This window comes from Zea mays, chromosome 9, assembly GCF_902167145.1.
Source record: "Zea mays cultivar B73 chromosome 9, Zm-B73-REFERENCE-NAM-5.0, whole genome shotgun sequence".
Taxonomy (NCBI): Eukaryota; Viridiplantae; Streptophyta; class Magnoliopsida; order Poales; family Poaceae; genus Zea; species Zea mays.
Genome location: NC_050104.1, coordinates 111,861,965 through 111,934,053, shown reverse-complemented (window position 1 = coordinate 111,934,053; position 72,089 = coordinate 111,861,965). Strand labels below are relative to the sequence as shown.

The 72,089-nt window shown below is 46.4% G+C and overlaps 2 protein-coding genes across 3 annotated transcripts; both read left to right on the top strand.

The window, feature by feature from the left end:
• The first annotated feature begins 25,289 nt into the window (after nt 1–25,289).
• Nucleotides 25,290–40,656, top strand: LOC100275605 (uncharacterized). The gene is made up of 10 exons (NM_001149655.2): nt 25,290–25,591; nt 26,569–26,618; nt 26,779–26,888; nt 27,287–27,563; nt 38,676–38,805; nt 38,900–39,159; nt 39,256–39,352; nt 39,460–39,529; nt 39,908–40,153; nt 40,249–40,656. Exons 1-10 carry the CDS (start codon nt 25,306–25,308, stop codon nt 40,289–40,291), a joined length of 1,569 nt encoding a protein of 522 aa, NP_001143127.1. The 5' UTR covers nt 25,290–25,305; the 3' UTR covers nt 40,292–40,656.
• A 1,959-nt stretch (nt 40,657–42,615) lies between these two features.
• Nucleotides 42,616–53,862, top strand: LOC732789 (homogentisate phytyltransferase VTE2-1). 2 transcript variants are annotated; one of them, NM_001112407.2, is made up of 12 exons: nt 42,616–42,930; nt 43,961–44,250; nt 44,364–44,447; nt 44,530–44,604; nt 44,691–44,774; nt 50,725–50,814; nt 51,741–51,842; nt 52,029–52,124; nt 52,308–52,379; nt 52,464–52,559; nt 52,874–52,978; nt 53,149–53,862. In NM_001112407.2, the coding sequence occupies exons 1-12, from the start codon at nt 42,867–42,869 to the stop codon at nt 53,188–53,190; spliced, it is 1,200 nt and encodes a 399-aa protein (NP_001105877.2). In that variant the 5' UTR covers nt 42,616–42,866; the 3' UTR covers nt 53,191–53,862. The 2 variants fall into 2 exon arrangements, with proteins under 2 accessions (NP_001105877.2, XP_008659042.1); XM_008660820.2 differs by lacking the exon at nt 44,691–44,774 and having other exon boundaries at nt 42,619–42,930; nt 53,149–53,695.
• The last annotated feature ends 18,227 nt before the right edge of the window (nt 53,863–72,089 follow it).

Below are 72,089 nucleotides of genomic sequence, written 5' to 3'. Positions count from 1 at the left end.
ATTGCTGATTTGCAGGAAACATTTGCTAATTTAAGGCAAGCTGGCCTGAAGTTGAATCCAGAAAAATGTGTCTTCGGAGTAAAGAAGGGAAAATTCCTTGGTTGTCTAGTTTCAACAAAAGGGATCGAAGCTAAGACAAATAAAATCGAAGCTATCCTTCGGATGGAGCTGCCAAGCACAAAGAAGGGGGCTCAAAGGCTGACAGGAAGACTGGCATCTTTGAATCGATTCATATCTAGATCAGCAGAGAGAAATTTACCATTCTTTGAAGTGTTGAAGTCGGCTGAAGTCTTTCAATGGGGATCAGCTCAGCAGAAAGCCTTCGAAGAGCTGAAGCAATACCTGATAGATCTAACAATGTTAACTCCACCCGCGCCAGGGGCTCCTCTGCTATTGTATGTGGCAGCTTCGCACTCTGCAGTGAGTGTGGCACTTGTACAAGAGAAGCTTGAAGGACAAAATAAAAAGCAAGTCCTAGTATATTTTGTCTCTGAAGTGTTAAGCTTATCAAAGAAAAATTACACAGAGTTGGAGAAAGTGTTGTATGTTGTATTAATGGCTTCCAGGAAGCTTCGGCATTATTTCCAAGCTTACCATATAATTGTTCCCTCGTCACAGCCTCTGAAGGATATTATGAGGAACAAAGAAGCTACTGGAAGGGTTGGAAAGTGGGCTGCGGAGCTCAATGGATTTACCATTGATTACGTGCATAGATCTTCAATTCAATCTTAGGCGCTAGCAGTCTTCATTGCTGACTGGACGCCAGGGGCTCACGAAGAAGGGACAAACAAGGATACCGAAGCTTGGACGGTGTATTGTGATGGTTCTTGGGGAACCTTCGGTGCAGGAGCAGCTGCAGTCCTAGTAGCACCTTCAAAAGTCAAAACATGTTTTGTAGTCAAACTGGACTTCAGTTGCACAAATAATATTGCTGAGTACGAAGCACTTCTTTTGGGGCTTCGAAAACTAAGGGCATAGGGAATAAGAAGGGCCATCCTAAAGATTGATTCTCAAGTTATTGTTGGCCATGTGGATAAGAGCAGCAGGGCATGAGACCCGAAGCTAGAAAAATATCTAGATGCAGTCCGAAGGTTGGAAGCTTCCTTCGAAGGGTTTTCCGTTAAAAATATTCCAAGAGGTGAAAATGAGCATGCAGATTTGCTAGCCAAATCAGCGGCTCAGGGGCTCCCTTTACCCTCCGAAGTATTTTTTTTGAAACAATAAAAGCACCTTCGGTTGAGCTCATGGAAAGAGCAGTGCTCACTATTTCTCCAGTGCACAGTGAAGATTGGAGAACTGAAATAATATCTTTCCTTCAAGGAAATTGTCTTTCAAGTGACGAAGCTTATAACAAAAGAATGGAGGCAAGAACAAGACCATATGTCATAATAGAAGGGGAATTGTATAAACATGGAGTTTGTTCACCACTCCTCAAATGTTTATCAAGAATCGAAGGTATCGAATTGATGAAGGAGATACACGCAGGTCTGTGTGGATCTCACATCGGATCTAGGCCCTTGCTAGGAAAAAAATTTCGTCAAGGATTTTATTGGCCGAAGGCAGCTTCTGATGCAGCAGAGTTAGTTCAAAAATGTGAAGGCTGTCAAAAATGTGCAAGAGATCAGAAACAACCTTCATCTCTTACTTAGTTAATACAGCCCACTTGGCCGTTGCAAAGGTGGGGCCTCGATTTGCTAGGCCCACTTCCACCAGCTCAAGGAAATCTAAAATATGTTGTAGTGGCGGTAGAATATTTTTCTAAGTGAATTGAGGCGAAGCCTTTAGCCACAATAACTTTGGTCACTGTCCAGAAATTTTTCTAGCAAAATATTGTTTGTCGCTTCGGAGTGCCGAAGGCTATTACTGTGGACAACGAAACACAGTTCGATGCTGAAGCTTTTAAAGAGTTTTTTGAACAAATTGGCACGAAGGTTCATTTTGCATCGGTCAGACATCCGGAGTCAAATGAACTTGTTGAAAGAGCTAATGGCATTATAATGACGGGAATAATGAAGTTAATCTTCAATCAGCCTAGAGGAAAGTGGCTAGATGAATTGATCAAAGTGGTGTGGAGCCACAACACAACAATATCAAGGTCAACAGGCTTTACACCATTCAAATTACTGTTTGGTGACGAAGCAATAACCCCAGAAGAAGCTAAAGCATGATCAATAAGAACAGTGGCTTCGGCAGAGGACGAAGCTGATTATTCTATGGCAAAAGATGCTATAGAAGGGATCAGGCTTCAGGCTGTGGAGAACATCAATAAATATCAAGCCGAAACAATAAAATGGCGTGATAGAAAAGTTCGGTTAAAAAACATCAAGCCAGGACACTTGGTACTTCGGAGAGTTGCCAACCCAGATACAGTAGGCAAGCTACAGTTGAAGTGGGAAGGACCTTTTCTGGTAGTATCTTCGTCAAGACCCGGTTCTTACAGACTGAAGGATATGGACGGCAACGACATTCCTAGATCTTGGAATGCGGATGAGCTTCGGCGATATTATGTATAGCTTGATGTAATCTTTTTATTTTTTTCCTATGGCACCCTTTTCCTTTCTAAAGGGGGAGAAAGGTTTTTAATGGGGCCATAGCATGTAATTTCTCTTTTTCTTATTTCAGCTCTACAAGAGCAATATCCCCCAAAAATGTAAATGTAAAAGCTAAGCATGCACCATCGAGTGCAAAGAGAAAAGAAAAAACAGGGAGAAGCTCGAAAGACGTCCCTAAGGGGATGCAGAGCACGACGAAGCTACAAAAAGCCGTTCCTAAGGGAGCGCAGTGTAAGTTTTCTGCTCAAAAGTCGATTCTAAGGGAATGCAGAGCTTACAGCGAAAAGTCAACGCTGATTCCGCCGAAATATAAGGCGAAGCGCGAAAAGTCAACATGATACCGCCAAAATAGAAGGCGAAGAAGTTCAAAAGACGTTCCTAAGGGAATGCAGAACTTACAGCGAAAAGTCAGCGCTGATACACCGAAAAATAAGTGGTGAAGCCGAAAAATAAACGGCAAAGAGACTTTGGTTATTCCTAAGGGGATGAAGGCTATGGTTGTGGCTTCGTATGCGTGTGTTTGGACATTCATTTGCACGACACATTACATCATACATTTGCATTCATAAACATTCATTTAGACATACATAGGATCATCATCATCATAACACAGGCAGTTGCTTCAGCTCTAAAGACAAGGCTTCGACAAAAAGAAAAAGAAGCAGTTTTTATGCTTCACTATGTACGAAAAGAAGGGAAGGTGTTTTTCGCCTTCGGCTCAAAAATGCTAATTTTGTTCACACCGAAGCACTTTATACATCGATGGAAGGGTAAGAATATATTACAAGGTATGGACAAAGTTCACAGAGTAAAATTTAGTTACATTATTCTTTACAAAGGTTATTACAAGAGTTCTTAGAGTTTTTCTACAGTTATCTATTCAAGCTTCATTAGTATCCATTAAGCTTCGGCTTCGTCGTCCGTTAAGCTTCGGCTTCGTCTTCTTACTCTTCAGCTTCGTCGGCTTCGTCATCCTGTACATATTAAAGTATTGTAAGGAAGATTCAAGTTTGAAGGAAGAGGTAAGCACAAGATATAATTTTGTTACCTGCTTAAGATGACTCCGAGCTTCATCACCAGCTATGCTTCGTCCACCCTTTGTCCATACCAGTTTTATAAATATATTTGCTATGCTTCGGGCAAGGTTGGGAATATTATCCAAATCTGCAGGTGATAAACTGAAATTGGGTCTATTGACAGCCTTTCCATGTTCGCAACCAGATTTCAGGAAGGCGACAGCTGTGCCCCGAGAAGCTACCAGGGCACAGAAGTCACCATGTCCAGCTATAATTTTGTCAAGGTCATCAATTTCACCCTCGATATGTTCCAAGGCCCCCGACAGGTCTTCAGTCGAAGGATTAAATTTTTCGCAGCTGGCTCCAACCGAATTGAAGACCTGCTTCAGCTGTTGTACACATCGATTACTGAACTCCAGACATTTGTTTTGAAGCCCTGTCAATGATTTTTGCAAATCTGAACTTTTCTGGACCTCGGCCTCAAATTTTGCATTAAGCTTCTGCTTTTCTTGTTCGAAGCTTTCTGACTAGGAGAGAAGCTTCGTATTTAATTCTGCTATTTTAGCTTCAGCTTCTGCCAATAAGCCTTCGATTGTCTGAAACTCAAAGTCCTTCTTGTCAAGATCAGCTGATTGGTCTTTTATTTTGCTTTCTAAATTCTCAATTATAACTTCGTGTTTTTTATCTTCAAAATCTTGCTGCATTTTCAAAGCTTTACTCAATAGCATACTCTGCATACAAACAACCTTCGTTAGAGAACATCTTCGTTGTTAAAAACAATAAAAGTTAAAGAAAAGTTGTTTACCTTGAAATTGGAATAGAATAAACTACCGACGATGTGCTGTCGTCGGTAGCGGCTAATGTCTGTCTCGAGCTTCAGGAAACCAATACTCTTTGATAGAGTACCAATAACCTTCACTCCGGTATGATCCCGGACACAGCCCAACTTTTCGTCATTGACGCCACCAAAGAGAAGTGCCCCCGGCTGATATCCGCAAGATATGGCATATTCTTTTAGCTCTTCTTTTTCAGCCTTCGTCAACTCTTGACCAACTAAGTTTTGAAAGTTGAAAATTTCATCTTCCAAAGTGTCTTCGGCTATTTCTTTCTCCTTTTCGGGCTCTGGGGCCATAGTCTCTTCGGTGGCTGCAGCAGCTTCTTCTGCGGCCATGTCTAGCAGTATCTTATCAATATTAGCAATTATGCTTTCTAAGTGAATATCTTCGGCTGTGACAGCTTCGGCAGCTGTAGCTTCCGAAGGTGCAGCTTCGGTAGCTCTTGTGCTCTCAACAGCTGGTGCCTTCGGAGCTAAAGCTTATGGTGGTGTCCCTTCAATGACTTTCGTCACTGTAATGATTCTTTGTTTTTCCGGCCTAGCTGCCTTCTTCGTTTTTGCGGGCTCCTTTTCCTTCTGAAAAAGCTTCGTCAGATGTGGCCCCAGTGGACTTAGCTTGATAGGCAAAGATTCAGTCATTACCTTTAAGATTTCCTCCACGTCGGTGGCAGAGGGTGTTGCAGCAGTTTCTTCTTCATCATCAATTGCCTTCTGCTTCGGAGTTGTAGCTTTTCTCTTCTTCAAAGCATCTGTTTTTGGCTCAGGCTTCAGCTTTTTCTTTTTCAATTGTTCTTCATCGTCTTTCATCGATTTAGTAGCTTCTTTATTCAAAGCACCAGCCACTCTCTTTCTCTTCTGCCCTTCGGCATCCTTGTCTAGCCGCTCATAGTCAGGATACTCAAAGTCCAAAGCACCCATTACTTGGTTCAACCTTCGCTTCGGACGGGTGCCGAAGGCTGCAGTCATTAGTTGATCTTCTTTTTTAGAGTAATTGCCGAGAATTTCATTGCACATTACTTCAATCGTGTCCAGCCACTCTTGGCAAGGCACTTTGAAATGTTTCTTGAATTTATAATGATAAGGCAACCGAATAAGTTCCCTTCTTTTTTCTCCCTTAAGCTTCGGCATGTCCCACTCTTTCAAAGTTGGGAACACTATGAAATCCAAGAATTCTTGCACTAAGTCCCTAGTGCTGATATGCTCCGCAATAACTTTAAATTCAGCTAGAGTAATTTGGCTTGGACTCCCTGGTGTCATGTTGCACTGGGGTCTGGTCTCTCCGAAGATTAATTCTAGCAGATTCTGGACCAACTTCTCCTTTTCTTCGTCAACTTTGACATAAAACCACTCAGACTTCCAGCCAGCTGGCCACTTGCTACGACAGCTGATCACTAGAAATTTTGTACTCTTGCGATAGGCAAAATTGTAGCAGCCAAAGATTTCATGCAGCCCATCTCCTCTAGCCTTGGTCTGATAATGAAGCTCGTGCACTCGGCAAAAGCCTTCGGCAAATGGTTCCACCCCTTGGCTTCGGAGAGCCCAGATATAAACGCTAAGCCTAACGATAGCGTTAGGAGTTAGTTGATGAAGATAGATCCCAAACTTCTTCAAAACATCAGCAATCATCTTGTTTAAAGGAAATCTTAAACCAGCTTTAAAGAAGCTTTTGAAGACCACTACTTCATCCTTTCCTAGCTTCGGAGTAATCTCCTCCCCGCCGAAACGAACCAGCTCCTTCTTCGCTTCACTGAAATAGCCCAAATTCATCAGCTTCGGCATGTCACCTTCGGAAATGGTGGATTTCCCAAACTCCAGGTGGCTGGGTTTAGTTGGCACTACGCTGTAATCATCTTCTAACTCAACTTCCTCAGCATCAGCCTGCTCAGCTTCAGCGGCAGGTGCATCCTCCGATACTACCAGCCCTGAACGCTTCATCACTTTAGAGATTGGAGCAGTTTCGACACCTTCGGCTTCCTCTCCGTCGTGAGTAACCCTAGCTGTTGAATGTACTCTGTCCATCTGATAATTGAATTTCTTGTTTTTCGAATGAAGTTGAAATTTTTTAACTTTGTCGAAGCTCTTTCTTATTACGAAGCTTGAGTAAAACTGAGAGCACCTAGAGGGGGGTGAATAGGTGATCCTGTAAAAACTTGAAACTTAATGCCACAAAACTTGATTAGGAGTTAGCACAATAAAGCCAAGTGGCTAGAGAGGAGTTCTTGCAAAACACAATAACCACAAGAAGATCAACACAGATAGGCACAGTGGTTTATCCCGTGGTTCGGCCAAGTCCAACACTTGCCTACTCCATGTTGTGGCGTCCCAACGGACGAGGGTTGCACTCAACCCCTCTCAAGCGGTCCAAAGACCCACTTGAATACCACGATGTTTTGCTTTGATTCACTATATCCCGTTTGCGAGGAATCTCCACAACTTGGAGCCTCTCGCCCTTACAATTTGATTAACACAAAGAATCACGGAAGTAAGGATGGTATGAGCGACACACACAAGACACAAAATCAGAGCAACAATACGCACACAAGTCACAACTTGAGCTCTCAACACAACTCAAAGAGTTCTCTACTCAAATGGAGCTCTAGTTGCTATCACAAAGAATCGAATGCGTGGAAATGAGGTCTTGGTGCTTAGGAATGCTCAAGGGATGCTTGGTGTGCTCCTTCATGCGCCTAGGGGTCCCTTTTATAGCCCCAAGGCAGCTAGAAGCCGTTGAGAGCATTCTAGGAAGGCAATTCTTGCCTTCTGTCGACTGGCGCACCGGACAGTCCGGTGCCCCCTTCAGACCGTTGGCCCGGCAACGCGTCACGCGCGGATTGCGCGGTCGACCGTTGGCTCGGCCGACCGTTGCCTCACCGGACAGTCCGGTGCCTCACCGGACAGTCCGGTGAATTATAGTCGTACGCTGTTGACTTGGTTCCCGAGAGCGGCGACTTCGCCGCAGCCGACTCACCGGACACTGTCCGGTGCACCACCGGACAGTCCGGTGATTTATAGCCGTACGCCGCCGTTGAGACCCGAGAGCAGCCTTTTCACCAGCCCCAAGGGCACATTTTCCTTTGAATCTCCCCCTTTTTGGTGATTTATGCCAACACAACATAAAGCAACTAAAAGAAGTGCAATATCAATGCAATTTCGAACAAGAAATGATTTCAATTCAAATTTGGCATATTTGGATCATTCTTTGCCACCACTTGGTTTGTTTTTGTAAATCAAACTCAATTTCCTATCTCTAAGTCAAATTCACTTGCAGAGACATAAAGAGAGGTATTCCAAGAGAAATTGATCAAAGATTCAAAAACTCCCCCTTTTTCCCATAATCAAGCATTCTCCCCATAAGAGACAGACTTTTAGCACTAAGAGACAATAAGAGTATTTTGACAAAACAAAACTCTACTCTACTATTTTCAAAATTCTCAAGTGGTAGCTGATCCATTTCTTGCTTTGGCCTTATTTTCTCCCCCTTTGGCATCAAGCACCAAAACGGGATCAATCTTGGCCCTTAAACCCCATTGCCTCACCAAAATCTTCAATTAAGAGTAGAAAGGCAATAAGAGTACGAAGATGAACTTGGAGTGAATTACCCTCTCATCGGAGTGCAGTGGAAGTCTTGCATGGTCCAAGTTCACCTTTCCCTTTCAATCTACCTTTGAGACTAAATCAAGTAAACTCAAGCACACGGTTAGTCTCAAAGGGTCAAGTTGTAGCATGCCTCCCCCTAAATAAGTGCATCACTTGCAATTGGACTTGTGAGGTCCGGGGATCATGAGTACAACTTGAGCACCATAAGTAAACAACAAAATGCATAAGGAACATGATAAAAGGCATAAACACATGTATGCTACAAATCAATCCAAGTTCCGCGAATCTAAGACATTTAGCTCACTACGCAGCCTGCAAAAGGTCTTCTCATCTAAAGGCTTGGTAAAGATATCGGCTAGCTGGTTCTCGGTGCTAATATACAACACTTCGATATCTCCCTTTTGCTGGTGGTCTCTCAAAAAGTGATGCCGGATGTCAATGTGCTTTGTGCGGCTGTGCTCAACAGGATTGTCCGCCATGCAGATAGCACTCTCATTGTCACATAGGAGTGGGACTTTGCTCAGATTGTAGCCAAAGTCCCGGAGGGTTTGCCTCATCCAAAGTAGTTGCGCGCAACACTGTCCTACGGCAACGTACTCGGCCTCAGCGGTGGATAGGGTAACGGAGGTTTGTTTCTTAGAACTCCACGACACCAGGGACCTTCCTAGGAATTGGCACGTCCCTGATGTACTCTTCCTATTGACCTTACATCCAGCATAATCGGAGTCTGAATATCCAATTAAGTCAAAGGTAGACCCCTTTGGATACCAAATCCCAAAGCAAGGCGTAGCAACTAAATATCTAAGAATTCGCTTCACAGCCACTAAGTGACACTCCCTTGGATCGGATTGAAATCTAGCACACATGCATACACTAAGCATAATATCCGGTCTACTAGCACATAAATAAAGCAAGGAACCTATCATGGACCGGTATGCTTTTTGATCAACGGACTTACCTCCTTTGTTGAGGTCGACGTGTCCGTCAGTTCCCATTGGAATCTTTGAGGGCTTGGCGTCCTTTATCCCAAACCGCTTGAGCAAGTCTTGCGTATACTTCGTTTGGGAGATGAAAGTGCCGTCCTTGAGTTGCTTCACTTGGAACCCAAGGAAGTAGTTCAACTCGCCCATCATCGACATCTCAAACTTTTGAGTCATCACCCTGCTAAACTCTTCACAAGACTGTTGGTTAGTAGAACCAAATATTATGTCATCGACATAAATTTGGCACACAAATAAGTCACCATCACATGTCTTAGTGAAAAGGGTTGGATCGGCTTTCCCAACCTTGAAAGCATTAGCAATTAAAAAGTCTCTAAGGCATTCATACCATGCTCTTGGGGCTTGCTTAAGTCCATAGAGCGCCTTAGAGAGCTTACACACATGGTCGGGGTACCATTCATCCTCAAAGCCAGGGGGTTGCTCCACGTACACCTCCTCCTTGATTGGCCCGTTGAGGAAAGCGCTCTTAACATCCATTTGGTACAACCTGAAAGAATGGTGAGCGGCATAGGCTAACAAAATACGAATCGACTCTAGCCTAGCCACAGGAGCAAAAGTCTCCTCGAAGTCCAAACTTGCGACTTGGGCATAACCTTTTGCCACAAGTCGAGCCTTGTTCCTCGTCACCACCCCGTGCTCGTCCTGTTTGTTGCAGAACACCCACTTGGTTCCCACAACATTTTGCTTGGGACGCGGCACCAGTGTCCAAACTTCATTACGCTTGAAGTTGTTGAGCTCTTCCTGCATGGCCAACACCCAGTCTGGATCTAGCAAGGCCTCTTCTACCCTGAAAGGCTCAATAGAAGAGATAAAGGAGTAATGCTCACAGAAATTAGCTAATCTAGAGCGAGTGGTTAATCCTTCACTAATGTCACCCAAAATCTGGTCGACGGGATGGTTCCTTTGAATCATCGCTCGAACTTGAGTTGGAGGGGCATGTGGTGCTTCTTCCTCTTCAACTTGGACATCCTGTGCTCCCCTTGATCACACGCCTCTTCTTGAGGAACCTGTTCATCATCTTGAGTTGGGGGGGTGCATCATTGTTGAGGAAGAAGGTTGATGTTGCTCCTTGAGTTCCTACGGTCGCACGTCTCCAATCGCCATGGTACGAATCGCGTCCGTTGGAACATCATCCTCATCTACATCATCAAGCTCAACTTGCTCTCTTGGAGAGCCATTAGTCTCATCAAATACAACGTCGCTAGAGACTTCAACCAAACCCGATGATTTGTTGAAGACTCTATACGCCTTTGTATTTGAGTCATAACCTAACAAAAACCCTTCTACAGCTTTGGGAGCAAATTTTGAATTTCTACCTTTCTTCACCAGAATGTAGCATTTACTCCCAAAAACTCGAAAATACGAAACGTTGGGTTTGTTACCGGTTAGAAGCTCGTATGATGTCTTCTTGAGGAGGCGATGGAGATAGACTCGGTTTATGGCGTGGCAAGCCGTGTTCACAGCTTCCGACCAAAACCGCTCGGGCGTCTTGAATTCTCCAAGCATCGTCCTCGCCATGTCTATGAGCGTCCTGTTCTTCCTCTCTACCACACCATTTTGTTGTGGTGTGTAGGGAGCGGAGAACTCGTGCTTGATTCCTTCCTCCTCAAGGTACTCCTCCACTTGAAGGTTCTTGAATTCGGACCCGTTGTCGCTCCTTATCTTCTTCACCTTGAGCTCAAACTCATTTTGAGCTCTCCTTAGGAAGCGCTTGAGGGTCCCTTGGGTTTCAGATTTATCCTGCAAAAAGAATACTCAAGTGAAGCGGGAAAAATCATCAACAATTACTAAACCATACTTACTTCCCCCAATGCTGAGGTAGGCGACGGGTCCGAAGAGGTCCATATGCAGCAGCTCCAGGGGTCTTGATGTAGTCATCACGTTCTTGATGTAATGAGCACTTCCCACTTGTTTACCTTCTTGACAAGCTGCATAAGGTCTATCTTTTTCGAAGGTTACATTTGTTAGACCTATTACATGTTTTCCCTTTAGAAGTTTGTGAAGGTTCTTCATCCCCACATGTGCTAAACGACGATGCCACAGCCAGCCCATGCTAGTCTTAGCAATTAAGCATGCATCTAGACCGGCCTCCTCTTTTGCAAAATCAACTAAGTAGAGTTTGTCGTCTAATACACCCTTAAAAGCTAATGAACCATCACTCCTTCTAAAGACAGACACATCTACATTTGTGAATAAGCAATTATATCCCATATTACATAATTGACTAACCGACAAAAGATTATAACCTAGCGACTCTACTAAAAATACATTGGAGATAGAGTGCTCATTTGAGATGGCAATCTTGCCTAAGCCTTTAACCTTGCCTTGATTCCCGTCACCGAATATGATTGAATCTTGGGAATCTTTGTTCTTGACGTAGGAGGTGAACATCTTCTTCTCCCCCGTCATGTGGTTCGTGCATCCGCTGTCGATAATCCAGCTTGATCCCCCGGATGCATAAACCTGCAAGGCAAATTAGGCTTAGGTCTTAGGTACCCAACTCTTGTTGGGTCCTACAAGGTTAGTAACAATGGTCTTTGGAACCCAAATGCAAGTTTTTGTAGGATTACGGGGAGGCTACACTAGCGCAAAACAAAATTTTCAACCCCATAATACCAAGAACTACTGCGGTTATAGGTCATGGAATTACCACTAGACGCGCAGAGCAGCGGAAGACGTCTCGATGTAGATGAACGCGTCGAGCAGTGCCGTGCAGTCGCCGGCGTCCTTCACGTCCTCGCACGGTTCGTCCAAGTGCTCCAGATGCAGCACCTCCGAGGTATCCACACGTACAGGGAGGAAGCGTCGCGTACCGAACTGCTAGGTTCGCGACGGCGGCTTGGCGAGGGCAAGAGGTGGGCGGCGGCTGTTAGTTCGCAGGTGGCGAATTAGGTTATCTCTTAACCGCGCCCCCGCCCCTCATTATATAGGCGTTATGGTGGGCTTCTGACGCCGAGGCCCATCATTAACCCTAAAGCCCAGTCTTAATTTCGGATCTAATCCGAATTAGGCTTCCTTCCCCTTAAGTGTGTGACCCTATAGGTTCACGTACAAATAGACATAGCCCGAGTACTCTTACTTGGCCCAATAATTGACAGCGGCCTCTAGCAAGACATGTCAACTCCTATGTGTACGTAAAGATCATATCAGACGAACCATTGCGACATTACGTACATGCTGTTCCCTTTGTCTCACGATATTTGGTCTGGCTCTAAGCTGACCTCTCTTTCTCGATACTGTGAATTGGAATCCTTTCAATGGTTAACTCTTAACCCTAGCACGGCCATGCATTTCTTGATCCAATCACTCGAGGGGCCCAGAGATATCTCTCTCACAAAGAGAGGGACAAATTCCATCTTGACTGACCATGCCTCACAGCATGCTTCCTGACAAACCCAAAACTACCTTTATAACTACCCAGTTACGGGATAGCGTTTGATAGTCCCTAAGTAAGTCAATTCACATCTTGAGAACATGCGACAATCTCAGGTCTAAGGATACAGTATTCATGTTGCAAGAAGAGAACTATATTACAATATCTCACGTTGGGTCGGTCCAGCCTCATGTCATACATGCGCCCACATTATTAGTTTAACATCTCCATGTTCATGACTTGTGAAATGTAGTCATCAACTAATACATGTGCTAGTCATCGACTCTGACTAGGGACATCATTTAGAATAACCATATAAGTAAAGAATCTCACAAACAATTCACATAATTGCTAATCAATACAAGGTGCCTTCCATGGATATTCAATTAAGCAATATATATATCATGGATACAAAGAAATATGCTCATCTCTATGATTATCTCTAGGGCATATTTCTAACAGTTTTATCTCCCTTGCATTTTGCCCCTAATTTTCTAGCGACCACCTTCTTATCCTCTCTACAAATAGCAAAGGAAGCATTGCAAGCATGATAAATTGTAGAAGGTTCATTACTTACTTTCCTAGGTACATGAACAACATTTCTTCTAGGCATATGATGAACAACATTTTTTCTAGCAAAATTTCTATCATGCATAATAGAAGAACTTGAAGCAATCATGGCATGAGAATCAAAAGCATCATAACTTCTATGAACATTCCTAGAATATCTCCTGTCATGGTACATGAAAGCATGGTTCTTTTGAGCACTATTAGCCATAGGGGCCTTCCCTTTCTCCTTGGCGGAGATGGGAGCCTTATGACTTGTTAAGTTCTTGGCTTCCCTCTTAAAGCCAAGTCCATCCTTAATTGAGGGGTGTCTACCAATCGTGTAGGCATCCCTTGCAAATTTTAGTTTATCAAATTCACTTTTGCTAGTCTTAAGTTGAGCATTAAGACTAGCCACTTCATCCTTTAATTTAGAAATGGAGACTAGGTGTTCACTACAAGCATCAACATTAAAATCTTTACACCTATTGCAAACCACAACATGTTCTACACAAGAGGTTGATTTATTAGCTATTTCTAGTTTAGAATTCATGTCATAATTGATACTCTTTAAGCTAGAAATAGATTCATGGCATGTAGACAATTCACATGAAAGCATTTCATTTCTTTTAACTTCTAAAGCAAGAGAATCTTGTGCACTTACAAATTTATCATGCTCTTCATATAAGAGATCTTCTTGCTTTTCTAAAAGTCTATTTTTCTCGTTCAAAGCATCAATTAATTCATTGATCTTATCAATTTTAGTCCTCTCTAATCCTTTGAATAAACTAGCATAGTCTACTTCATCATCGCTAGATTCATCATCACTTGAAGAGGCATAAGTAATAGCATTTCGAGTAGTTACCTTCTTCTCCTTTGCCATGAGGCAGGTGTGATGCTCGTTGGGGAAGAGAGATGATTTGTTGAAGGCGGTGGCGGCGAGTCCTTCGTCGTCGGAGTCGGACGAAGAGCAATCTGAATCCCACTCCTTCCCAAGGTGTGCCTCGCCTTTAGCCTTCTTGTAAACCTTCTTGTTCTCTCTTTTCCCATTCTTTCCTTGTTCCTGGTCACTATCATTATCGGGATAGTTAGCAATAAAGTGACCAATCTTACCACACTTGAAGCAGGAGTGCTTTCCCTTCGTCTTGCTCCTTTTGGGATGCTCCTTGCGACCCTTTAGCGCCGTCTTGAAGCGCTTGATGATGAGTGCCATTTCTTCCTCATTGAGCCCCGCCGCCTCAACTTGTGCCACCTTGCTAGGTAGCGTCTCCTTGCTACTTGTTGCCTTGAGAGCGATGGCTTGAGGCTCATTGATGAAGGACTCCTTCTCCTTGTCATTGATCACTATCCCCTTTCCCTTAGGATCCATCCCTTCGGGCGATTAGTCCCTTTCTTGAAGAGAACGGCTCTGATACCAATTGAGAGCACCTAGAGGGGGGTGAATAGGTGATCCTGTAAAAACTTGAAACTTAATGCCACAAAACTTGATTAGGAGTTAGCACAATAAAGCCAAGTGGCTAGAGAGGAGTTCTTGCAAAACACAATAACCACAAGAAGATCAACACAGATAGGCACAGTGGTTTATCCCGTGGTTCGGCCAAGTCCAACACTTGCCTACTCCATGTTGTGGCGTCCCAACGGACGAGGGTTGCACTCAACCCCTCTCAAGCGGTCCAAAGACCCACTTGAATACCATGGTGTTTTGCTTTGATTCACTATATCCCGTTTGCGAGGAATCTCCACAACTTGGAGCCTCTCGCCCTTACAATTTGATTAACACAAAGAATCACGGAAGTAAGGATGGGATGAGCGACACACACAAGACACAAAATCAGAGCAACAATACGCACACAAGTCACAACTTGAGCTCTCAACACAACTCAAAGAGTTCTCTACTCAAATGGAGCTCTAGTTGCTATCACAAAGAATCGAATGCGCGGAAATGAGGTCTTGGTGCTTAGGAATGCTCAAGGGATGCTTGGTGTGCTCCTTCATGCGCCTAGGGGTCCTTTTTATAGCCCCAAGGTAGCTAGAAGCCATTGAGAGCATTCCAGGAAGGCAATTCTTGCCTTCTGTTGACTGGCGCACTGGACAGTCCGGTGCCCCCTTCAGACCATTGGCCCGGCCACGCGTCACGCGTGGATTGCGCGGTCGACCGTTGGCTCGGCCGACCGTTGGCTCACCGGACAGTCCGGTGAATTATAGTCGTACGCTGTTGACTTGGTTCCCGAGAGCGGTGACTTCGCCGCAGCCGACTCACCGGACACTGTCCGATGCACCACCGGACAGTCCGGTGATTTATAGCCGTACGCCGCCGTCGAGACCCGAGAGCAGCCTTTTCACCAGAGCCAGCCTGGCGCACCGCACACTGTCCGGTGCACCACCGGACAGTCCGGTGCACCCAGACTGAGCAGAGTCTTGGCTGCTCGAGCCAAGACTTATCCAAATGTATTTTCTCTGATTCTAGCACTTAGACAAATATGTTAGTACACAAAAACCAATGTACTAAGTCTAGAATCATACCTTTGTATTGATTTGCACGTTGTCCACCATTTGGCATAGTTTAACACTTAAGCACTTGTGTTGGACACTAAATCACCAAAATACTTAGAAATGGCCCAAGGGCACATTTCCCTTTCAAAAACAAATAGCTTCGGATGAGGATGCAGTAAGCAAGCTTCGGCTTTGGTCAATATTTTGGCAGCAAAATAACACAATAGCAATGAATGTTGTGGTAACTTCACACCTACCCGTCTGTTTATATAGTGCCGCAGGTGGGAAGGTGAATTATCAAGGTCTTCCGCACCAGATAAACAGCCACCTGCACTCACTGAACGGTGGGCAACAGAGTCCGAGAAGGTGAATCACCAGGGCGCGCGTAACTGCTGCAAGATGGGGCCACCTCGCACACGGATTATTTTAATCATTTCTTGCCAACGAGCTCATGGAAGGTGTTTTTCGGATCTTCGGTATCTCGAAGCCTAAAAGATTTTATCACGGATCAAGCTCATTACGAAAAACGATCTAGCACCGCGAAGGGGCTACTGTTGGGGGTATGCTTCGTAGCCGAAGATCCTAAAGAAAGAAACACCTTCGGCAGATCCTCTCAAAAGCAGTGCCGAAGCTATCGCCTATAAAGCTTCGGCACAGTGACATGTCTCAAGACGAAGGGGTGAACCGACTTAAAGATGAAATGACCTAAAGACCCATGATATTCTGTGTTATTATTGTAGTTGATTGTAAAGGGCATAAATGTAATTATACACAGGCTGCGCCCTGTGCCTATAAATAGGTGAACAGTACCCCTGTACTGTTCACGCAATCTTATAACCACTGGCACATTACGCTGGAATTATTGTTTTCTGCCAAGGCGAAGGTATAAATGTACTTAAATACTATGTTTTAATATTTAGGTTTGTATAATAAAATATGTGAATAATTTTATGTGTTTTTGATATATCATTCTGTTATGTTTCATATTTTTTATATTTCATCCTACATTGTTTTATAACTCTAATCACGAAGGTATGACCTTCGTGATATCTTGCTCATGGCCTTCGTTTGAAGTTCATTAAATCCTTGGGGAGATAATGCTTCAGTGGACGAAGGGCATTAACATTTAACATTTTATGTTGCCTTGTTCTTAATTCATAGCATTTGAGAACAAGTCCCCAACAGGCACCGGACCCCTGCACACACCAGGGTCCTTCTCGCTCCGGGACCCTGCTGGAGTTCGAGAAGGGTGGGCAACAGAGTCTGAGAAGGTGAATCACCAGGGTGTGCATAACTGCTGCAAGATGGGGCCACCTCGCACACGGATTATTTTAATCGTTTCTTGCCAACGAGCTCATGGAAGGTGTTTTTCGAATCTTCGGTATCTCGAAGCCTAAGAGATTTTATCACGGATCAAGCTCGTTACGAAAAACGATCTAGCACCGCGAAGGGGCTACTGTTGGGGGTATGCTTCGTAGCCGAAGATCCTAAAGAAAGAAACACCTTCGGCAGATCCTCTCAAAAGCACTGCCGAAGCTATCGCCTATAAAGCTTCGGCACAGTGACATGTCTCAAGACGAAGGGGTGAACCGACTTAAAGATGAAATGACCTAAAGACCCATGATATTCTGTGTTATTATTGTAGTTGATTGTAAAGGGCATAAATGTAATTATACACAGGCTGCGCCCTGTGCCTATAAATAGGTGAACAGTACCCCTGTACTGTTCACGCAATCTTATAACCACTAGCACATTACGCTGAATTATTGTTTTCTGCCAAGGCGAAGGTATAAATGTACTTAAATACTATGTTTTAATAATTAGGTTTGTATAATAAAATATGTGAATAATCTTATGTGTTTTTGATATATCATTCCCTTATGTTTCATATTTTTTATATTTCATCCTACATTGTTTAATAACTCTAATCACGAAGGTATGACCTTCGTGATATCTTGCTCATGGCCTTCATTTGAAGTTCATTAAATCCTTGGGGAGATAATGCTTCAGTGGACGAAGGGCATTAACATTTAACATTTTATGTTGCCTTGTTCTTAATTCATAGCATTTGAGAACAAGTCCCCAACAGGCGCCGGACCCCTGCACACACCAGGGTCCTTCTCGCTCCGGGACCCTGCTGGAGTTCGGACTTACCCGAAGGCTCCGGACTCGTGTATAGGGGTCCGGCCTTACTGGGGTGTGGTGTCTTCCCCTGCCACGTGGCGTCCTTTGGCCTGCCCATTCGGCGGGGTCAGGCACGGTCCTCCGCGCGGTCAGGGGACGTCGCATGGGTGCGATGCCTTCATGCTGCAGGAGAGGGTACCCCTGATTTAGGGTACCGACACTAGGCCACAAATAAATCCCTAGAGCAAAACCTATGTAAATAATCAAACTAGAATGTACAGACTAGGTTTTGTCTAAGTGTTGCTATCTCTACCGCAATGGCTAAGTTTCAATCTACACTATATAAGTATAAAGACAAGATTCAAACTTAAATGCTTAATATAAATGCGGAAGCTTAAAGAGCAAGGTAGAGATGCAAACTCTCGTGGATGACGCTGGTATTTTTACCGAGGTATCCGGAACCACGCTAGGCCCGACTAATCCTCGTTGGTGCCCCTACGCAAAGGGAAGCCCATGCGAGGGCCAAGCACCTCGGTCGAGTAACTCCGTAGAGAGCCGCAGGCCTTCTCCACGCGCAAGTGGTGCTCACTGCTCCGCTTCCGGCTCCTCTCGGACGCTCCCCGCCGTCTCCACTATCGAGCTTCTGACTGAAAACACTGCGGGCCTCGTTCCCTCCTAATGAGAACATAACCCGCACAGATATGACCATGTTAATGGCTCCTGCTACAAAGACATTGAGGAACAAAGAAGTTGATTGGGGACCAAGTAATGATATTTCCAACATTTCCAACAAAGCAAGCACATCATCAAATTTAAAGATATACTTGGGTGAGGAGCATACACTAGAGTCGAGGATGACTCTATTACAAGAAGGGGAGGATGATGAGGACATCACTGCCATCAATACACCAACCAGCGACCTCCTTCACCATTTAATAATGGACTAGTGAAACGAGTCCGTGCACGTAAATTTAATTATCAGGTGAACTCGTTCCTTGTTGTTGAAGCTAATCATTCCTTAAATGAGGTACTAATACCTTGTGATTACTTTATTATTCTAAGGTGTTTGGGAGGTGAACCATCTAGAATTTGAGAAGGCAACAAGGCAATAAAAGCTGCTCCACTTGAGGGGATTTCGAAACTACAATAAGTGCAAGTTTAACAGGGCATATCTTCCAGCTCCCAAGGTTGTTTAATGCAAATAAGCACTTGTTGGAAAGGTCTCTTTGTCTACTTTCTAGTGGATCAAGAATCAACGAGAGATCAGACACTAAGTGTCCAGAAACTGCGGAGTGAACTCCTGCTCTACCCAAGTCAATTTCGTAACTGCAGCATGCACCAAATTAAATGGAGCATAACTTTCCACTCCCAAGGTTGTTTAGTGCAAATAACTACTTGTTGGAAAGCTCTCTTCGTCTACTTTCATGTGCATCAAGAATCAATGACAGAAACCAAACGAGGCGTCCAGAAACTGCCGAGAGAGTTTCGTTCTCCATTAGAACTCCTTTCTATTCCTCTATTTAAGCAACTAGCAGCCACCAAAGAACTTGGGTTTTTTGTTTGATGTAAGTTTAGCCTTTGCTACTTCCTTGTAAACGCGTGTGTCGGCTAGACCACCCGGATACTTGAAACAGAACCCCAACTCTATCAGATCCGTGAGCGTCTGCGTTTTATCTTGTTCTTGCTTGTTCTCGATTGCTTGCAGGTTCAAGGCTGTTCTTGGCACAGCAAGAGTAGCAACAACAGGAGCCGGTGTAACTATCGCTAAGGCGCAGCACCCTTGTGGTTGTTGTAGTCGGATAGCACAACGTCGACCTCCACCCCAAATCGTAGTTATCAGGAGACGGTGTACCTGTCGCTCAAGGCGCCACACCATCTTGGTTGTGGTAGTCGGGCAGCCAACGTCGTTCTCCAACAAGTTTTCCACCTCTATCATCTCTCATCGAAAGATCGAGCACCCTTCTACCCGTTGGGTTTATCAAGTGGTATCAAATTTCAGGTTGCTCGGTGAGAGATCTCAATCTTCCTTATTTTGTTTACCTACAGTCCACTTTTGCCCAAAGATATATTTAGAGCAGAAATTCACCTAAAAACAGTTTGAGCCTTTGCTTTACTACTTAGTTTTCGACTTGTTGAATTCACGGTTGCTGCATTTGGGTCGAGTTGCTGGTCTAAAGTTTTCTTACCGCTAGAGTTTCGAGTTCGCGCCACCTTGTTTCAATCACCAGTTTAGACCTCTTGCTGCAATTCAACCAAAAAGAAGAGAAAGCAAAAGGTGAGTGCACAAAAAAAGCCGCACTAATCAGCAAAACAAAAAAAAGACACGTGCAAGACAAAAGAGAGAGAAAAAAAACCAGTTCTGAATTTTGGTAGATAAAATTTGTAAGTGCAACAAAACAAAAGGCAGTTTGTGTGCCTTCTTTTTATAGTTTCAGAAATCAGATTGTTGTTCTGAGCTTTTGGTGATACTATTTGTGTAACGGCTCGCGTCTCTATTACGGTTTGGACTAGGACCAGCACAACACCATTGTGGAACATTTATTCAACTTGTTGTGGCTAACGTGGTACTAGCTATTCCTTGGAACTATTGTTTGAACAGCCACCTATAAATCCACAAAATTTTCTACAACACCACCAGGTTGTGCTAGCAGCCACTGTTGTTGTTGTTCGTGCTGTTTGCCAGCGCCTCCTGCTTTGCGTGGTGAGAACTTGTAAGAACTTGTTTAACCAGTTTGAGAGTGAGAGATTACAACAATGATTCCTAGTAGTTTATAGAATCAAAGATATTTTTTATTGTTTCTTGTCTTTACTAAACATGGCAGGTGATATGGACATTTTTTACCCAACCGAACGTTATATTGGAGGCATCATTCAACACTTGCCTTTATATGCCGGTAAATTCGATCCTCATGCATACATTGATTGGGAGTTAAAGGTAGATAAGGAATTTGATAAGCATGATCTATCTCAAAAACAAAAGATTTATATTGCCTCTAATTTGTTAACTGAGCACGCATTGATGGAATGGAAATACATTTGTAGGCACAACAAAGTTCCACAATCTTGGGAAGACTTCAAACTTCATTTTAGAGATGCATTCATTCCTGCATACTATGCTGATCATTTGCTTTCTAAATTAGACACCTTAAAGCAGGGTGCTAGGACTGTGAAAGATTATTATTATGATTTTAAAATTTGTACCATGTTTGCTCGTTTAGATGAATGCATGGAAGATGTCATGACTAGGTTCATGAAAGGACTCAATTCTGAAATTCAGACTATAATCATGCATGAAGCATACAAACACATTTCGCACTTGTTTTTGCTTGCATGTAAAGCTGAAAATGAGATTCTATTATACAATTATACAAGCACTGAACATGTGAGCCATAATTCCTCTTTTGCATCTGCTCTACATGCTGATCAAGAACACAAAATAATGAAACCAGCTGTTGTTTTTCCATCATCACAAGAAGAATTGATTGCTGACACTTGTGATAGTGAAGATTTGTGGGATAATGATTCACATGTACTAAGACAACAACTAGTAAATGAACATGTTACATCTATTATTGAACCAAACATTTTGGCTAAAAAGGAACATGTAATTTGTATTGCAAACGAAACTGAAGAAATAAATTTGCTCTCTTCTTTAAATACTTGGGGCTATATTGAATTTGATGATCTTTTTTAGCTCGGTAATTTGGAAAATATTTTATTTGCTAGATCAACTATACCATGTCCTTCTCATGATATATTTTATATTGCTGGCAAGTACAACAACATAGGACAATTTCTTGTGCATAGAATTTCTATTTCATCTAGATATGTTGTTTCTTCACTTTGTGCAAATAAGATATTGATATGTTCTCAAGAAGAAAAGAATCTCTTGTTTCCATGTACTTTAGTTGAAGTTTCAGGTTTATATTTGAAAGACATTAATAAAAGCTTAGTCATCAACATCAATCATGATGCAAAACCGAGGACGGTTTGCTATCAAGAAGGGGAGAATGATGAGAACATAACCCGCACAGATATGACCATGTTAATGGCTCCTGCTACAAAGACATTGAGGAACAAAGAAGTTGATTGGGGACCAAGTAATGATATTTCCAACATTTCCAACAAAGCAAGCACATCATCAAATTTAAAGATATACTTGGGTGAGGAGCATACACTAGAGTCGAGGATGACTCTATTACAAGAAGGGGAGGATGATGAGGACATCACTGCCATCAATACACCAACCAGCGACCTCCTTCACCATTTAATAATGGACTAGTGAAACGAGTCCGTGCACGTAAATTTAATTATCAGGTGAACTCGTTCCTTGTTGTTGAAGCTAATCATTCCTTAAATGAGGTACTAATACCTTGTGATTACTTTATTATTCTAAGGTGTTTGGGAGGTGAACCATCTAGAATTTGAGAAGGCAACAAGGCAATAAAAGCTGCTCCACTTGAGGGGATTTCGAAACTACAATAAGTGCAAGTTTAACAGGGCATATCTTCCAGCTCCCAAGGTTGTTTAATGCAAATAAGCACTTGTTGGAAAGGTCTCTTTGTCTACTTTCTAGTGGATCAAGAATCAACGAGAGATCAGACACTAAGTGTCCAGAAACTGCGGAGTGAACTCCTGCTCTACCCAAGTCAATTTCGTAACTGCAGCATGCACCAAATTAAATGGAGCATAACTTTCCACTCCCAAGGTTGTTTAGTGCAAATAACTACTTGTTGGAAAGCTCTCTTCGTCTACTTTCATGTGCATCAAGAATCAATGACAGAAACCAAACGAGGCGTCCAGAAACTGCCGAGAGAGTTTCGTTCTCCATTAGAACTCCTTTCTATTCCTCTATTTAAGCAACTAGCAGCCACCAAAGAACTTGGGTTTTTTGTTTGATGTAAGTTTAGCCTTTGCTACTTCCTTGTAAACGCGTGTGTCGGCTAGACCACCCGGATACTTGAAACAGAACCCCAACTCTATCAGATCCGTGAGCGTCTGTGTTTTATCTTGTTCTTGCTTGTTCTCGATTGCTTGCAGGTTCAAGGCTGTTCTTGGCACAGCAAGAGCAGCAACAACAGGAGCCGGTGTAACTATCGCTAAGGCGCAGCACCCTTGTGGTTGTTGTAGTCGGATAGCACAACGTCGACCTCCACCCCAAATCGTAGTTATCAAGAGACGGTGTACCTGTCGCTCAAGGCGCCACACCATCTTGGTTGTGGTAGTCGGGCAGCCAACGTCGTTCTCCAACAAGTTTTCCACCTCTATCATCTCTCATCGAAAGATCGGGCACCCTTCTACCCGTTGGGTTTATCACCTCCAGTACACGGTGGCGGCCGTGACACAAACGCGGTTGTCACGGTCTTGCAAGACTCTCGCTCCACTCGGTACAATTACAATGGCTCACGCAAGAGCCGAGGGGTTGTGTGGTTTATCTAAACTCACCCAACTAACTAGGATTCACCTAGAGCAAGCGCTAGAGCGGTCTAACTAACCTAAGCACTTTGCAAAGCACCTACGCTAATCACCGAGTGATTCTATTAAGCACTTGGGTGTATGAGCTCTTGGAAATGTGAACTATGTGCCTTGGTATGTCTCTTGGGCTCCCACACTTGAAAATGGCCGGTTGGGGTGTATTTATAGCCCCAACTCAAAACTAGCCGTTGGAGGAAAGCTACTGAATTCTGGGGTCACCGGACAGTCCGGTGCCCTTGTCCGGTGCGCCTAGCCGTTGAGTCTATCAGCGCAGGTGACCGTTGGCGTGCAGGCTTTTTGCACAGGACAGTCTGGACTTCACACCGGACAGTCCGATGGTCTTCTCTCCACGGTGCCACCTGGAACTAGCCGTTAGGGCTACTGTTCTGGTGCACCGGACAGTCCGGTGCTCCTCGCATGGACAGTCCGCCTGTTACAACACTTTTTCTTTTCTTGGACTTTACTTGATCTCATAATGTCTTCTTTTGAGGTGTTGCTTTCCTCAATACCTTGGTCCAGGTAACTTTAGCATCCTGTGAACTACAAACACAAACACTAGCAAACACATTAGTCCACATGTTTTGTTGATCATCAAACACCAAAATCTATTAAGCCAAATGGCCCGGGGTCCATTTTCCTTACATCTATAAATAGAGGAGCCTAGAGCTTCAGGCAAGAAGGGGAACACTAGACAGTTTTCACCTCCACGCTGATATTGGCACTTGCCCCAATCAACCCTAGGGAATCAGGATCCTTTCCCTCTCCCGACCAGCATGTATTCCCTACTGCAAGCACTTGGGTACAAGTAATATAAGTCTCATCCCCTCTGCTGAAAGTAGGGCCTTCTCTTGCTCGAACTAGGATAAAGACTTGTGTCACCTTGCATCATCCATCTAGTCCAGGGCACACAACAGTAATTCACTAGTCGGTAGGATCCTCGGGTCAGAACACCGACACATCATGGAGGTAAAATCTACTTGTTATCCACTCTAAGCATCCAATGTATCCAACGGTCCTCTCTCTTGAACCTGTTAGGTAAGCACAAACATCAAATGAGGGCGTCTTTATTTGAATTCAATATACAGTTCTGTAATAAAAAGTAAAAATGTTGAATACCTACCAGCTACTTCCAATTACACATTGTTTCAGTGACGATTTGCCTCGACTCGGGAGACGAGAGGTCGCAACGCAATCACCGGGACTCGAGATCTAGGAGGTCATAAACTTGCAGAGCAGTCGCTGTCGTCGATCATAACGTCGTGATACGCGGACTCACGATTTTGCCTAGTGAAAATGATTTGTTCGTATAGCAGTCTTAGGTTTCTTCTTGGACTTTCCAAGTTGTGAGGGTTGTTGGGCTACTAGCTTATATAGCTCGCGAGTTGCCTCGAGCTAGCTCGTTAACGAGCTGAACTAAAACGCTGGGTCGACTCATTACAAAATACAAACAAGCCAAGCTGAGTCGAGTGAGTTATCGAGCTTCGAGTTTTTTGTTCAGACCTAGAGCCAACCACTGGTTGTAAGAATCTTTGCAGGATACCATTTAGTCCATTCGTATAGTGGTTAGTTCTTTAGTATTAATGTAGGATCCCACTTGTCTCTCTTACAAAGCTTTTCGGTTCTTGTTTCGAAGTCGATTGCAGCCTGCTTTAGAGCAAGTTTAACAATAGAGCCAACAGCTGGCTAGACTGCTATTTAGTTCATTTGTATAATAGTTAGCTCTTCAGTATTAATGTAGAACTTCACTTGTCTCTCACAAGCTTTCTTGGTTCTTGTGTTGAAGCTGACTATAAATTTACAACCCGCTTCTCTTCTCTCTCCTCTACCTCATCATTTAGGGCCTGTTTGAAAAATAATATTTTTTAGTCTCAAGACAATACCATAGCTTTTTAGCATACTATAGCATTTTATACCAAAAGATGTTTTAGAATACATCTAAAAACTCTATATTTGAAAACCATTATTTTACCAATACCAAAAGGCATACCACGATATTTTAAATTATGGTAAAACCACAACTTAAAATACAGAGTTTTTATATGCGCTACCAAACGTCTTTTAGTCTAAGTATCATGATATATTTAAATACCACGGTATTACGTTGGAGCTAAAAAAACTACTATGTTGTGCTTAGCCAGATTATACGAGATGACAGCCAAATCTACACCGCCCCAAGCCCCCAACGAACCAAACGGGCGACCCCCAATCTCGGCAGTCGGCACCGTTTAATTTTGGTTTGCTTCTATTTCTTCCCTCCACCTCGTCCCCTCTGCGGCCGCACGCGCCTCCTCTCATGGAGTCATCCGCCGTGAGGGGCGACACCCCTCGCCGGCCGTCGGCGTTTGCCGGGGCCTCGCCGCCTCCTCCCCCGCCCCCGCCGCCGAGGGGTTGGCTCGCGGGTCTCGTCTCCGGCGCCGGCCGGATCCTCGCCGCCGTGCTCGGGCCCGAGCCCTCCTCTTCCGGCTCCGGCTCCATTGCCTCATCTGCAGCGTCGGACGGGGACTCGCCGTCGGCCTCGTACTCGCCGGCATGGTTCCCGCCTCCTGGCCCGCACGGCGAGGGTTGCAATGACGCCACCGGTACGCGACTCCCCCAATTATGCTTGGAAAGTTTGCGCCTTTCAGATTCTGCCGCTCCGCCTCTAGCGAGTCTGGGTGTCGCACTGACGCATTTGCAGCTGTATCTAAATTGTCGTGCCGTGTTGCTTTCTTTGCATGCTGCCTATAGGCTATAGGGGTAGCGACGGCAGTTTGAATGACCTAAATTCAGTGAAATGTTCTCGAATTTTGGCGTTTCGGCTTCGGAATACTTTTTTGAACGAAATAGTACATTGGATGCTTCAATGTTCGGCAGTTTCATGTTTCGTCCATCTGCATCTGCATGGGGGACGATGGTTGTTTCTTTATTGCAGTTAGTTACTTATTAGGCCATGCTGACATGCAACTGACCTATAAACATCAATCCATGCTCATGAAGCCATGAATACAAAATGTTTTGTTGGATCGTGGACATGACTACATTGGCACTAAGCCACTATCAGGGTGAAAATACTTCTTAAGCATCTGCTTATTGCCTTACCAACATAATTCATGTACTAAGCATCTGTCTGAGCTGCAAGTGGAATGTACAACCATTGTTTCCCAACTACTAGGTGGTCCTGGATGGTCATATGAGCATTCATAGTACGGGTCTTAGATATTTCACTGTACTGACCATTGAAGCCTTGTGGGCCCCTCATTGTAATTCAAATTTTAAATTTCTGAACTGAGCGGGAGATAAGACATGCATGAGCTCAGATACATGACTAGCAGGCTTAGATAAAGACCATTTGGGTTCTGAACAACCCAAAACGTAAGCAGTACCCTTAAATGTGTTTCAGACTTTTAGTTTGTGAATTATCTCAAATCATTTGGCCTAGTTCTCCTAATGTCTTAGGAGTTAGGAATCGTCAGTGTTCTGTGCTCATTTACTTATTCTTTCCTGTAAATGGACTGCACATTCTTACTTGTTGTGTTATTTTAAAATTCAGTCCGTTGAGTTTTTTTTTGAATTACAGATAACAATGATTCCCCAGTCTTTCCCCTGAGTAATAATCAGTCAAATCAGGTATTCCCAGACATTCTATTTATTACCTAACATATTATCTCCCTGTTAGTTTGTAAACATGCACCTCACATTCCATTACAAGACTAGGAGTAAGAAATCAGTTACCTGACCACTTCACAGTTCATGCGTTGAAGTCATATAGAACTGTTTGTGATTTTAGGGTAAAAAGGAGACTGCTCTAAAAGACTACACGGGGTCCCTAGCAATTATCTCTGAGATTGAACCAAAGGATGCCATAATGCAATTGCTTATGCAGGAAACCTATTCAAGGTATTGCATTCTATATTTTGTTTCAGACTTCAATTTTCCCTTCTAAACAGTGCTGTTTGATTTGTGTTTTGCCTTTTCATTTAATCATATTTTTGTCATGTATTTGAATGCAACATTCTGTAAATATGTTTCAGAATTCAAACTCAACCAAACGATCACTCTACATGCTTCTCTTTCGCATATATGCACTATCCGTTATTATATGACAGCCATGAATTGTCTCCTACTGTGATAAAGCAACAAAAGCAGTGAACTGCCACCCTTGACTCTTTGTATTCTATTAACATCTTTTATAATCCTGGATAAATCAATACTTGATGGTGGCAGATTGGCAGTGGTTGAAAATCTACAAAATATGTAATCAATATTCAACATGACATAATTTTTTTTTCTATCAGGTCCGAGTGCAGCAAGTTTATAAAGATAATTCAAGAGCGGGTTTTAGATTCAGATTCAGGTGATATAGATGCTGGTGGGTTTGCTCTCACTAGTGCTCGGAAGGCTAGCAGACTAGCCGTAGATGGGTACTCTTCATTTAGTCCACATGAATCCTCACCTGCAACTTCTAGTCTTCAAATGCATGGCTGTGATAATAGTGCTGCTGTGGGCACAATTCCAAAATTAACTCATACCAACCAAAGCCCTTTCATCAACAATGCTAAGAACATAAACCCAGTGAGTGCTTTTGCTTGTGAAAATTTAGTTTATTCAGTGTATATTAGTCATGACTTCATGATATATTTCTGCGCAATGCATACTACTGCAATATGTTTTGTTGATTGGTTCATGCGCTGAAAATGCCCTGGAAGTAGTAAATCTTCAGGAGATTTTTCTCATAGGTCTTATCCAGCAAATGGTGTTTGAGTCGGTATTTTGATATTCTATTAATCATACATGCACCTTAAAGTGATGTTACTCCCTCCGTCTCTAAAATAAAATCATTATAGTTTTGTTTTAAAGTCAAACATTTTTAAATTTTACCAATATGGACAATAGTCAACATTTATGACATTAAATAGGTGTACATTAAATGTTGTACTGTACTCGGGTTGGGGTCATTTTGACCTCCACGATGTATTTATTCCTTCTTAATTGAAATGACACGCAGTTCTTCTGCGTCGTTCGAGAAAAAAAATAGGTGTACATATATTTCATACTAAATAATACTTATTTGGTACAATACATATTAGTACTTTTATACATAAAATTGGTCAACCTCGATATTTTTTACTAAGACAAAATTATAATGACTTTCTTTTAGGGTCAGAGGGAGTAGTTGCCAATTTTTAGTTCAGTTGGTGTTCTCAAATTTGGCAGTAATCTCCTGTAAGTTCACACTGACCTAGCTTATTAGGTTTTCTCCATGGACATACATTATTAGCTGCATGTTAAAGGTTTTTGGGTGAACATACATAAATTCCTAACTGTGTGAACTTTATCTAATCTAAAGCACCGATGTATTTAGAATTGTTGCTGTTGTCAGTATGCAAAATATTTTGTATCTTTATGCATCCAAAGTACAATTAATGTGTTGCTATATATGTCTATTGGAAGTCGACTCTCAAGCGACTTTCTTGTTGTTACTAACCTTGGGATTAACCACATATAATCAGTCCCTATGGATTATAGAATATATAAGCAGTAGACCTGGGCCTAATGAGCCTTAATACCTCCCTTCAAACTCAAGGTGGAAGTGGAGGATCTGAAGCATTGATTTTGATCAAGTGAAATTGATGTTGTGCTCTGGTTTGCGCTTTGGTGAAGAAATATGCCAATTGAGATCATGAGGGCACATATTGAAGATCAATAGTCTTCTGATAACAATGAGACCGAGTGAACGATGCATCAACACTAATGTGTTTAGTAAGTTCATGCTTCACTGGATCATGGAAAATCTGTATAGCGCCCATGTTATCACATAACAGAGGTGTAGGGGTGTCACAGGAGACACCAAGATCAGCCAAGAGCCATCGCAGCCAAATAATTTCAGTAGTAGTAGTAGTAGCAAGAGCTCGAAGTTCTGCTTCAGTACTAGAACGAGGTATTGCTGCTTGCTTCTTGGATTTCCAGGCAATAGGAGAGGATCCAAGGATAATACAATAACCTGTAATAGAGTCGTGTTCAATTGGATCACTACCCAAGTTGCATCAGAGTAAGCATGAAGCTGAAGTGGGCTACCAGAAGCATAGAGTAAACATCGAGATCTTGTCTCGCGTAAATATCTCAGCACACAAAGCAAATGACTATAATGAACTAAGGTAGGTGTGGATACAAATTGGCTTAGTATATGAAGAGCATGAGCAATATCAGGCCTGGTGATTGTGAGATAAACAAGGCTGCCCACAATATGTCGATATCGAGATGGATCTGCTAGTGGTATCCCATCAGTCGGACGAAGTTGTAAATGAATATCCATTGGTGTCACAGCTGTGCGTGTATCAGTAAGTCCAGAGCGATCAAGAAGATCTTGTATGTACTTGGATTGTGACAGATAAAAACCTTTTGGAATCTGTTGTACTTCAATGCCCAAGAAATAGCTCAGAGGTCCCAAATCAGACATCTGAAATTCCTTACTAAAATGCTTCTTGACACGAGAAATATGCTCTGAATCATCACCTGTAATCAACATATCATCCACATATAATACAAGTAAGGTACGTACTTTTGGAGGATGTGAATAAATAATGCAGGATCATGATCACTAGGAGAAAAGCTAGCAGCCGTGATGACAGAAATAAATCTCTCAAACCAAGCACGAGAAACTTGTTTCAGACCATATAAGGCGCGGCAGAGCCGACAAACATGCCCTGGGGGAGCATCAAACCTAGGAGGAGGATGCATATAAACTTCTTCATGTAAATCACCATTAAGAAAAGCATTTTTGACATCCATCTGAGACATAGTCCAAGAATATGAGGCTGCAACTGCAATCAAGGTACGGACAATAGTCATATGTGCAACTGGCGCAAAGGTCTCATCATAATCAAGTCCTTGAGTCTGTTGAAAAACCACGAGCCACAAGACGAGCTTTATATCTCTCAATGGAACCATCAGATTTTGTCTTAACTTTGGAGACCCATTTACATATGATGGGAACAACATGCGAGGGTAAAGGAACTATATCCTAAGTACCTGTGTGTTCAAGAGCAGACAAATCGTTGATCATAGCAAGCTGCCACTCAGGAATCCCAGAAGCCTCCTGATAAGTGGATGGTTCAACAATTGCCACACCAGCTCGCGGAAAACCATAGCGATCTGGAGGTTCAATGGTCCTACGATAACGAAGACGATATCCCTGATTAAAAACAACATGAGACTCAATATTGTTAGTATAAGAATCTGGAACATGATCAGTATCAGGACTAGCCGTGGGAATAGAGCGGGAACGACAAATGTAGATTTGGATGACAGGTGGTTTGGAAGAGTAAGGTGAAGGTAACATGGAGGTGGTGTTATGGGAATGAGGATATCAGGTGTGGATATAGAAGATGATGGTGCAGATGAAAAATTAGGAATGGAGGGAAGACACATGATTGAGGTGGACTCTGTCGGACATATGAGGCGTGAGTGGACTGGTTTTAAAAGAAGGGGCAATTTTCATTAAAACTCGCATCCCTAGAAATACGAATACGATGAGTAGATGGATCATAACAACGATAACCTTTGTGTTCAGGACTGTATCCAAGAAAAACACACTCAACATGTTGAGTAGTCAATTTAGTCCGCTCACGTGGTGGTAACAAGACATAACACGTACATCCAAACACTCGAAGGTGATCATATCGTGGAGGTGTCCCAAAAAGAATTTCACTAGGTGTTTTACCAGAAAGTTTGGATGATGGTTGTCTATTAATGAGATAGATCGCAGTAGAAGCAACTTCACCCCAAAAGTGTGAAGGAACAAAGGAGGATATCAAAAGAGTGCGTGCCTCTCAAGAATATGATGATGTTTGCGTTCAACAACGCCATTTTGGGCATGAGCACCAGGGCAAGAAAGTTGAGCTAGTGTACCTTCTAAGGTCAATAACTCACGAAAATTATCGGATAAAAATTCACCACCAGAATCTGAACAAAAATTTTTAATAGGAGTAGAAAACTGGGTGTGAACCATGCGAGCGAAGGACTTGTAAATAGAAGTCAATTCAGACCGGCGTTTCATGAAGTAAATCCAAGTATAACAAGAATGATCATCAATAAAAATGACATAATATCTGTCAAGGGCATCGAGCCCCTGGGTGGCCGGACCGCGGCTACGCAGCTCGTAGCCGTCGGCCGTCTTCTCCGGTGAGGTTATTCCCCTCAACCGTAGGCTTAACAGAGAGGGAGAGATTTGGGATATAATTCCTGCTTACCCCTTTCAGGTCCGGTTACAGGTTTATAAAGCCTTTCGGCCACACATGCATGGAGCTAATCGCTCCTTAATTCTAGGCACACGCATGGAGCTGACCGCTCCTTATTCCTAGGCATGTAAACTAACCTTTCAACTAACATGGGCTGATTGCTCCTTAATTCTAGGCATGCAGCAAACCTTCCACTAACTTATCAATTTCCCGATCTTATCCATTGGAACCTGCGGCTGTTGCCTCTTGGGCGTGTTCAGCGCGCTCACGCGCACGCCGTTGCCTGACGTAGGGGCGGCCGTACATGACATCTCTCCCCTCCTCGAAGACCAGCTCGTCCTCGAGCTGGAACGCTGGATGTAGGGTGCGGAAGTCGTCGACGTCCTCCCAAGTCGCGGACTCGGCCGGCTCGCCGTGCCACTGAACAAGCACCTGGCGGACACCTCGTGCCAGGCGAGCCCGCACCACCCGGGCTGGTTCCGGCACCACCGCACCATCGATGGTCGGAGGCAGGGCGGGTGGCGACGATGGTGGCGCTCCCACAAACTTTTTTAGCACGCCAATGTGGAACACATCATGAAGACGAGCGCCGGCGGGAAGCTCCAAGCGTACAGCCACGTCGTTGATCAACTCCGAGACGCGGTACGGCCCGACGTAACGGGGCTTGAGCTTCCCTGCTACCGTGCGCGGCAGTGAGGCAGCTGCGCGCTGGCGTAGCCGTAGAAGAGCCCAGTCGCCAACCTGGTAGGTTACCAGCCGGTGCGACTTGTCGTAGTGGTGCTTCTGTGCGGACTGCGCCTGCTGGAGGCGGTAGCGTACGTCCGCGAGGAAGGCCTCCCTTGCCTCCATCTCTTGAGCCACCGCCTCGACCCTCGTCTCGCCCGGTTCGTAAGAACGGATTGAGGGTGGGTCACGACCGTAGACCACCCGGAATGGTGTGTCACGGAGGGAAGTCTGGTACGCGGTGTTGTAGATGTACTTAGCCCATGGCAGCCAGCGCAGCCATTGCCGGGGGCGATCTCCCGTGAAGCAGCGCAGGTACATCACAATGACGCGATTTGCCGCCTCCGTCTGGCCGTCGGACTGTGGGTGGAACGCCGAGGACATGAGTAGCTTTGTTCCCATGAGCCTCATGAGCTCACTCCAGAAAGAGGACGTGAACACCGGGTCTCGGTCGGAGACAATGGACTGCGGTACCCCATGCAGCATGACGATGTCGGTGAAGAATGCCTGTGCCACGGACTCAGCGGTGTACGGGTGCGCCAGCGGGATGAAGTGGCAATACTTGCTGAAGCGATCGACGACGGACAGGATCACCGTCTTGCCGTGCACGCGGGGCAGCGCCTCCACGAAGTCGAGGCCAATGTCCGCCCAAACGACGGAGGGGATCGGAAGGGGGTGCAGCAGGCCGGCGGGATGAAGGTGCTCCGACTTGTACTGCTGGCAAGTTGCGCATGCCCGCACAAAGTCCTGCACCATGCGCCTCATGTTGGGGAAGTGAAAGTCGCGGCGCAGCCGGTGGAGTGTGCGGTGAACGCCCTCGTGACCGTCTGCGTGGACAGCGGTAACGATCTCCGGCAGTAGAGGGGAGGCGGCGGGGATGTAGAGGCGCCCGTCGAATGTGACCATGCCGTTCGTCACGGCCCACGGGGCAGCGCGTGTGCCGGCGCGTACCTCATCGTGGACAGCCACCAAGGCGGGATCCATGGCCTGGGCGTGGCGCAAGCGGCTGATGAAGTCGAAACGGGGCGCCGAGATAGCCAACAGCTCACCCTCCTCGGTGTTTCGGCGAGAGAGCACGTCCGCCACGACGTTAGTCGCACCCGACCTGTACTCAACAGAGAAGTCAAAGCCCAACAGCTTCCCGACCCAATGATGTTGTGAGATCGTGGCCAGGCGTTGGTCGAGCAAGTATTTCAAGCTATAGTGATCGGTCTTGACAACGAACTGCCGACCCCAGAGATACGGCCGCCAGTGCCGCACCGCCCGGACGAGGCCGATGAGCTCACGCTCGTAGGCCGCGAGAGCGCGATGTCGGGGGGCGATGGGTCTGCTAAAGAATGCCACTGGATGGCCTTCCTGTACCAGCACGGCGCCGAACCCATGTGACGATGCGTCACACTCGACGATGAATATCTTCGCGAAGTCCGGCATGGCCAGGACCGGAGCAAAGGTGACCGCAGCCTTGAGGGCCGCGAATGCCGCAGCCGCCCCGTCATCCCAGGCGAAGCCATCCTTCTTGAGGAGCGCGGTCAGCGGGGCCGCCACCGGCCCGTAGTTGTGCACGAATTTGCGGTAGTAGCCCGCCAACCCGAGGAAGCCACGCACCGCTCGTACCGAACGTGGAGCTGGCCAGTCGACGATGGCCTGCACCTTGGCCGGGTCCATGGCCACACCCGTCGCCGAGATTACGTGGCCCAGGTAGGCGACGGACGGGGCAGCGAACGCACACTTTGTACGCTTGACGAAGAGGTGGTGGCGGTGCAGCTCGTCGAGCACGGCGCGGAGGTGTCGAAGATGGTCTGCCCATGTCTTGCTGTATATGAGAATATCGTCAAAAAAGACAAGGACGAACCGGCGGAGAAACGGGCGGAGCACGTCATTCATGAGCGCCTGGAACGTTGCTGGCGCGTTGCAGAGGCCGAACGCCATCACCAGGAACTCGTACAGCCCATCGTGAGTGCGGAACGCCGTCTTGTGAATATCTTCCGGACGCATGCGCACTTGGTGGTACCCAGAATGCAGGTCCAGCTTGGAGAAGTACCGTGCCCCATGGAGCTCGTCCAGCAGCTCGTCGACCACGGGAATGGGGAAGGCGTCCTTCACCGTGAGCGCGTTGAGGGCGCGGTAATCAACGCAAAAGCGCCAGGACCCGTCGGGCTTCTTGACGAGGAGGACCGGCGACGAGAAGGGCGAGTCGCTGCGGCGTACGATCCCTTGCTCCATCATGGCGACGCACTGGCGTTCCAGCTCGTCTTTATGGGCAGCCGGGTACCGGTATGGCCGGACTGCCACAGGCTGCGCGCCCGGCGTCAGGGTGATGCGGTGGTCGTGGGCGCGCTGCGGTGGCAGACCGGTCGGCTCGGCGAAGATGGAGCTGAAGGAGTCCAGGAGTGCGTCGAGGAACTGCTCGCTCGCCACCGTGGCGCTGATTGCTGTGGGACTGGCAGCCGAGACGCCGGTCCAGCATATCGGGCGCCCTTGGAAGTGGAACTTCATGCGCCGGCTGCCCAGGTCCCACACAATAGGACCCAGCGCGCCCAGCCACCGTGTGCCGAGGACGACATCGTACCCAGCGAGCGGCATGACGTAGAGATCGGCCGGGAACGGGGTACCGTCGATGGTGAGGGGGGCGTCACGGAGGACCCCGGCGCAGGTGACGCGCTCGCCGTTGGCGACCATGGCGATGAGACGTGGCCGCTGGTGAAGGGGCAGACCCGTGCGCCGCGCCGCCGCCTCGGATATGAAGTTGTGGGTGCTGCCGGAATCGAGGAGGGCGACCAGCGAGGCGGCACCAAGCGCGACGGCGATCTGCATGGTGTCAGCCACAGGCACCCCGGCCAGGGCCTGCAGGGAGAAACAGGGGGCCTCACCGTCAGCGTCCGGAGGCGCGTCGTTAGTGTCTTCAATCTCCACGCCCTCCACGAAAAAATACGCCTGCAAAACCGGTTGTGGCCACGCGTGTACTTTTCATTGCAGTTAAAACAGAGGCCCATGCGGCGCCGCTCTGCCATCTCGTCGGGGGTGAGGCGCCGTTGGTTGTCCTCGCCACGGCCCTGCTGGGTGGCCCTCGGTGGTGCAGGGAGCGCCAGCGGTTGCTGGGGCGCTGGAAGCGCTGGACGTGGCGCCGGTGCGGCCAGCAGACCGCGCGGGGGCGCCCGAGGTGCAGGCTGCACCAGCCGGTCGGCCTCCATCAGTTCCACTTGGCGCGCCAGGCTCATGGCTGACGCGAGCGACTCCGGGTTGTGGATGCGAACGGCATGACTGAGTGGTGGCAGCAGGCCGCCGGTGAAGAGCTGGACGCGCCGGTGCTCGTCGAGACGACCGGCGCGAGGGAGAAGGGCCTGGAATCGATTTGCATACTCTTCCACGGTCCCTGTGCGCCTGCATTCTGCGAGCTCGAACAGCGGAGCCGATCGGAGGGGAGGCCCAAACCGCAAGTTGAGGAGGTCCTTGAACCGTCCCCAGGTCGGCGTGCCCTCGTCCTCCTGGAGTTGGATGTACCACAGCTGCGCGACGTCCTCCAGGTTGTATGAGGCCATCCACACGCGCTCCTCCGCCATGGTGCGCTGCTGGCGGAAATACGACTCACACTTGTTGAGGAAGAGCATAGGATCGGACTTGCCGTCGTAGCGTGGGAAGTCCAGCTTCTGGAATTTAGGTGGGCGATCCAGATCGCGCGGCACCTCTGCGCGTCCCCCGGCGCCGTAATCCGACGTCGACGCCGACTTCTCCTTCATGGCGGCCATGTCAGCCTCCATGGTGGACATCTTGGTGGTGATGGCCCTAAGCATCTCCATCACGTCCTGCATGGACGGCTCGACCATGGTGGCTGGTTGCAGGGCCGAGTCGGTGGAAGATTGGGGTGAAGGTGGAGGGCTGGTGTGGGTTGCAGCAACTGTGGATGAAGGATTGGAGCGAGTGGGAGAGGATCGCCGGGATCGCGATACCAGGTTGTCAAGGGCGTCGAGCCCCTGGGTGGCCGGACCGCGGCTACGCAGCTCGTAGCCGTCGGCCGTCTTCTCCGGTGAGGTTATTCCCCTCAACCGTAGGCTTAACAGAGAGGGAGAGATTTGGGATATAATTCCTGCTTACCCCTTTCAGGTCCGGTTACAGGTTTATAAAGCCTTTCGGCCACACATGCATGGAGCTAATCGCTCCTTAATTCTAGGCACACGCATGGAGCTGACCGCTCCTTATTCCTAGGCATGTAAACTAACCTTTCAACTAACATGGGCTGATTGCTCCTTAATTCTAGGCATGCAGCAAACCTTCCACTAACTTATCAATTTCCCGATCTTATCCATTGGAACCTGCGGCTGTTGCCTCTTGGGCGTGTTCAGCGCGCTCACGCGCACGCCGTATGTCACGGGTACGCCGTTGCCTGACGTAGGGGCGGTCGTACATGACAATATCTATGACCACCTTTTGAAACAAAATGAGTAGGACCCCAAACATTAGAGTGAATAAGGTCAAAAGGTCTAACAGAATGAGAATCACTAGTAAAATATGGAAGTTGTATTTGTTTTCCAAGATGACAACCTTTACAATGAAAACTAGACTCAACATGTGTAGGGCTCAAACATTCTGACTTTATTAGAGTAGACAGACGAGATCCACATAAATGACCTAGACGATGATGCCACTGGGTAAAAGACGCAGTGGGACCCGAAGCAACAATCACATGAGCTGGAGAGGTATGGTATGAAGGAAGACACAAGGTGTTCAAGATGTAGAGGCGAGGAGAAGATTTACGGCGACGGCCAGTCCCAATCACATCCCCTGTTCGTCGATCCTCTACAAAACAAGATGAGTCATCAAATCCAACAAAGCAATTGTGGTCTGTAATTTGGCTCACTGATAGTAGATCTAGATCCATGGATAACTCAGGTACAAAGAAAATATCTGGGACAATAAAATTAGGATTTGAAAGCGAACCCTTGTGGGTAACATGACATAATGTACCATCAACAGTCTGAACGGAAGCACCCTCAGTGATAGGTATAGTAGACGCCAGTCGCGACTGATCAGATGTGACATGAAATGAAGCTCTAGAGTCAAGAACCCAAGATGGAAAAGCACTAGCAGATGAAGTAGCAACAACAACTGAGCCTCTAGGAGACGGTCCTGTATCACGACCACGAGTAGCTCGGCGTGCACGGAAATCAACCAATTTCTCCGGAAACTTAGCAAAGCAGTTCTCAGATCGATTTGTGGTCTTTTTGCAATGCGCACAAAGTTGAGAAGAGGTACTCTCGGGCTTTTGAGCAGCGGCCAACATATTGTGAGAACCCACACCAGTAATAGAAGGCATAGACTTAAGACGAGTCTCTTCAGCAAGTAATTCAAACAACACCTGAGCCATGTTGAGAGTATCAGAACTATGAAGCAACCTTGCACGAAGAGAATCAAATTCAGCTCGAACTCCCATAACAAATCTGTAGGTAAAGAACTTCTCAATAAACTTGTGAGTTGGACAAGGCATAGTTGTACAAGCAGGCACCATATAGGTCAATGTAGTCATAAGGCGATCAAACATCAAAAGCTGACTAATATTCATCAATGGACATATCATGCTGCTCAAAGACATGGGTCTGCTGCATAAGAGTATGTAAAAGAGGATCAGTGTCCTGAACAAAATGGTCCTTCAGATGAGACCAGATAGCCTTAGCAGTTGTGAATTTGGACAAACTCATAATCGTAGATGGTTTAGTACTATTGACCATTGTAGCCATCACCTTGCCATCATTGATTTGCCAGGTCTTGATTGTAGCAGGATTGCTCCTATCAGCGGCTAAAACTGGTGAATCTTCAGTAAAATGAAACAGTTTACCATGACCTCTCGATGCAGTTTGAACACAAAATGCCCACTCGGGGTAGTTCTGACCATCAAGTACAATATTGACAACAATAGCAGTGACCGGCATATTTAAGTTGAGAGAACACTGAAGAACAACAGATCTGAGTAAATCTTGGAGTACTGGTACCAAAATTCTGGTGAATGGCGGGTGCAACAAACAAGCCGACAGATCTGAAGATGGACTTGCGCGTCTGCTGGACTGATGTCGGAGGGCGTCGATGGCGATTGATGGTGACGGCTCATGTTGCAGTCCCTAGTAGAGCAGGGAACGCAACAGATCTGAGCAACCATGGTGGAGCGGCCGACGGCTCTCCCTGGTGGAGTAGGGGATCTGGGCGGCGGACTCCCTGGTGGAGTAGGGGATCAGCGGTCGGCAGCTCTCCCTGGTGGAGCAGCGGATCTGGGCGGCTGAAGGTGGCCACGTCGGCGAGCTGACTGGCGGGACGAGGCACAGCGGAGAGGGCCGCGGCGCATTTAGCGAGGGCGGTGAGGCCGGGCGGATCTGGCCGGTGGCGTTGGAAGCAGAAGAGGTTGGCGGCGCTGGAAGCATACGAGTTCGCGACGACGACTAGGAACGGCCACGACGGCGGCCGAAAAAGAGGATTAGAAACCCTAATCGTAACCTGCTCTGTTACCATGTTACTGACCTTTTGGGATTAACCACAGATAATCAGTCCCTATGGACTATAGAATATATAGGCAGTAGGCTGGCAGTAGGCCTGGGTCTAATGGGCCTTAACACTTGTCACTATATAAACAAATTTAGCTTGATGAGTGTCCTTTGAATCTTACAATCACAAAATATGTATTTATTTTGTTCTTTTATTTCTTCAACTCTGGAATTTATTGTTGTACACTCAACTGCAGGTTCTCAAACGAAATTACTCTGTTAGAGAGGATCCATATGGGGAGATTCGAAGAGTGAGACCAAAGATCAATGGAAATTCATGGGACATTTCAAAATTCAAGCAAGTTGATATTATTCGAAATCATCCAGGTCGAGATTAATCATTTCAGCAATTATTTGAGTAAGCCTCACAAAAATTATCAATTTGTGCACATCTAGAACTTATACCTAATTTTCTCATCAGCTGCAAATTCACGTGAAGAGCTCACTGCCAGGAATCCAAATGCTTCCAGAGATGGAAAGAAACTATTAAAGGATATTATGGGAGCCAGCAATTTAACATACCCTAACTTTATTTCAAAAGCTGAAACCGCTGATGAAACATCAGATGTCCCCGATAAACCTTCAGCTGTAACCCCACAACAACATGATTCCAGCTTCCCGCAAGCTGGTAAGAAACAAAAAGGTTTTGCTGCTACAACACTTAATCAGTGTTCTAATGAGGTACTGATATCCCAAACTACCCAATATTTTCTGGATGTCTTTCTTTCACGTGAGAACATGCTATTTGCTGTGACATTAAGATAACTTTTAACGTAGGACCTGAAGAAAGGCTTTGCTTTGAAGGTGGAGCCTTTGAATGCATTTATTCCTTTCGAGCAGCAGATGATGGACCTATCTCACAGGAAGCAAGAGAGTATGCTATATCATCATTGATTATGTTTTTCTTGCTTGTCATATGAGATGGATAGCTTAACATCCTCTGAATTTTTATTATTTTTTTTGTTTCCAATTACGGAGCAGATGCTGCCTGTGACGATTCATGCTCTCTCTCAAAACTAATGTTGAAGGAGGATATTGAGGCTGCACCCAGGTAGTATGTCATACCATTCTTCGAAGACTTATTCTGTGCAAGAGTTTAAATACTTGTGGTGGCTGTGCTTTGCCAAGAAAACTTGATCTTTGATTTTTTGTGTTAGAGCAGTTTGACTTGAATTTAGGATCAAAATTTCGACAGTCGTTGGCTTATGATTGTAGTTGCTATCTGTTAGCTCTAACCCTGTAGTTACGATTAAAAATAACATGTGCTTCTTTTTATGATGAGCTGTTAATATCAACCACCTGAATTGCATCTAAAGGTCGTCAGGCGCAGTAAAACATTGTGTACCATATTATGCCCAAACTTTTTTGTTGTCAGGTTAAAATTCCTTCGAAAGTTAAAAATAAAGGATTCTGTAAACGTGTCTTTCAGCCTGCCGACGGGCATTCAAGTACAGAATGGCTCCAAGAACCGCAGGAGGAGGCAGCCCAACGTACAGAAGACCACGGCGACTCCAACAAGGTCGCCTGCAAGGGGTCAGCGTCGAAAGAACAACGATGCCATGGTCAAATCGGAGATGGGCTTGATTGAGCAGAGTAAACTTGTGCTGACGGAACAAGAGCCAGAGCTGGGAGACGTTCCGGTGAAGAGACCCGTTGGGAGGCCCAGGAAGGCGAGGTAGGTAACCTCCGACATTTTCCAATTTTTTTTTTTATATATATATAGGAACAGAACAGGGCATGGTGACCTTTCATGGTCTACTTGTAAACTAGGAACGGACCTAGCTCAGATGACCCGGGCACCCCTGCTTCGTAGGCTTGAGCTCCGTTTGGCTTGGATTCCGGCGCCTTTTCCAGTTTCCTGTGACTTCTGTACAGTGCAAGCCATCTTAACGCCGCCAAGGTTAACTTATCGAAACATTTGGAGAACCTGGAAGCAAACGGCGAAGTTTTTCCGTGTGCGTTAATGTTTCAGAGAAGGGAGTCCGAGGGAAAAAAAGGTTGCCACTACGCAGCTCATGTACTGTTTTTTTTTGTAGGATGTATTGACATCATTGTACCAAATCAGCTCCATATAATCCTGTTTGATAGATATAATACCATTGTATCAAATCTCGAGTTTTGATAGGCAAAGATTACTAGTAATCTTGAAGAGCCCGCGGTCGTCAGAGACGGCGGTAATTTTGCGCCTTGCAGATGGTGCTGTATGATGTGGAAATAGTCTCGTTCTTCAACAGGTGTATGATGTGGAAATAGTCTCTCATCACTCATCAGTCCATTCCGGCTAGGCTGGCAGCTGGCTGCTGCTGTCGTTCCTCGGCGGCCGGAGATGAAAATATCCTGGGATGATGTGCGACGGCACCGGCACGTGGGATGCCTAGCTGGAGCCAATGGCCTCGTCGCTTTCGGCCTGCTGCCGTGCACGCATACATCTCGCCCGCCCGCTTCAGTAGTCAGTATCTCTGGCAGCGTGGCACGGCGTTGAAGGCTTGAGGAGGCTACAGGAGTTTAGCAGCAGGAAACGGCACGGGGCTTGGTGAATGAACACCCGTAAAAGTACCATCAAAACAAAGCAAAATACAGTACCAGTGTACGGCGCTAGGATAGGAGGAGATAGACGAGTACGAGTAGACAAAGCGCCTGCAACGATCGAAGTCGTCGTGAACTCGGCAGATAACTCCAAAGCATCGCATCCGGCCAAATGTAGCTGTTTATGTTATCCTGGTGCAGTTTAGCCACTTTCTCTTTGTCCAGGTGCCCTGGTTTACTGTATGCTACACTGTACTTACTGCTGAATGCGTAGCGTAGGTAGGTGGTCGATCGTTCTCGGTGAACAGAACGCTACACGGAGCTGAAGATGATGGCTGTGTGGTGCCCTTGTATGGTAGGGAAACCCTTCTCGACCACGACCTTTTCCGATGCCATGCCGACTTGTCCTAGTCGTCGTCCTGCCATTGCCAAGGTGAAGGTCCTGAGCCAGGCAGAAATCTGCAGAATTTCAGTAAGCGGGAGTGTCTAAAAGAACCATGCAACATCTTCGCTCGGTTTTAATTCGTACGGATTTTTATTGTTTTTATATTATATTTGTTTTTATTAATTATAGCTGCAGCAATCTAAATAACTAATTTTAATCTGAAGCCACGTCAGATGAAGTCGTAACTGGCGTTCAGTCCCATGTGAACAAAACCAGGCTCGCTCAGTGCAGGACGCACATGTGCGTGTTGTGCCAGTGGTCCTGAATCCTCTGTCCCTGCCAACACTTCCAGATTCCGATTAGCATGACACAACTACAACGCCTCCTCTGTCCCTGCCAACACTTCGTACTTCCTACTTCCTACTTCTTACAGATTCGCGGGAAAGATCGCCCACACAATACTTCGTACTTCCTCGGATTTTAGAAACTTTTAACCTTTATACGTATCTAACAAAAACAATATATCTAGAAAAGTTTTAACATATTACCTTTAGACTCCGTCCTCTAGAGTCAACGGTTAGATACTAAAATTAGTGGTATAGGTTTCAAACACCTTCAATTGTTAGGTACATCATAGCTAACAATTAATTAATTAGGTAGCTCAATCTATCTAATAACTTATTAATTGACTAACTATTAGTTCTAATGGTTTTAAACAGGACATACCTTGATTTACAACAAATGGAATACGGTATATCATGGTTATGCGATCACTCAGGCTATCTCCAACAGACGTTTCATATGGACGTGCTCACAAATAAGACTTTGATCAACGGTTTACACATATGGTTACATAAAGACACTACTTTGCACTGTTTACAAAATGAAGTTTAAATATATGAGTGTGAATGAGTAAACGGCTAAAGATAGTTTAAAGTTGTTTTATCTGTATGGTTAATTAAAATATTGTTTTGCATTTTATACTATAATGTTGACAAAGTATAGTCTGAATACGAGGATGAACTGCCCTGTGTTTTGAACTTGTGATCCGGTGAACGGTGTCATTTCCATGTGAACGGAACTGCCCAATCACTCGCAGGCACAGTCACATCGCGCGATCGCGATCCACGGTCCACGGACAGCGACGCCTTGCGGATGCACTCGCTGCGACCGGGGCCGGAAGACCCGTGCAACGACACGACACGAGTACACGACCCGTGCAACCACTTCACTCATCACTTCCACTTATGTGCACACATTGCCGTGCCGTGCGGTGCGTGAAAGGCACGGGGCCGCCGGCCGGACTCTTCTGACTTGGCAACCGCCGCGCAGCGCGACGAGCGCCACCTGCTTGCTGCCGCGTGCCTGCGTGCGTGTGCGTCCACCACTGACCCCGCGCCCGCCCGCCGCCCCTGCCCCTCCACTCCACTTGCTCACTCGTCGGCTCGTCGCGGCCCGCTTCCCCCCCGGCCAAGGGATGGACGCGCTTCGCCTACGGCCGTCCCTCCTCCCCGTGCGGCCCGGCGCGGCCCGCCCGCGAGGTCAGTGAACTCCTTCCCCTCGCCGCTCACCGCGACAGAACCTGGCCTGCAGGCTTTAGTTCTATTGAGCTGGATATTTTAGTTCGACGGATTAATCGTGTACTCTAGTAGCCACAAAGACCGCGATGCTTGTGATGCGCGAGTATTCCTTTGCTCTTTTCTAATCGAACACTAACCGGGCTCGTTCCGTCCTGTACTCCGGTTGGCTGTAGCGCCTGGAATCAGTGGGAAAACGATGCAGGAGCAGTTGTATTAATGTCGTCTTTTTTTGAGAGAGAGGAGTGGCTGATATTAATGTCAAAGCTGTCATGGACAGGAAAACTGTTTACCTGGAGTTTGTTAGATAGCTCAGTCTTTAAAATGATGGGTTCCTGCGGGGACATCAAACCCGGGCCATGGTGGTGTAGTCCAATTTCACGTTTTAGAGGTTGGGGATGAGAATTAAGATGTCAAAACCTTGCAGGGATTTTGGTTTCTGCTGATTCTAACTTTATCAGGATGGTTACATGTACAAGCGAGGGTTAAAATTAGTCATGAAATTCCCTTTTGCTATTTTTTTTCTTCAAATTAGCTTCAAGGAAATGTTTTACTTGTGACCTTGTTGACTAGTTCTGCTCAAAACTTTACTGACTGTAAAATAACAAAAAAAAATTGTTGAAATAATCAAAAGCAGTGTTGCCCCAACTGTACCTGCTTATGTGTAGGGAAGCACTTCAAGTTTCCTTTTATTCTTTAACTAATTCCAGACTCACATGAAGACTGTAGTAGGGGTAGCACTTCAAGTTTTCTTTTCTTCTTTGACCAATCCCAGACTCCCATGTAGACTGTAGTAGGGGAAACACTTCAAGTTTTCATTTCTTCTTTGACTAATTCCAGGCTCCCACATATATTGTAGTAGTAGAAGGCACAGCGGGCATGGTTTGTGGGACTGTAATTAGTAATGCAGATGTCGAGCTTATTGGTCACACATTATTTCATTCTGTTACTTTCTCTAGTGTTTGGCCTAGTATTGAAATGTTTGAATTTCCAGATCATTTTCTACCACCATGTTGTTCCATACAACGAAATGGTGAAGGACGAATTTGCTTTTCTAGCCAAAGGACCCAAGGTCCTACCTTGCATCACCATCAGAAATTCTTCGAATGGAAATCCTCCTATTGTAGGATATCACATCGGTCATTAAATACTTCTGTTAATGCTTCGGGGCAACAGCTGCAGTCTGAACCTGAAACACATGATTCTACAACCATCTGGAGGGCAATATCATCTTCTCTAGATGCATTTTACAGATTTTCCCGGCCACATACTGTCATAGGAACAGTTAAGTCACGTTGATGTACTGTTTCATTTACATGATCGTCCAGTAAGTATGTCCTTGTGTTGTTTCCTTTGTTTTCTCTTTATTGATCTAGAGATTTTGCTGGTGTAATCAGGCATTAAGCATAGTCTCAGTTTCCCTTCTAGCTGTCCAGAGCTTGTCTGATATATCACCTTTGTTCCTCACTGGTTTGCTGGAGGTAGTGATACTTTGAGCATCTCTATCCTTTCATTGTTATAAAGATGTATTGTTTCATTCTACTACTTTGTACTCTTATGTAGGCAGTGGTAGCTGCCCTTTTCATGAATATCTATATTGTTGGACTGAACCAGTTATTCGACATTGAGATAGACAAGGTATTTTGAATTCACTTTAATCTTCATTAAGTACCTTTTACTACCATACTAATAACTGCTAGGAGCTAATATTTGTACTGCTCTAGGTTAACAAGCCAACTCTTCCATTGGCATCTGGGGAATACACCCTTGCAACTGGGGTTGCAATAGTTTCGGTCTTTGCCGCTATGGTAATTATGCTCTCAATATAGAAGAAATTGGCATTATGCTTCATGTTTTATTTTGAATTTATTTCTAGATATGTTGATACTGAGATGCCTAAAAGTGTTGGAAGTGAAACCCTAACCCTAACCAGGGTTGAGACTGTATTAATATAGCCGAGTAGTTGGGCCAAGCCCATTACACTGGGGGTATACAGGTAATTACATGAGGATGGCCAAAAACCTTAGCGAGGTTCTAACATCCCCCGCAGTCTCAACTCTATCATGTACAAATGTTGAGACTGTATCGAAACTCGGCAAAAATACTCGACTGCAACCCCTTGGTGAAGATGTCAGTGAACTGCGACGTGGTCGGAACGCTGATAACGTGAACGTCACCGGCGGCGACACACTCGCGGATGAAGTGAAGGTCAATCTTCACGTGCTTCGTGCGCTGATGCTACACGGGATTGGTCAAGAGGTAGACCGCGTGGACGTTATCGTAGTGGACGAGAGCGGCGCGCTGGAGGGGGCTGTGGAGCTCCTGGAGAAGCCGGCGGAGCTAGGAGGCCTCGGCCACGCCGTTAGTCACAACACGGTACTCGGCCTCAGCGTTAGAGTGAGAAACGATGGGCTGCCGCTTGGCGACCCAGGAGACAAGGTTGGCACCCAGAAACACAGCGTAACAGGAAGTGGACCAGCATGTGTCGGGGCAGCTAGTCCAGTTAGCGTCTGTGTAGTCCACGAGCTTCGACACCGGGGAGGGTCGAAGGAGAAGGCCATAGTCGATGGAGCCACGGAGGTAGCGAAGGATCCGTTTGAGCGGTGAAATGGGGCTCCCGCGGGGTGTGCATGTGAAGGTACACCTGCTGGACGACATAGGCAATGTCGGGCCTGGAGAAGGTCATATACTGGAGAGAAGAGGCTCTGGTAGGCCGTCGCGTCAGTGACCTAGGGCCCGTCGTCCTCAGAGAGCTTTGCCTGAGTGGACAGGCGTGGAGCAGGGCTTGCAATTGGACATGTTAGCCTGCTGTAGGATGTCTAGAGCGTACTGGCGCTGGTGAGGAGGAGACCCCTGAGGCCTTCGCTCGGCGATGATGTCGAGGAAGCAGTGGAGAGGCCCCAGGTCCTTCATCGCGAACTCGTGCTGAAGAGCGATGACCGTGCTGGAGTAGATCGATACTGGACGCCGTGAGCACGATGTCGTCGATGTAGAGCAGGAGGTAGATGATGTCGTCGCCGCGCCGATAGATGAACATGGACGTGTCTGACTTGGCCTCGACGAAGCCGAGGGAGGTCAAGTAGGAGGCGAAGCGACTGTACCAGGCCCATGGCGCCTGCTTGAGGTCGTACAGGGAGCGGTTCAACCGACAAACTAGATCCGGACGAGCGGAATCGACGAAGCCAGTGGGCTGGCTGCAGTAGATCGTCTATGTTAGAGTGTCATGGAGGAAGGCATTGTTGACATCGGGCTGATGGACTGCCCAATTCCGGGAGAGGGCGAGCGAGAAGACGACCCTAACAGTTTGAAGGTCTCGTCGTAGTCCACTCCGGGGCGCTGGGTGAAGCCCTGAAGGACCCAACGAGCCTTATAGCGGTCGAGCGAGCCATTCGAGGTGAGCTTGTGGCAGAAAAGCCACTTGTCGGTAACCACGTTGGTGCCTGGTGGACGCGACACCAGGTCCCAAGTGTGGTTGGCTAGCAAGGCTGCGTACTCCTCCATAGCACGACGCCAGTGGGGATCGGTGAGGGCAGCGCGAACAGAGGAGGGAACCAGGGAGGCATCCAGAGGAGCGACGGCTGTCAGGACCAGCCGGTCGACGGGACGGAGAACTCCGGCCGCACGACGAGTCACTATCGGGTGAATGTGGTCGGGGTCACGGTGGATGGCGACCGGGTGGTACACCGGTGGCTTGGTACAGGGACAAGCTGACAGGGTGGGAGGGACCGGTAGATCGGTCCGTCCGCGACGGTGGTCGATGCGGCCGCGCGAGGCACAGGCGTGAAAGAGGGCAGTGGAAGAGAGACGTCGACACAATCTGCATCGAGGTTGGGGGGTGGGGAGGAGTCAACAAGGGGAAAACGTCCTCGTCAAAGACAATATGACGAGAGATGATGACACAGTGAGTGAGAAGGTCAAGGCATTGGTGCCCCTTGCGGTCAGGGGAGTAATCGAGGAAAAGGTAGCGAGTGGAGCGGGGGAAGAGCTTGTGATGAGCAGCGGCAGAGGTGTTGGGATAGCAAGCACAACCAAAGACTCAAAGGTGGGCATATGAGGGGGTTGTGCCATACAAGACGAAGTGGGGGTGGGGGTGATGCACCGCTTGGAGGGAAGGATGTTGAGGAGATGAGTAGTAGTGCTTAGGGCCTCTGCCCAATAGCTGGTAGGAAGAGACACCTGAAAGAGGAGGCAACGAATCATGTTGGTGGTGGTGAGGATAATTCGTTCGGCCCGACCATTCTAAGGGGAAGTGTAGGGGCACGAGAGTCGCAACTGAACGCCGTGGGAGAGAAAGAAGGAGCGAGAGGCGGAGTTGTAGAACTCGTGGCCGTTATCGCATTGGAGTGCATGAATCGGGCGACGGAACTAGGTGGAGACCCAAGCGAAGAAGTGGCTAAGGGTGGAAAAGGTATCAAACTTTAGACACAAAGGAAAGGTCCAAAGAAAGTGAGAGAAGTCATCCGGAATGACCAGGTAGTATTTGTAACCAGAGAGGCTGAAGACAGGAGAAGTCCAGACATTACAATGAACAAGATCAAAGGCCTGAGCAGCCCAGGACGTGGAAGTGGAAAACGAAAGACGAGAATGACGGTCGAGCTGGCAAGCATGACGAGGTGCTTAGAGGAGACCCATCTACAAGAGATATTGGAGCGACTGGAGAGCTGGGACATCATGTCAGGTCCAGGGTGATCGAGACGACGATGCCAAATGGTGGAGGTGGTGGTAGTAGCAAGAGCGTGGGGGAGGATACGCTAGTGGGGGAAGTGGATGACAAGTTAATATAGTAGGGGGGGCCAGAGCTGTCATAGCGAGTGAGCACGACACGAGTGGGAAGGTGTCGTATGGTAAGCCCTTAGGGATCGAACTCCATAGAATAGTGGTTGTCACTGGTGAAGCGACGAACCAAGAGAAGGGGATGAGTCAGATGGGTTGCAACAAGGACATCGTTAAGGTAGAATGGTTTCGGAAGAACTAATGCACCTACTGAGGTGACCGGGAGGATGGAACTGTTCCCCACGATGATAGAGGAAGAATGGGAGGGATGGGGAGGATGGGGACGTGTGGAAGGAGGCTCCGAAGTCGACAACCCAATCAGTGGGAGAGAGGGGGCGAAGTCACGGGGTGTGAGGAGAGAGCTAGAGGAGGGGCCCTAGGGGATGGGAGTTGGGGTCGGGGGCCTCGATCATCAGGGAAGCAATTGCAACAGTAAGGAAATCAAGCGGCCCAGTAACGTGGCAGCCTGGCTGAGGGTGGAGCTCGACGCAGTCATAAAGAACAGGTTCATGACCTGGTCAAAAGCTACGAAGGTGCCCCGGATAATCTGACAGTCGTGGAGGGTGACACGCACAGTGGTCGTGGCGAAACTGGGCGGAGTCGGGAAAGAGGTGGCATCGGCGGTCAGGGCAAAGGCGGAGCCCCGATGGTGGGAAAATGAACGCGCTATGGAGAGCCGAGGATGCGGGTGCTGCGGGTGAGGCAAGGCAGACGGGTGGGGTGGCAGGTCCACCGGTGGCCGCCGCAGGGCCACCAAGGGTCAACACAGACGAGGCTTCGGCAAGGGGGAAGAGCCCCATCACGGCCGAGTGTGAGGGGGAGGGTCCCATCCCGAAGGGGGGCATCCAACAGGAAGGAGGCGGGTTGGCCGCGTTCGGCCCACGCAGGGGCGCTGCCTGGTGGTAGACGTCGTGTCCGACGTGTAGTAATCGAGCCCGGTCATTTGGGCGAGGCCGTCGGGAGGGGAAGGGGCTCCAACCATGACCGACCAGGATAGGCAGGCGCATGTCGAGAGGGAGCAAGGCACGCTGCGCCCACAGGTGAGGGTCTGCGCAGGGGTAGCCACCGCGACGAGGCTCTGCACGCGGGGGCTGGGTGCGAGCAAAGCCTCCACGCAGGGGGCGGCGACAACCGTGATTGGGGCTGGGAAGGAGGCGGGGACGGGCAGAGGCTCCGTGAGGAAGTGAGAATAGGGGGCCTGAATCACCATCGTCGGCCTCACAACAGGGGAGTGCGCGGCGACCAGGGAAACCGCGGGCGTGGCAGCAGCAGTCGTCGGGGAAGAGAAGGCCGTGGAAGGAGAGGGAAGATCCGAGTCGGGGTGGTCGGACTCCGGCGCAGATGTAGCCCACTGGCGGGGACAAGGATCGTCGGACATGAGGGAGGGCTGATGGTGCCTAGGGACAGTGACCGCCGGAGGGGAGCGCGTGGTGGCATCGCAGAGAAGGACGTGTGCCGCGGTGGCGTCTATGGAGAGTCGTACGGCAGCTCGTAAGCACGACGCGTGATCGCGTCCCTTGCACGTGCACATGTCTAGCGGCAAGCTGAAGCGGAGAGGGTCTGCGCAGGGGTGGCAACTGCTAGGAGCACACACAAGAGAGCCGCTGGGGGGAGTGGAGTGGAGGGGCGTCGGTGGCCTAGGAGGGTTCGGCGTGTCGGCGACCTGCGTAGGGGTGGCAGCGACTGGGAGAGGGAGGGAGGTGGGAGAAAAGAAATCTAGCTCTGGTACCATGTTGGAAGTGAAACCCTAACCCTAACCAGGGTTGGGAGTGTATTAATATTAGACCTAGTAGTTGGGCCAAGCCCATTACACTGGGGTATACATGTAAATTACATGAGGACTGACCCAAAACTCTAACGAGGTTCTAACAAAAAGTAGTATCTCAAACTCAACCTTATGATTACCTAGGAGAGTTCTTTGATTAAAAAAATCCCTAATACAATCTACCAGCCTTTATAGTTTATAGATTAGACCGTTCCTCAAACTCATTCTTATCATTCCCTAATTTATTCTTATTTCCCTAAATACCTAACTTGCCAATGAAATCTTGTTGCGTCTATGCATGTGACTCGAACAAGTCCATGACAATACTCCCCCAGTCCAATTTATAAGAGGCCTTCTAACATGGCATGGTCTCCTAAACTACACCTGCGAAAGGGCCTCTAGCTGAGTTGGTTAGGTGGTCTGAGTAGCACTCCTTAGGTCGAGTTCGAATCCCAGTGAGAGCGAATTTAAGGCTGAGGTTAAAAAAGGTCAGTCGCCGGTTTCTCTGATTGTGTGCACACGAGATGGATTGACCTATAGGGGGCGGATCCTCATGTAGGGGTTGGGAGGGCTCAAAGCACAAGTAAAGATATGGTCTATAGGGGGTGGACCCTCATGTTGGCCAGTTTTCGTGACCTTTTTCGGTTGGGGCTCTGATTGAGTTTCTTCTTAATATAATACCGTGGAGTGGTCTGTTCCTACCGACCGAGCTTTTTCTTCTGAACTACACTTTGAAAATTCATTTATTTTATATTATATTGTTTATGATTAAACTCGAACTACAAGGGGTAAAACAAAACACCTCATGTAGGTTGAGAAAACCTCCCGAACCCCTGCTCCACCCATACACAACGACACCATTACACCATAGCCCATGTGAGAATGACCATGTCCAGGCCAGACCTTAGACCTGGTTTGGCATGGGACAAATGAGAAAAAAATTCTAGTCGTAGCCTAAAATTCGCTCCCATGAGGAGTATAAATTTATGGTTATGGATAGTACATTGATTGTGAATCTAATAGTATCAAGTTTGTATTGCAATAGTTAAAAGTTGTTAGCCAAATTGTTGGTCAAAGATTTAGTTTATAAGCTATTTCACATACATCAACGGTTGTGTGGATTTGTGCTAATCCTGATCAGGACCTTCAAAAGTTATCCTTAAATCATTCACTGATAGTCTATCAGACTGATTCAATAGAATGTGTTATTTGTGTTGCAGAGCTTTGGCCTTGGATGGGCTGTTGGATCACAACCTCTGTTTTGGGCTCTTTTCATAAGCTTTGTTCTTGGGACTGCATATTCAATCAATGTAAGAGCTCATTCTCTTTGGTATAAGTAATGATTCCTAGGCTCGTTTATGGGATTTCTTAATATTATTGATGCTTTATTAGTTATGTAAACTGCAGTATGATTTTCTCTCTCTCAAACAACTGCAATATGAATTCTTAATGTTTATTTCATTTGCCTTTTGTAAGAATACTGTCCATTTCTTAATTAGTGGCCCTGGCTTCTAAGCAAGTGTAAAGTCGGGTTTTATCAACTACACTGTTGAATGGCTCACACGCAAGCAGGCAAGTTTACATACTGCAGCAATAACACAGTTGAACAGCTTGACTACAGGAGAAACATTAGAGACTCCGAGCTAATGCCTTCATGTCCAGGGAAAACTCATTTTTTTAATTATAGAAGCACCAAGTAATGAAATGCTTACACGATCCATCCTGCTTTAACTTTACATATCATGAAAGGTGATGTGAACTTTGAGGCATCCGAAAGTGGACCGAAAAACTTAAATGGGCTTTGAAAATTTAATTGCTGAAGCATGCGACCCACATATCTCAACATAGATGGGCCAGAATGGACCATGGAGAGAAATTGGGGTTTGAAAATGAACCATAGCCCAAATCTAAGGCAACAGTAAACATGTGGTAGGTTTATATATTCCCAAATTTTCTTAAATGTTACTCTTTGGACATAAGTGTTGAGGGCAGATCTAGTGATAGAGGCCCCCACATAAGTAGAGAGTGAGGACGGGATAAAAGGCAAGTTTTTTTTTCCACAAATATGGATAGACTGCTTTGCACACAGACCTGATGACTCAGTGAGACAGCTCTCACCACTGTTCTAGGCCTGCCCTTCTGAGTGTTAAGATAGTACCACATTTTTTTGTTTGTAGCAGCTGTCACTACCTCAATTACCTAAAGAAACTGTAATTTGTGTCTTTGGTCTTTACAGCTGCCGTACCTTCGATGGAAGAGATTTGCTGTTGTTGCAGCACTGTGCATATTAGCAGTTCGTGCAGTGATTGTTCAGCTGGCCTTTTTTCTCCACATTCAGGTAAGTCTTCCTGTGGCGTCTTTGAAATCTCTATGGAGAACAATTTTTTTTTTTTTAGGAATTTGTAGTTTCATTCTCATGTGGAGTTTTCTCTGAAACTCAAATGATAACTGCAGCGTGTGATTCGTGTTGTCTATTTCCTGAGACGTATCCTACGTTCCTAACAGTCTGTCCATATCCTACCAGACTTTTGTTTTCAGGAGACCGGCAGTGTTTTCTAGGCCATTATTATTTGCAACTGGATTTATGACGTTCTTCTCTGTTGTAATAGCACTATTCAAGGTAACAGCGACTCGTACGGAATACGACTCCTTATGATATCTAGCAATTTTTTTTTGTCTGCTCCGATATCCACTCTAAATCTTGATCAATATATATATGGGCAATATGTTAATGCTGTATATTCATCTGCTAAGAAAAAAAAACGCTCCTACACCACTGAATGCAGTTTGCCATTTCTCGTAGGATATACCTGACATCGAAGGGGACCGCATATTCGGGATCCGATCCTTCAGCGTCCGGTTAGGGCAAAAGAAGGTTAGTCGGGTAAAACAAATTAAATGTTAAAGAGATCTAACGCCTGGAGTGTCATGGACATAACTGTCACGAACCCGCAAACAGGTCTTTTGGATCTGCGTTGGCTTGCTTGAGATGGCCTACAGCGTTGCGATACTGATGGGAGCTACCTCTTCCTGTTTGTGGAGCAAAACAGCAACCGTATGCCCCACTGGTCTCTCTCCTAGTATTCCACAGTTTATGATTGGTTAATGATGGGGTGTGAGCAAGGCTGCGCCACTGCAAGCGCATGTGGTTTCTGCGGTGCCTGACCTTTCTGCATCAACATAATGAGATTATTACTCCAGCTTCGGCTTTCCGAATTAAAATCGTATCCTAGGGGTTTTTTTTTCGGCCCTATTTTGCACCGAGAATCGGGTGCCAATAACTGATAAGAATTGGCCTGCTTTAGCTCGCTATGAATCTACGTTTGTTTTCCATTTTGTCACGAACTTCCATGGCACGACGTTTTGCAGATCGCTGGCCATTCCATACTTGCCGCGATCCTATGGAGCTGCGCGCGATCGGTGGACTTGACGAGCAAAGCCGCAATAACGTCCTTCTACATGTTCATCTGGAAGGTAATACCTCTCTCTCTCTATATATCCTCTTTGCCGTGTGGTGTGGTTGGTGCCATGTACTGTCCTGTCCAGCTTAATTACCTCTCACGATCTGCACCCCCCTTGAATCCTGGAACCGTTCACCGCGTCGATCAGTTACTGACCATTTACTCCCCCACGTGGCTCCGCAGCTGTTCTACGCGGAGTACCTGCTCATCCCTCTGGTGCGGTGAGCGCGAGGCGAGGTGGTGGCAGACGGATCGGCGTCGGCGGGGCGGCAAACAACTCCACGGGAGAACTTGAGTGCCGGAAGTAAACTCCCGTTTGAAAGTTGAAGCGTGCACCACCGGCACCGGGCAGAGAGAGACACGGTGGCTGGATGGATACGGATGGCCCCCCCAATAAATTCCCCCGTGCATGGTACCCCACGCTGCTTGATGATATCCCATGTGTCCGGGTGACCGGACCTGATCGTCTCTAGAGAGATTGGTTGCACAACGTCCAACATAGCCCGTAGGTATTGCTACCACTGCTAGTATGATACTCCTTCCTAGTCCTTGCCAGCACCAGTGACCCAAACTTGGTCGGCTGAGCTCAGCGCTCAGCAGCTTTACGTGCATCTGCGCCTTGACTTGTGCAGTGGGCGTCGCTAGCATGAATGATGTATGGTGCGTCACGGCCTGACGGTTCGTCAGTCTGGGCCGTGTTTTGTGTCCGAGGAAGATCGTCTGTCAGAGATCTGGATTGCCTCGCTGCTAGATGCGTTGCGGTGGCCGGTGGGTGAATTTGTGCGGCTCTGCATCGTAGTGTACCGTGCTGAGCAGCGTGCCATGCCAGGTTCCTAGGCTCCAAAACTGGGCACCACTGGCTTGGGATCAGCGCGCACGGGCTCCCATAGTCCCATGCCATCACTCGCCTCTGCGAGCGGAACTACCGTGCACCTGCACAAGAACAGGCTGGTGCCCGGCTCCGGTACGGCCTGGCCGGCTCGAGTTCGGGAGGGTTGGTTTGCGCTGGGGCAACGGTGCGGTGGAGTGAGCCGGGAATGTAGCATCATCTGGACGATCAGACGAGAATGCGACGGCGCTGGCGTTGGCTGAACGTTTTGTTTGGTTCTGGGGGCGACGACGGGATGCACACCACGAGTCATCATCCGGCACGGACTCTGAGCGTGAACGGGGTGAGTCCAATTCTTACCCGTACGATCGACGCCTGTAACGCAGGCAGGCTGTGTTGGACAGAGATCTCTAACACTGTAGCCTGCCCTGCCTTGTACTGTGGACGACGTCTCTCTCCCTCCCCCCGATGAAGGTCGTTGATGAAGGTGCCGTGGACGCTGTAGAGCTAGCGTAGGGCACGCGGGAGGTGAGCTGGACTGTTGTCTACACTCTACAGTCGCATGTCCGCCCGCGCGTTCGTTGCGGACCAGGGAGAGGATTCAGGGAGTGTTTGGTTTATAGTAATTAATTTTTAGTTCTTTTATTTTAGTCTCTAAAATGCTAAATATAGAAATTAATATAACGTTTTGTTTTTCGTATTTACCAACTTATGGAATAAAATGTAATAAAATAAATGGAATAAAAATTAGTCCCTATAAACCAAACACCCCTTTAGCGGTCATTCTCGTTGCCTCGTTGTGGGCATGGAGCAAGGCTTCCCCGCTGAAGTGGCCCTCGCGCAGTCGAACCTGCTGAGGTCGTCGGAGTCTAGGTCCGTCCACCTTGGCCAATCTAGACAACTTGGCCCACGGCGAGGTATTCTTGCGGCGTGCTCGTGTGTGTCTGTCATCACGCTCTCGAGGGCGCGCGGACCATTTAACCTCTCTTGAGTTATTGTTGGCCTCAAATAATTTATTGACAATTTTAATTTAAAAAAGCTTCTCTCCGCCAATGCAACCATCACATATACTGTAAATAATATGCAACAAGTAATCGAGACATTAGGTAACAATCTAAATGAGACAGGATGATGGTGTGACACTCTGCATATTTGTGTGTAAGACAAACAAACTTCATGAGAAAAAAATGTTCTAGCGGCTAGTTGGCCTATTGTTTTCGGGATCCGGTATGGCCACGTGCCTTGCGCCCCCTCAAGGACGGCCCTATGGTCATGAAGGACCCAACCACCACCACCTCACTGGTGCTAGTCTCCTCCCGCACGTTCTGTTATCGGAAGTAGGGATGATAATGGGGAATTTCATGACGGTTTTTAGCTCCCTATCCTCGTTCTAGTGACATAAAAATAATTCCCAGCAGGAATTCCCATGAATGCTTGCGGGGGACATTTCTTCTCATCCCTGTTCCCCGCGGGAAAAAACCCCGTCGGGGATCCCCGTCCTCGCTTAAATTATAATTAGAACTCACTTCCTTTGTTATTAGTGCAAAACTGTAAGTGCAATCAACTTCTTGAGGGTTTTATTGATTAATGGACAAAACAAATAAAAATGTACTAATGAGTTTGCTCCTAGTATGTCAGTTTTCAAAATTATAAAAGGATGCATAGGAATGAAATAAATGAACTAACAGGAAACCAAGTGATGAAAAGTAAAGATCTGCATGTGGTTTATGGCGAAGATACCCAAGTACTTTGATTATATTCTCTTATTATCTTCTCTTAGTAATAGGGATCACCATATCCTTATTTCTTTCGCGAGATAAGGATGGTATGCACCAACTAATTCTATCCGCTTCAAAATTCTTGTTTTGAAGAGTTGCGAAGTCACCATTTAATTTCTCCCTCCTTCCCTTCAAAATTTGATTTTTTTTCGTGTGTATACCGGTTCAACCGGAATTCTTCAGATTCTTCTCTGGAAAATTTAGGTTCAACCGGAATTTTAAATTCAGGTTCAACCGGGAATTTACAAAGAGATCTCTGTTGAATATTGGTTCAACCGAGATTAGGGCCGGTTCAACTGGTAATTGCTCAGTTGCCCATAATCAGCCGGATCTGATTTGTGGCGGTTATAAAAACTATTACATGAAAACATCGTCACATGTAAATTTAACGAGTCCCCACGGGAACGGTATGGGAATGCTTGCGTATCCTCGTCCATGTTTACCCATTAGAAGAGAATCTTTCATTTACATCCTTGTGGGAGAAGACACTTTTCTATCATCATCCTCTAATGGAAGAATCCACGGGAAATCGAAGATTAGGGCCCATTGCCATCTCTAGGCGGAAGCCAAAAGCATGCAGTTCGTCACGTCCACCCACCAACACCCTCTCCGAGACTGACGCGTCACACGCTTACTTTCGGAGCAGGTCCTGCCCTTATCCAGCACCATAGGGGAGCTACCACGGAACCACCCCGAGTGTTGGAGCACCACCACGAAGTGCTAGGTGATGGGTTGATGGTGAAGTCATGGATCATGGCGGGCTGCTCCGGCGCGATCTTCACGTCGGACTTGGTGCCGCCAGGATGGAAATATTCTACAACGAGGGCGCCGGGGATATGTTGCCTCGTGCAAGCGATATGCAGTGGAGTATATGGCTGCCAAAACTAGGCCTAGGTGTTTGGGTTACCCGATTTTTTTGGACCGGGTAATTCGGGTATTTGAAAATTTGGGTAATGAGAAGTGAAATTCGAAATATACCCATTCACAACCTCTACCTAAAATTTTAGGTACCCGAAAATTCGGGTTTGGGTTTTTCCGGATTACCCAATTGTAGTACCAAGTAGTAAAACAATCAAATTAAAGTAAATATTAAATGTAACAAAATAATGTAATTTTTTCAATAAACACACCACACTACTCATAAATCTGTTGATTGAAGTTCATTATCCACATATTGGTACATCATAAATTTTAAAAACATTACAATGATACAAGGGTTTGTGTACTTTAGGTAAATGGAGTACTCAAACTTATAACCTGAATTACCTAAACTTAAATCAGGTTTTTAGACTTGTTATTTGAATTAGTGATCGGATAATTCGGATTCGGTAGATCGGGTTAGATAACGGGTAGCGGGGCTTTTGTCCAGCCATAGCCGCAACGGCAACCACGCAGGTGTCACTCGTTCAGTCGGCAGTAGTATCTTTGAACTTTAGTGAAGTAGATTAAATGAGCAGCGATGCTCTCGTGTACTGAAATCTTTGCACAAGTAAGAATAGGCTGCATTAGGCCTTGTTTGGTTTGAGTAAAGTCTCGTTTAGTCTCTAAATTATCAAATAATGAGACTAAAACATGGACTAAACTGTTTTAGTCTCTAGTCTTTTAAGCGGTGACTAAAAGAGACTAAATTATATTAATTTTACTTTTTATCTCTCCTTTATTTCAGTTGTATTAATGACGGAATAGTGTTAAGTGGTATTTTAGTTCTCTTATGATTCATTTAATACGTTATGAATACTTTTAGTCTCTAAAACCAAATAGAGTAGAGACTAAATTTTAATCCACTAACTAAACTTAAGTCTCTGCACTAAAGTAGCAAAACGGACCCTGTTGCTTCGCGCATTGTAATTTGTAACACTGAAATCTTTGCACAACTAAGATAGAAGCAACACACCACCACAGAGACACGACAGGACTCGTCCTGGTTGGAGCCGTCTGATCGAGATCAGGCCGTTCTGAGCTCTGGCCCGCGCGAGGCGGTTCCCTAGGTCAGCCGGCCAGGCCCTGCGGACGGAGCGCGCGGTGACGGGACGGGAGTAACAAAAAGTAAAAATCCGACCGTCCCCCCGAATCTCAGCCACGTGGGATCATCAAAGTGCATCCAGCTCCAGCCGCTGCCGGGCCGGGCGGGGCCACTGGGCCGCAGGACATGCTGGGCCATCCGCTGCGGCGGCGAGGCTGCAGTAAATGGAAGGCTCCATCAATGCGTACGGCGCCGGATCCCACCAGCGTACGGCGCCGGATCTCCCCCGCACCGTTCCTTCAGCGACCTCCTCCGACCTGAGGTGAACGTCCCAATCACCCACGGCCACGGGCTGAGAGCCTGCGCACGCGCACGACACCTTTGTGCGTTCGTTTCCGTGGGCTGAAATCTGAGTGCGTGTGGTGGCCTGGCGCCGGCAGCAGCAGCAGGTGGTCGCCGTGGTTGTGCGCGAGGAGCTAGCGACGACGGCGAGAGCGCGGGACCTTGTTTCGACACCCGGTACGTGGCCTGAGCATGGTCCTTCACCTCGTACTCGATCGGAGCCGCAGAGTTGGGAGCGGTCCTGTGTAGGCTCTGTTGTGTAACCGTGGACCGTGGTAATTAGGTCACGTCAAGTCTATCGGACCACCGGCAGCAGCCTCCTCAGCTCGGCTCTACACGGTGAAGACATGTTTTCTGTCTATAGCTAGCTAGGTTGTTCTTATATACTGACGAGTACACATAAAATGTGAACTGAACACCAGCACTACCGGAATCAGCTCCTTTGCCGTGTGTCTCAGACACACGGCAAAGGCAATTTTACACTCGGCAAATGTTTTGCCGAGTGTAACACTCGGCAAAGAACGCTCGGTGAACTGTACATCGGCAACAGCCTCTTTGCTGAGTACTATTTGTCGGGCACTCGGCAAAGAAAAGTCACCGTCACGGCGCCAAGTAACGGTGACGGATCCTTTGCCGAGTGCCGTCTGTGGCACTCGGCAAAGAGGTCAATGTTGCCGAGTGTTTGCTCGAGAGGCCCTCAGCAAAGACTGACCCAGTGGGCCCCACTGCCAGTCCCTGTGCCGAGAGCTCTAGTAGGCACTCGGCAAAGGAGGCTTCTTTGCTGAGTGTCTGTTGGACAGGTACTCGGCAAAGAACCCTCCAGTGGGCCCCTTTGCCAGTCCCTTTGCCGAGTGCCTTGGTAATGGCACTCGGCAAAGATGTCTTTGCCGTTTCCCAGGTTTCCTTCTTTGCCGAGTGCCATTGTCAGCACTCGGCACTCGGCAAAGATGGCTTTACCGGTTCCCAGGTTGCCTTCTTTGCCGAGTGTCATGGTCATAGCACTCGGCAAAGCGCCCCTTTGCCGAGTGTTACACTCGGCAAAGTGACCAGAATGTCCGTTTTTTATTTGCTTTTGTTGTTCCATCCAAACAAACAAAAGATATATATGATTCACATCACATTATATATCAATCACATCACAGAATGAACACATTTATCATGAACACCATATATATCACAAAGTCTCACTAAAGTCTCACAAATATAAGTAAGGATCATCACAAAACAGATATAAGTCTGCGTCATCACTAACATCACCAAGTATCTCACAAGATAAAGTTTAACTAACATCACCAACACTCATAAAGGTAAGTCTGGATCATCACAAAACAGATCATCAACGAGGTGGGCATCTGGACTGGTTCGGCGAAGGGCTGGACGAAGCATGAGGGTTGTTCGACGCCGCCGATTGACCCTGCACAGAGAAGAGATTGTATGTGTGAGAACATATGAATAAATATCATGCAGTACTAAAATTTTGATACTCACAGGAGTAGTGAACTCTGTAGGGTCAGCTGCAGGGAACAACGGAGGTGGTGGAGCATGACCCTGTGCGGCGCCAAGGCTCTGCATGTACGCGAACATCTCCGCCATCCTCTTCTCCAGCTCCTCACGTTGCCTCCTCTCATCATCTAGCTGAGTCTGTAATATTTCGCCCTAATGTTACGATAATGCAAAGAACAGATATATAAAAATCAATGAACGATGAATAGATAAGGAATAACCTGGAGTTGCTGGATACGATGTTGTGAGGTGTCCTACCGAGGTCGTATGGCTGGGCTCGCGCTCGTGCTCCTTGCTCGCACCTGAGAGAGAGTGGGAGTGGAGGACGAGTCGATTGCCCCGTCGGCAATCCAGTACCGCCCATGCCTCTTGCCTCCTCCGACCCTCATGAGGACATCTCCGTCGATGTCCTCGGTCCTCGGATCGTAATCTGGCCCATGGACCTCCTTGGCCATGGCGGTGTACTCACTGAGTCAGCTGTGGATGGCGGGGTTGGTGTACGCCTCGGGCCCGTCATCCGGGTTGTAGGTGACGTCGGACGTCGCCTTCCCCTTGTGGGCCATGGCATATGCCGATAACGTGGAGCAAGGCGCGCCACCATGTGCCGCCGACTGCGAGAAAACCAACGATATGGTTAGAAATCATGTCTAATCGAAAGTTATATACCTAAATAAAAAAGAGCGCGTACCCATGCTTCCGCGTATTTGCCCAGGCTGCGGCTGCCTTGATGGTGGGAGGGACCTTGCATCAGCAAACGCCGTTCCCGGCTAGCGTTGTGCGCCTCGTCCCACTCAGCCGAGCACCACCTCTGCACCATCTTCTCCCAGCACTCAGGATGCGCGGCGCACCAATGAGGAATCATCTAAAAAAATATAAGTACACCGCATATCAGAAGATAAGAATAAGCATATTTAGTACCAATAATAAAGTTTTGTATTTACCTGCAAGTACTGGTCCGCAGTCAATGACATGGTTCGGGCGTCCTTCTTGTTCACCTTCTCCCCAAGGACGGAGCCGTGGTAAGTGACGATGGCCTGGATGCGCGCCTCGTAGTGCATGTCCACGACGAGCTTCTTACAGCACGTCGTAGACACCACATCCGCCCTGGCCTCGTATCCAGCATCGCACCTGAAGAAATCCTACATACAAAGACGATGTATCCATACATTATTTCAAGAATATGCAACAAATGCGACTTATTAAACAATATAGTGCGAGGAAGACTTACCCACAGCTCTTGCTTCACCCGCTCCGCCTTGTTGTTGAATTGTCTGCCGTCCCGATCTACTGCATCGGGGGCGACGGCGTAGTGGTCGAAGGTGTATGCTGGGCTCGTCACTCCAGCGTACTCGACAAGTCCAGGAAAGTGTTCCCGGCATAGAAGGCCGAGGATGCCATTGGGGTTGCGGCCGTGACCCCCTGCAGTCTCCAAAACCATCCAAGACCTGTCGAAGTGAATAAGATGAAGTATTAGTTTCTATTATTAATTTGAACATATAATATGAAAAAGCAGCAACAACATCTAAAGTTACCTACCTCTCTCCATCGGGTCGTATCAGCGGACGTCTGTCACGAAGTATGGGTCGCTTAGGTAGGCTCGCGGGACCTCGCAGGTAGATACTCCTCGAACCTGAGGAGCCAGAACCTGAGATGTCCTGCTGAGCGGCGTCGTCGTTGTTGTCCTGCTGCGCCGCATCGTCGTCGTCCTGCTGTGCCGCATCGACAGCGGCTTGCTGCTCCACCTGTTGTTGTACGGCGTCGTCCTGCTGCGCCTCCTCCTCCATCCTACGGGTGCTCCTCCTCCCCCTCCCCCTCCTCGTCCTCGTCCCACCGCCCACCATCTTTGTTCAACAACCTGCAATTAAGAGTAAACAATTAAGCACAGATAAAAAAATATGTATTTAGAAACATATGCAAAATAAATGAAATATAGCATTACATCGATTAAAAATAATCTTCATATGTGTCCGGGTTAGCCGGATCATAAGTGTCATCATCACTATGAACCATTTCATAGTCAACATCATCTGAAGGCGCAATTTCGTCATTGGCATTGCCTTCAAGTATTTCTAAGTCATTCTCATTTTGCACCTCATCATCCTCGTCATCAACAACCATTTCAATATCTACTTCCATTCCGATCGCTTCGGTTAAGTCTATCTCAAATTGCCCTTCGAGCCCATCTTCTTGGAAGAACTCTCCGTCATATGTGTCCGGGTCTAAGTTATAATCTTCATCGTTTGGAACAGGTAATTTAGCGTGCGGTGATACCTTATACACAACATCCCAACCCTTAAGATGTTGTTTCGTTTGGCACGCATATGGAAGATAATACACTTGTGTGGCCTGTTGGGCCACAATATAGACATCGTCTCCTGGTAAGGTGGAATCCTGTCGAATTTCGACTAGCCCAAGATTAGAATGTGTCCGTCTCGTAACTTCAGGGTCAAACCAATGACATTTGAATATCACTGGAGTAAGAGGTTTGGAACCATAAAAATTGAGTTCATATATTTCTTCAATTCTTCCATAATACTCGACCTCGTCAAGCCCGGGCGTAAAGACTCCAGAACACGTGGTTTTTCGATTGGGCCGACTTTAGTCGTAGCTTGTTGTGCGAAAACGGTATCCTTTGATGTCATACCCAGAAAATTTCCTGACCCTATAGGCAAAGTCATTGGCTACTTGTCTCAACTCGGCACTCATAGACGGCTCTCTTTGGCCCTACAAGTTCAAACACGCTAGATTGTTATATTATTCGCACGTAAGAGCAACTTGGAATAACAAACTAAGCACGTACCTTATGTTTAAACCAGGAAATGAAATCGGGCAATCCATTTCCCGCACCCTTTCTAAGAAGGGTATCATATTCCTGTGGAGTTGGGTCCCTTGATCGACGCCAGAATTCATGAAGAAATTGCTCCATGTATGGCGTCACCTCTTCAAGGTTGGTCAATACATATAGCATGATATGGCGCCACTCTTCATGTCTCAGGGTCTTGGTGGTCGAACCACTCGCGCTTCCGAGTTGCCCTCGAAAAATGCTAAGGTTCGATTCATTGCCGCCATCATTGTAACGAGGGGGTGGATTATGCACGCTCGGCAGTTTGTCACCATAGTAAGTTGTTGTGAAGTTTGACACCTCCTCCAGTATGTATGCCTCTGCAATGGAAGCCTCGATTTTGCATTTATTTCTACATTTCTTTCGGATACTCTTTAGACATCTCTCGATTGGATAGCACCAACGTCCCTGCACGGGCCCCCCCATTCGTGCCTCATACGGGAGATGAATAATCAAATGTTGCATCGGATTGAAGAAGCCGGGTGGAAAGATCTTCTCCAGCTTACACAGTAACACGGGTGCCATCCTTTCCAAGTCTGCAATCATGGTCCGAGCTAACTCTTTTGCACAAAGCTGGCGGAAGAAATAGCTCAACTCTGCAAGCGCTAGCCAGACATGCTCAGGGACATAGCCTCGAACCATCGCCGGAAGAATTCGTTCAATCCATATGTGGAAGTCATGACTCTTCATCCCTAAGACTCGCAGGGTAGATAAGTTCACCCCCCTACTAAGGTTAGCTGCATACCCATTAGGGAACATTAACATCTTGATCCATTGTAGTACTTCCTTCCTCTGGGCCCTGCTCAGGACGAAATCGGCCTTAGGCCTTCTCCATGTCTTACCACCACTAGGCGGCTTCATCTCTTGGTTTGGTCTATCACATAACTCTGCCAGATCCACTCTTGCCTTTACGTTATCCTTTGACTTATCAGGAATCTCCATAATTGTCGCCCAAAGTGCCTCGACGACATTCTTTTCAGTGTGCATCACGTCAATGTTGTGTGGAAGGAGCAGGTCATCATAATAGGGGAGCCGAGTCAAGCCCGACTTATGTGTCCACATATGTTGCTCACCATATCCCACAAAACCACCTTCTGGGTTGGCCACGAGACCATCTATCTGTTCACGAACTTCGGCACCAGTCATCATTGCAGGTGGGCGGTCTGTCACCACGACACCTTTCGTAAAGTTCTTGATGTCTAGTCGGAATGCATGGTCAGGAGGGAGAAATTGTCGATGTTTATCGAATGACGAATATTTGCCACCCTTCTTCAACCAAATGAACCTAAGAGCTTCCTTGCAAACTGGGCATGGGAACTTACCGTGAACACACCAGGCGCAAAATAGCCCATACGCCGGAAAGTCATGCATGGAGTACTGGTACCAAACATGCATTTTGAAGTTTGTCTTCGTAGCTCGGTCATACGTCCATACCCCTTCCTCCCAAGCACGGACCAATTCATCAATCAAAGGCTCCATGTACACGCCCATTTTATTCCCCGGGTGTCCAGGAATTATCAACGTCACGAATATGTTCTGTCTTTGAAAGCATACGCCGGGGGGGAGATTGATGGGGATAACGAACACGGGCCAACATGTGTATGGGGCAGCGGTCATTCCATAGGGATTGAACCCATCTGTGGCCAGTGCAACACGAACATTACGAGCCTCTTTGGCTTTCTCATGGTGAATGGCATCAAAGTGGGTCCATGCTTCACCATCGGATGCGTGAACCATCTTGTCAGGATTGTATCGTTTGCCTTTTTTGTGCCATGTCATCTGTTTCGCGGATTCCTCTGTCATGTATAGACGCTGGATCCTCGGTATGAACAGAAGGTGGCATAGGATTGTCACGGGGATGTCGAGCTGCCTCTTCTGTCCATCACCAGAGTCTACCTCCATGAACCTAGATGATTTACACTTCGGACAGTACTTTGCCTCAGTGTGTTCTTTCCTAAATAGGACGCAGCCCTTCGGACAAGCTTGTATCTGCTCATACGTCATCTTGAGTGCACGAAGGAGTTTATGTGCCTCGTACATGCTCTTTGGCAGAACGTGATCCTCCGGAAGCAGGCTGCCAATAACTGTCAACAAACCATCGAATGCGTCTCGACTCATGCTATACTGCGACTTGAACGCCATTATACGCCCAATGGCATCCAGTTGAGAAACCTTTGTCTTGCCGTGAAGGGGTTTCTGTGCCGCGTCAAACATGTCGTAGAATGTCTTTGCGGTCGCCTCTGGCTCGTCCTCCGTACGTCCTTCGGCGAACTGTGCCTCGTGATAGTCGTTCAACATGTCTCCTACCCCGGCATCAGCATCGTAATCCTCGACGCGTTGTCTCACCACCTCCTCTCTCGTGCGATGCGCTTCACCATGGAAGATCCACCGAGTATAGTCCGGCGTAAATCCATTCTTCCAAATATGTTCTACCATGGCCTTCTTTGGTTTTCTTTTCCGGTTGTCACATTTGCTGCACGGAAAAGGGACTAGGCTAGCTCCTTTAGCAGCTTCGCCATATGCCCGTTCCACGAAAGCATCGGTCTTCCTAATCCATTCTGGGGTGACATCATTACGTCGAACGCGGCCCGTGTACATCCACTCACGGTCCTCCATCCTCTAACATATATAACCGAGTATAGTTTAATATAGACATGTAATGCATGTACACTACGTTCCTACCTTCTAATAGGTGAGGATAGGTCCTAATCCCACCCGCGGTTGCGTAGATGGAGTTAGTTTCCATGCTCTACTCCGATCCGAGATAGAATTTCGGCAGCACCTCCCCGCTGTTCTCCGGATACACGTCCTGGCAGGGAGAGTGTACTGTCCGGAGAACAACAGGGAGGTGACGCCGAAACTCTTTCTCGGACCGGAGTAGAGCATGGAAACTAACACCATCTACGCAACCGCGGGCTGTCCAAAAAACGTGGACAATTCGAAACTGATACATTTGTAGATATGCAAAGATCTGCATATCTACACCGTATCTCTTTCGAACGGGAGACGCCTAACTGGGTTACGTGATCTACGACCATGATGCGGAAATAGAGGTTATACCTAGGGTGGCGGTGGAGTCAGGCTAGTGGGGCTGTGGCGGGTCGGTGCAGTGGCGACGCGACGCGGTGCAGGCAGACCCGCAGCGGCTAGGAAGACCTCTGCAAAAAATACATGCCTGTCAACAAAAAATTCACATCACCGGCACTCGATTCCAAGTCTGACTTTTATTTGATAATTGATATGTGTGTGCGTGCCTATATATAAAACATAGTAGAAGAGTTCAGCATAGAGCATCTATCTCCTTTCCTGGTAGATTGAGAAAAGTGAATAGGGACACGTGCCTTGATCAGTAGATTGAAAAAAAAACACTTTATTATGCGCAAGTGAGTCTTCATGGTAGTCTTCTTTCGGATCTCTTTCCATTATCTTTATTATCATGTATTTGACCAATACGTTGTTGGTCACACATTTCATTTTGTACACGCTCAATGACCTCACCACATTTCATAGGATCTTATAGGACTACAAGCCCTAGTGTACAAGCAATGGTACATGGAAGCACTAGGTGGCAAGGGTATGGAAATCTCACTAAGCAGCAGGCCTAAACTTAGGGCAAGTGCTAAATAGTTGTGAGGATCTAGATGGCTAGAGAGGTGTGAATAGCCAAAAAAATTCTTCTACAAATTTGACAACACTAAATCAAGCGGTTAATACAATAGAAAATCCTAATAAAACACTACAAGCACTCGCTCTAGTTCATTCGAGCAAGGTCACTATACAATTCTAGTAGCTAGTTGATTCCATCCTAATCGCTCCACCAAACAAATCTACTAGCTATACAACTACAATAAAAATGATTCATACACTCACTAGGGCGCGGGCGGACGGGCGGGCGCCGGCGAGGGCGCGGGCGCCGGCGAGGGCGCGGGCGCCGGCGAGGGAGGCCGCGGCGGGCGCGGGCGCGGGCGCTGGCGTGGGCGGACGCGGCCGGCGACGGCACGGCGGGCGCGCAGGGAGGCGGCGGTGGGCGCGATAGAGAGGAGACAACGAGAGCAGAGAAAGGAGGAGGAAGGAAGCCGCGGGCGAGTATATTCGCCTTCTTTGCCGAGTGCCCGTGATCTGGCACTCGGCAAAGTTTTTTTTTAATTTTTAAAATAAACTTTGCCGAGTGCCAGATCGGTGGCACTCGGTAAAGGATCCTTTGCCGAGTGTCTATCATCTGACACTCGACAAAGATTAACTTACACATCTTTGCCGAGTGCCACCCTGGGGGCACTCGGCAAAGAAGTCTTTGCCGAGTGTCTTCTTTGGACACTCGGCAAAGTACATTTTTATTTTTTTATTTTGCCAACCAAAATTTTTGTGGTATGTTCCTACACTATATAGACCTACATGTACTATTTTGGGACAATTATAACAGTGTTTTCTATAGCTAGTACATTTAGTTTGTTTATTTGAATTTCTTCGGAAATTTCAGATTTGAACTACAGGTCACTTGAAACTTGGAAAACCGTGCATGCAAAAATAATATCCATGCTACATAGCACAAGTTACGACCGATTTCAGGAGCGGACCGGAAACTTCGAGCACCATGCTCACTCAACATGGCCGTGAACTTGCCATACAACTGTTTAAAAAATTTATAAAACACAAACAAACTTAGAAAATCATGAAACTTGTCCACATGTCATGATATCATATGTAGAGTCTGTGATAAAAAATTTAGAATGTTTGGAGAAAGTTGTGAGACACTATGTGTAGAAACCTAAGAGAACCACACATGAAATCATAGAGTTTCAATGTGGATCTCTTAGGTTTGTACACATAGTGCGTTACAGCTTTCTCGAAACTTTTTCAAATTTTTATCACAGCCTCTACATATGATATCATGACACGTGGACAGGGTTCATGATTTTCTGACTTTGTTTCTGTTTTATACAATTTTTAAACACCTGGATGGCAAGTTTACGGTCATGTTGAGTGAGCATGGTGCTCGAAGTTTCCGGTTCGCTCCTGAAATCGGTCGTAACTTGTGCTATGTAGCATGAATATCATTTTTGCATTCACGGTTTTCCAAGTTTCGAGTGACCTGCAGTTCAAATCTGAATTTTCCGAAGAAATTCAAATAAATAAACTAAATGTACTAGCTATAGAAAAAACTGTTATAATTGTCCCAAAATGGTACATGTAGGTCTACATAGTGTAGAAACATACCACAAAAATTTTGGTGACCAAAATAAAAAAAATAAAAATATGCTTTGCCGAGTGTCTACAGAGGACACTCGGCAAAAACTATGTTTGCCGAGTGCCAGATATTTGACACTCGGCAAAGACTGACGGCCGTCAGTTATAGACGGCCGCTAACGGCCCTTTGCCGAGAGCCATGTTTGCCGAGTGCTCGGCTGTGCCGAGTGTCCTACACTCGGTAAACTAGCTCTTTATCGAGCGCAGGACGTTGCCGAGTGCGGCACTCGGCAAAGCCTGCTTTGCCGAGTGCCCGATAAAAAGCACTCGGCAAAGCCACCGGCACTCGGCAAAGGCGCGAATTCCGGTAGTGCAGTCTATTACTAGGTTTTATTACTCTTCTGTACTTACTGTTTTTATTTTCTAAAAAACACATAAAAAGAAACATAAATCATATATTATTTGTACTAGTGGTTCTTTAAAAAACACTAGTCTAATACCCATGTGTTGCGACTGTTCAGATATAATCTTAGGCCGCTGGTTGATTTTGAAAAAAATACAATGAGTTCTATGTAAAAGACGACACGTGATGACCACTGAAACTGATGCTTTAATATAGTAGAGACTAGTAAAAATCAGATTTTTATTGATGTTTTTCTGAACAAAACCTTAAGTATAAATACATTATATTTAGTGGCGGTTTTCACAAAGAAACCATAAGTACAGATGCATTTATGGCGACAGTTTTTTAACCTAGCTAGTCCTAGCGTCTCTATAAATAATTTGATTTTTTTAAAAAAATAAATGGTCTCTAATGGAGAAATGATCTGAACGAAGGTTGTAGTATTTCAAAAGATCTACGACTTTGTATTTGACCACATTTTTATTTGAAATCATTTAGACTCTAACATTTACTACTCATTTGAAAATCAAATGAGATAAAATGATTGTGACCAATATTGTAAATGGACATGGGTGGAGTGGTTAGTGAAGGAAACATGTGAGACCTAGGGTCATGGTTTTTCTGCACAAGAAACCATGTGTCCTACCAATCACGGTTTTTTGATATGTTTAGCTTGATTTATAATTTCTAAAAAATTTATTTACAGTAGTTGTTTTATTAACAAAATCATCTGTAGAGATTAATTTATCGTAGTGATTCTCTTAAGAAACTCCTCAAATGTTTATAGTGACAAAAATCTGGACGTTTATGGTTGTCTTTTCTCTCTCAAAATTTAATGTTAAATTCAATTTTAAAATATTTTAAAAATAAAAATAAAAATATTGATTTTAAAATTTTATAGCCATATTTATGTTATAAGTATATTCCAAACTTTCATATAAAAATGAAAGAAAATTTATAAATAGTTAATAAAAGGAGGGTCAATGGTGCATGGGTATAAACACATTTTTATAGGTTAAGTTAACACCGTTAAGTGGTGATAACGAAATAGGGGGCAAATCGACTGTTCGTTTGTAAAAAGAAGAGGCATACATGTAAAGTTTAAAAAATATAGGGAAAACAGAGTTGGTAGGAGCAACCATGCAATTGCCCCATATATGATCCACATATGATGCATGGGGCCCACTTGTGTCGGATAAAGCTAAGATAAACTTTTTCCCAGCTTCATGGTATCTTAACCTTTATCCCTTTGTGAGAGCACAAAAGGGGGTTTATAAATGAAGCTATTTTTTTTGAAAAAAAAGAACAGCTCACAACAGCTTTGTGAAGTTGTGGGTGAAACAGTTCATGAAGCTGTTGTGAAACAGGAACTTATTCCGAATTTTTTGTTTTTGAGTCATTTTTGTGTCAAAAATTTCCAATTAGACCCCCAGAAAACTTAAATGCAATTTTGGACTCATTTCTCGGCGCCATGAGCTATGGCGCCGAGTTTACACATCTCGGCGCCATAGATCTTGGCGCCGAGCTACCTGCCGCGCTGTCGTCCACGAGCTGACGCGGCATCGACGTGGCACCGAGCTCGGCGCCAAGATCTATGGCGCCGAGCTCAAATATATAATCACAAAGCTTGTCTAGCTCAGTTGGTAGAGCGTAAAGCTCTTAACCTTAAGGTTGTGGGTTCGAGCCCTATCGTGAATATATTTTTTGTGTTTGTCACTGATTTGTTTTTTTATTGTCCAGATTTTTTTTGTTTATGCCGCTGATTTGTCCGTGCGTTCAATATTTTTTTATCTTTGTCACATATTTTTTTTTTCTGCAGTTCCTAGATTATGTGTCGTGTCTCTGTCGTTATGCATGCTTACTCATCTGCACTGGCTGGCTGCAGAAACCTTAATTATTAGCTTTTTTTTTCTCTGGATGCATGGATCGACGACACTGCAGGGCTAACACACAAATCATGCATGTGTACAGTACACTGATGGATATGCATGGATCGGATGGAGAGTGATGCTACTAACTAGTTGATGGAATGGAAGAGCTATCAACCGATCAGTGATGGTCTAGTTTTGCAGCAGTAGTTCATCAGAATTCATTCAATTCAAAAGGGAGGGAAAAGGATGAACAACTAGCTTACAAATAATACACTAGTACGTAGCTAGCTAGTGCACCAATTAGTGGAGTCTGAGGCTGGAAGCATCGAATTAAAAAGCACCGACAAATCAGCGGCATAAACAAAAAAAAATCTGGACAATAAAAAATAAATCAGTGACAAAGACAAAAAAATATGTTCACGATGGGGCTTGAACCCACGACCTTAAGGTTAAGAGCCTTGCACTCTGCCAACTAAGCTAGACAAGTTTTGTAGTTATATATTCGAGCTCGGCGCCATAGATCTTGGCGCCGAGCTCGGTGCCACGTTGATGCCGCGTCAGCTCGTGGACGACAGCGCGGCAGGTAGCTCGGCGCCAAGATCTATGGCGCCGAGATGTGTAAACTCGGCGCCATAGCTCATGGCGCCGAGAAATGGGTCCAAAATTGCATTTAAGTTTTCTGGGGTCTAATTGGAAATTTTTGACACAAAAAGGACTCAAAAACAAAAAATTCGGGAACTTATTGTTGCTCTTAAAATCACTGGCATGCATGTACAAGCAGTGGTGGTAGGAATTACATGAATTCAAATGGACAAACATAACATACATAGACACAGGATCAATATACTTTGATCATGCTGGCCACGAATCTAGAGATCGTACCTGGACTGGACATATCCGCATTGCCTGATCTCCGCAGTGAAGTCACTGACTCTGCCAGCGCCGACAACCGCGGCTGTTGCCGAGAAACGTGTGTAACGCCGGCAGCGCTGCACACTGCACATGCCACACAGCGAAGGCCGGCGCACAGCCAGGAACACGCAACTGTGGCACCGAGTACGGTCAGCAGGTGCCGTCGCACACAGCCACGAATTGCACGCGCCACTGTTTCTCCACTGATGCGCCAGCCAGAGTGCGCCATTGTACAATGCAGCCTGCAGGGCAGGAGGCTTCCGGTGCTCGCGCGCACACAGATCGCTGCATACATGCGCTGCCGCTGATGCGCGCCCACGCCACGGTTTACAAAACCGTTTTCTATACTAAAACCGCTACCCACCGGTAACAGTTTACCGACGGTAAACCGGTAAAAACCGGTAAAAATCAACCGATTTGACCAATTCAAATCAATTTGAATTCGAACCGGTTTACCGGTGAAAGACCGACGAAAAACCGCTCTAAACCGCCGGTTAACCGCGAAACGAACCGGTTTTTGCTGTTTTTTACAGAAAAAATGGAAAATGTTGACAAGATTTATTTGTAGTTTGCTCAATTCATATTACATAGTAAATATAATTGATCCACACGACATGTGTTCACCAAAATAACATATAACATGCATATGCAACCACAAACTCCAGTTTTCATGCAACAAACAACCATCGAACTTCGCAATACTCAAATACAAGTTCTTTTACAACTCTCAAACGAGGCAACGACACATAGGTCGACTTATTTCACAATACTCACATATTTATCTCGAGTCATAGTGATAGTATTCAGGCATGTTGGAAGGATCGTGATATTGTTCCAATCTGTTATAGTGATAGGTCTATACAAAATATAGTGATAGTGACGGGTATTTACTCCATTAGGGTATGTATATGAGCTAAATATTTTACCCGTGGGTCTGTTATTGGGCAAAAATCTTCACCCAATAGGTAAACGGGTATTAGAACGTTCTACCTTCACATGGGTATGAGTATGAGAGTAAATCCATACCCACTAGTGTATATGGGTGATCCAATGGGGTTATTTTTTTATCGTGGGTATGGATATGGGGTACTAATACCTGATGGGTACTTACCCATTGCCATCTCTATGTATGTTTGGTGTTTTTGTATTGCATGTGCACCTCACCAAGTGTTAGACTTTTCTCCTGATGAGCAAATCTTAAATACACATATAGAAGAACTAGAGCTAAGGGTTCTAGATTGAGTCTTGTCTAGACGGATAGTTATTGGAAGAAATGAAGCTACTTGATCTATAGATTCCATCTTGAACAGGAAATGAAAACGAAATTAACCACTAAATGCCTAAACTGGACTTGAGCTACGGATTTATCTTCACATATAACATCTTCACATATAACATATAATAGTAAACAAGACTAATATGACTAAATTGACCACTAAATACTTAGTTTTGGTATTAAATCCGGTTTTTCGGTAAAAATTGGCGTTTTACCGGTCT

Coding starts and splice junctions, on each gene's coding strand:
- LOC732789 (NM_001112407.2), top strand. CDS start 42,867: ATGGACGCGCTTCGCCTACGGCCGTCCCTCCTCCCCGTGCGGCCCGGC. Junction 44,605..44,690: donor TCGACATTGAGATAGACAAG/GTATTTTGAATT, acceptor GTACTGCTCTAG/GTTAACAAGCCAACTCTTCC. Junction 50,815..51,740: donor GGACTGCATATTCAATCAAT/GTAAGAGCTCAT, acceptor TGGTCTTTACAG/CTGCCGTACCTTCGATGGAA.
- LOC100275605 (NM_001149655.2), top strand. CDS start 25,306: ATGGAGTCATCCGCCGTGAGGGGCGACACCCCTCGCCGGCCGTCGGCG. Junction 39,160..39,255: donor TTAATCAGTGTTCTAATGAG/GTACTGATATCC, acceptor CTTTTAACGTAG/GACCTGAAGAAAGGCTTTGC. Junction 39,530..39,907: donor GATATTGAGGCTGCACCCAG/GTAGTATGTCAT, acceptor CGTGTCTTTCAG/CCTGCCGACGGGCATTCAAG.